This window comes from Zingiber officinale, chromosome 9A (assembly GCF_018446385.1).
Source record: "Zingiber officinale cultivar Zhangliang chromosome 9A, Zo_v1.1, whole genome shotgun sequence".
Taxonomy (NCBI): domain Eukaryota; kingdom Viridiplantae; phylum Streptophyta; class Magnoliopsida; order Zingiberales; family Zingiberaceae; genus Zingiber; species Zingiber officinale.
Genome location: NC_056002.1, coordinates 51070668 through 51142756, shown reverse-complemented (window position 1 = coordinate 51142756; position 72089 = coordinate 51070668).

Sequence of the window (72089 nt, the reverse complement as noted above, 5' to 3'; positions counted from 1 at the left end):
CATGTCTTTATGTATTGTCAAACATCGAAACCATGACCAAGGTTTACGCTTGGTCAACTAGGTCAACCTTGACCTACTGGAAATTGCACCAACATCATCCACTGAACTTAGTACAAAACCTTGGTCTAACTAGTTAGAATCCATGGGGGATAGTTTTAGTTAGTTCCACTCAGCCAAATGTACCAGGTCGAAGCCATATCTTCCTAGACATGCATAGACGGAGCTTCCCCAGCCTACTATCATCTAAAACTTCACCACTACCGTAGGCCAAGTTAAACTTTTGTCCCTTTTTAAGCTAATCCTAATTACCCTGCCGGGTAGGCTAATTTTGGAGGTGCCAACTAGATTAGAGCCTCCCCCTGAATTATTGATTTGGATTAAATTTTAGTTCTGAGTTTATGTCAATTACTTTTATAATTGTAATGAACTTGATGATAGTTTAAGTTTGCTTTAATTCTGTAGTTATTTCTATTATTTGATTTTAGTTTAGTTGATTTAGTTTTATGTTTTGGATGGTTATTTGATTTTATATGATATATTTTATTTTTAGGTATGTAGTATTTGTTCAATCCTACTTGTGTGGTTAGACACGCTTTTGGAACCTAATCTTTTGATTGTGTTTTGTTTTGAGTTACAAGTGGCATAAATGATTTATTTATTGAACTGGACTTGTATCCAAGCTCAGATTTGCTGCATACTACTTTTTAATTATTTAATATTAGATCCAAACTTTTTGACCTAGTTGTGAAATTTTCTAACAACCTTTTAAGTTTGTTAATTTTAATTTTTAATGTTGAATTTTCCTCCTCAAGTTTTATGACTTTTTTTGGATTAGATTTTTCAATTTGTTCCTTGAGGCATTGATTTTCCTCAAGAAGCATCTTATTTTGATTTTTATTATTCAGTTAATTTTATATTTAAGCATGAAATGACTTTAAAAAACTTTTTGCTTAAATTAAAACATACCTCATTGGAACCTTTAGAAATGAGTATGAACTCGTAGCTTGATTCGGGTTTGGACCCGTCTTCCAATTTGTCCTCTGATTCTGATTCTGATTCGCAGAACATCAACGCAAGGTAGCTTCGGTGTTTCTACTTTTCGGCTTCCGATTCATCTGAAGACTATTTGTCCCACGTTGCTTTGAGTGCCTTCTTTTTGGTTGTCTTGGTTTTGTCGTTCTTCAACTTTGGGCACTCGTTCTTGTAGTGACCCTTCTTGTTACATCCGATGTAGGTCACATTCTTTGGTTTGGTAGTGGAGATGATCTTTTGCAGGTCATTTCTATTAAATTTCTTCTTTCTCCTAGTGCACATTTTTCTTACCAAGTTCACCAGGTGTTCTTCCTCTTCTGAGTCTTGGTCAGACTCACTTTCAGATTCAGGCTTGGTTCTTGACTTTTTCTTGGAGGAACCTGCAAAAAGAGCAACACCTTTCTCGGTTCTGACATTAGTTTGTTCGTGTAGCTCAAGTTCACAAAATAGTTCATCTAACTTTAATTTTGAAAGTTTTTCAAAATTTTGTAGGTATCCACGATGGATGGCCATAATGCATTATGAGAAAATGTGTTTAAAGCATACCTTATTAGGTCGCGGTTCTCTATTTGATAGCCGATGGTGTGAAGCCTATTGAGGATGCCCTTTATCCTCGCATGGAGTTGACTCACCGATTCTCGTTCTTACATTTTTTTATATTAAATAACTTATTTAAATAAAGATTGCTTTTAGTTACCTTAGTGTCGCTGGTTCCTTCATGAAGTTTGATGAGCTTGTCCCATAGTTCCTTCGCATTTTCATGTGGGCCCACTCAGTTCAGCTCTTCCTTCATTAGCCTGCATTGTAGTGTGTTAAGGGCTTTGAAGTCCATCTAGGCTTTCTTCTTCATCTTCGGATTCCATTGTTCAGGGTCCATTGGTTTTCCGGAGTTGTCGACAGGAGCCTTGTAGCCTCTGGTGATGATGAACCACTGGTCGAAGTCTGTCTTCAGATATACCTCCATTCACTTTTTCCAGAACGGGAAGTTGTCACCATTGAACAGGGGAAGACGGACGGTTCTGAATCCCTCAATTTGGGCCATAACCCTTGCACACAAAGAAACAAGGAAGAGGATCCCAAGACTTGGTCTTGGATTTAGCAGTGTGGGAGAAAAAGAAAAAATTTAAGAATGAATTGGTCTTGCACCAATTTAGTTTAATTTACTACGAAAAAGAATTTTCCAAAGAGGTAACTATACCAATTTGGATTATGTTGAAAACTTAAAACTGAAAAAAAATGAGAAAAAAAAAATTCCACCCCTTTTGCCTGATTGGTGATTGCACCAAATCATAGTGGTACCTGTTCTAATACCACTTGTTGGATCGTGATGCACGTGAGAGGGGGGGGGGGAGTGAATCATGTGGTTATCAAAATGCTTCATTTTTGGTTGTTGAAAACACGAGTACGTAGCAGCAAGTAAGAAATAAAAGATAAGAAACGCGAGAAGAACACAAGTGATTTTTTACTTGATTCGGAGCCTTCGGTGACTCCTACTCCAAGGCCTAGTTCTCGTGGACCTATCAATGGGTAATCCACTAAAAACCACTTCTGGTACCTACAGAAGAGAGAATTGAGTAAAAGGGATGTTAGGTCAAGTGCAACACACTGCACTTGTCCTTTTATAGTAATTAAGTATAAAAACATATCTTACCAACACTTTTTAGAAATTGAAATGAGGCACTTTGTGTTGATGTCTGTTTGTCGGGCACGATTGAAATTCCTTGGAGTAGTCGTCAGGCTTGGCAGCTTCATAGTAGAGTCGTAGCAAGAATCAGATGTAATCGGAAGCTTCAATGCACGTGTAGTAGCTCGTATATACTTGATGTATAAGTGCCTACTCGAGATTGCCTTATAAAGGGCTTGGAGGGCACCTCCCATAAGCATGGAAGGCACCTCCAATAAGACAAATCCTATCCGGAGAAAACCGGCACTTATCTACGATCGATTCCAAAAATTATCCTGCAGAGGGTGCCTTCCATAGCCATGGAAGGCGCCTTCTATGAACAATACCAAGCGCCTTCCATAGCCATGGAGGACGCCTTCGGGCACTGTTCACTCGAAGGTAGACTTTCTTTCTTGCTTGCCCTGCACAAAATGTGTTAGTCCAAATATCCTGCAAGACAAGTGTTAGCACAAATAATAAATAGTAGTAATTACACTATGTCTCCTCGAGACCAGAATCTAGTCAAGGTCTCACCGACGCCTACTATCCCTCAATTGGGACACGTCCTCACAATCACTCTCCTCCAGTGATTCACCTTTACTTATTTTTTGCAAGACATTCGGTCAGCCCGTTGACCAGTCTGGACTTCATGCTAGCTATCCCGTCGGCCCGTTGACCTAGCTGGACTTCGTGCCAGCTATCTGGTCGGTCCGTCGACCTAGCTAGACTTTGTGCCAGCTATCTGGTCGGCCCGTCGACCTAGCTGGACTTCGTGCCAGCTATCCGATCTGCCCGTCGACCTAGATCGACTTCTTGCCAGCTATCCGGTCGGCCTATCGACCTAGCTGGACTTTGTGCCAGTTATCCGATCGGCCCATTGACCTAGCTGGACTTCGTACCAACTATCCAATCGACTCGTTGACCTAGTTGGATTTTTCCTAAACACTCAGTCAGATCATTATATCATAACAAACCTAATTAAATTTACTTTGTCATTCATTAAAACTTGAGTTAGACCGTTAGTGCTAACCGCACCAACACTTTCCTTATCTGTAACCAAATCCTGTAAAGCAGTTGTAAACAAAGTTCATAGAATATTTCAGACACCAACACAAACTTTGAATTGCTCAAGTTTTTGTACACAATGTTCATAAAATCAAACAGGTAGCAGTGAATAAAGAAAGAAGAATTATTCTTTCTTTTTTTTTTCTTCTATTTCCTTCAGTATTATTTATGTATTGTACTAGAGATTATGATTAAAGAGTAGCTGAATGGTATATAAAACTAGTTGTTAGTTGTAGTCTTGAAAATCATAAATAAGTTTAAAAAATATGGATTTTATATCAGAAAATCAGAAATTCATCTTGTCAAATATGGATTTTATATCTTAATAACTTTTATGTATTTTGATAAATAAAAAAGTTGAATATATATTATGAATATTAAGAAGACTTTGATACATGGTTAACTGACGCGAATACTGAACATTGCAAGGAGAAAAGGTGACAAACAAGCTTAAAATAATGGGAAGCCTTGTCCCACATGGGACATGTAAATATGACACAGGAGTAGCTTGACCATGCACCTATAAGAAACAACCATCCACCTACCAGTGCATAATTAATAAGTTTGGATTCAACCTAAAGTAACAAAAATATAGATATGGAAATTAAAGGGGATGCAACTCTATCAGCTTCGTGATGCAGATAGGAAAATGTTAGTTTGACTTGCATTGAGTATTACTATTATATAATGAATGTGTTTTTTTTATCACTGTTGTCCTCTATGAATTGTCCCTGAGTAACTGCATGATCTTTACTTATCTATAACCAAATCTCATCTAAATCTTAAAACAAACTCACCCAAAAAATACCATAAAAAAAAAGATGATAAATACAAAAAAAAATTAGACTAAATATACAAAATAAAAATCTCACCATTTCCTACCTTCTGAACAAAAACCTACTTAAAATCACTCTCTCCATAGCGCTCAGAAACCATAGAACCTGCAAAATAAAATGACACAAAATATATGAACATATGATAAGCAATACACGAGGCTTAAAATAAATAAATAAATAAACAAAAACTCCTTAGCTGGTGTTTCCTACATGCTATCATTTTTTTGGAGAAATATATGTTTGTTTACCCATAAAATTAGAAAAGTTTCTAAGGACCTAATTTAAGCTTCCAAATTTATTTAACAATCATTATGCATAGAAGTAACAACATTATCTAGCCTACTTGAGTTTTTATTTCTGAATATGCAAAGATATGATAATTTAGATTTTACCTTTATACTAACAAATAAATAAATAAACTTCATTTACAACACACATATTTTTACCTTTATTAAAAATAAGGTGCAAGAAGCATATATCCTTATGAATCTGCTGATCTTATATTTTTTTTCCAGTGCATTTAAATATTCACAATTGACATGTGAAAAATGCACATGAATACTCATTATCATTGGATTAGGAGTCTCCAATACTAAAGTTGGAAAATAATGAACCTCCAATAAAAATTAGAATAGTTTCATTTTCTAAGTACTTAGGAAGGAAAATATCAAAATGTAGTAACATTTAATAGACATATAATCAATAACAAAATTGTTAAACTATTCTTAGAACTCAAAAATCAATACCTTGATAGTTTTAGAGGAATTGGAAGAAATAATCAATCACGGCATAAGAAATCAACAAGAACAGTAAATCATCAAGATAGTCAATACCTTGTAGGCAACATAACATGGAGAACATTGGTTTGGTTAATCAAACAAGCTTTACTAGTTGTTAAGTTTACAGTTTGGCTAGTGTATCATAGATTATTAGATTATGCAATTTGGATTTGATCTAAAAATGTGTGATCCCAATATGAGTTAATAATAATTCTAGAGAATATCATTTTTATATGGATATATCGATAACAAGCTTCAGAAGAAATTAATTTAAAGAACAAATATAAAAGCAGGAAACATTATGGAATATGAAACATAGTAGAAGCCTCCAATATTATCTTTCCATTATCTCTAATCTATATAGCAGTTCTTGTCCATGACTAGTTCTGTAAGAAGTCTTTGGCATCTGGTATCCCACATTGTCTAAGAGAGGAAAACTAATGTAACTAACAGCATTTGTTGTCCAAGATTGAGGAAAAAAGATGTGGTGTATGGCAAGTAACTAGGAGTAAAAACTCATCATCATATATGGTATCAGTCATTGTTCAAATCTCTATCCATATTGGTCGGTATATTAAAATTTACTTACAAGAAGTTAGAAGAAAGCATAAATAAACAACACAAGAAGATGTTGTTAGAAGAAATACCACCTAATTATATGGTCAACTATTCAAAGACAATTGTGAGATCTCGAAAAAATTTAAATAAATAGGGTTATTTGAGAAATAGCCTTATTAAATTTTTTCGAAATTTTTAGAAATTTTTTGAGAATTTTTTGGAGCTCGTACGACGGATTTTGAGGGGATCAATTTCGGGTTCGGATTAAAGCCTGTTTGGGATACCCGTTTAAGTGAGGAAATGCCCATTTATATAAATTCCATTTCTTTTCTTATTTCCTTTTTTCCAAAACGCCGATCCCAAACCGAGCTTCTTCCTCTCTTCCCCGATCTCCCCTTCTTCCTCTCTCTATTCTCTCGCGGATGACTCGCCGACACCGATCCACACTGTCGCGTCTTCGCCGCCGACCAGGGGTACGGTTGCCGGGTTGTCCTCCTCAGCCGGTGGAGTTCCCGTGACCTCGAGGCCGTGGGATCGACTCGCGGTGCCACCCAAATTGCTGGATCTTTTCTTCATCGTCTCGGCGTCGCAGGCGCAGATCCGGTCTTGGAGCGAGGAGGGAAGTCTGTCACCTCCTTCAATCTCCGGCGTCTTCTCTAGCTAACTGCCGACGCCGCTGGATCGATCCAAATCCGCAAGATCACCGGCGTAGGTAAGCTAGATTTAACCGGATCTTCCTCTTCTTTGGGTTTTCTCCGACTCGTACCCCAGCATAGTCGGTAATTCTTCTTCTTCTCTTGATTCTCTCCAAGCCGTGACCTAGGTCCGTGGCCGGTGCTAGATCTTGGATTCTGCCTTCATTGTTGCTGTTTGGGGGTCAGTAGTATCTTCGATACTCTGCTTCACGGATTGGATCGGGTGACATTTTCTAGAGATGATCAATTGAGGTAATGTTGGGAATTATGGAGATTCAAGGATCTTGTTGGATTATTTTTCTTTTGTGATGACCTTACGGTTCTTGATTAAAGGAAGGATTGGGCTGCTGTGGATCAATGATTTAGGTCACGGGATTGATTTCCAGTGAGGTTCTGTGTTCTGTGAAGGTGATCTTGGGTCTCCTCTTCCTCGTTGCTAATTGAGGTCCCGGTTGAAGGTGAGTTCTAGTTGGAATTATGTGTTGCTTGATCAGAGATCACCATTTCATGTTGATATGTGATCTTTGCTTGATTCCTTCTTGATCCGGGTGATCCAGCAGGTTGAGTATTGTGGGGTTTTTGGTTGGTGGTCAGTAATTGCATCCGGGTAGAGAGGTAGATTCCAGCAGCTCATTCAGCAGGACCTCTTTCCGGCAGCCCTCTTGTTGGCTGAGCTTGAGGTATTGTGTATTGATTGATACATGTTCTAGTTGAATGTAGGTTTGATTACATGATCATGCGTAGATTTGGGTTAGGGTGTATGACTAGATTAATTTAGGTATGTTTTGGAATACATGATTACTAGATGGTTAGTGATTATGTTTAGATTTATTTGTTTATATTAATCTAATGGAATGATTAGGGTTAAGGTAATTAACCCTAGTCAACCGTTAGATTTCTAATCTATTAGTGATTAGGGATTAGGTAACTAACCCTAATTGACCGTTAGATTTAATTAGGTAGGTTGAGACTGTATTGATTAGGGTTTTGCCCTAATTTAGTTTTAGGGATTTTATTTAACTATTCATTTGGATTTAGCTAAATAAAATATGTATATTGTTTGACACAGGACTCTGATTCGAGACAGGCATCTCGACGTTGGATTTGGCGTGATACTACCTGCTATTTGAGGCGGGTACCCTTTGACTTATCTTTTGATAGTGTCTTATGATATGTGCAGTTTATATATACTTACTAGTGTTGGTAGTTAGTATTTTCCTGGATTTAGTTTAGTTGATACCTGCTACATGCTTCTACTGTTATCTACTATACATTAGGCTGGTATACCTTTACTTCTTACCATGTGTATATATGTTCGTGGATATGGATATTTATAGTGCTTCACTATACTGGATTAGTTGTCATACATGCTGGATATGTGATATTGGGTTTATGCTCTTTATTATCATTGTTATATATGTGCTTGTCTGTTTGGCATCTACACATATAGAGGAGGATATGTTCAGGTATGCCATACTGTAGCCGCATGCACCATATCGCATGATTGCATGCTGGGCGATTGACGACTCCATTATTGTTGAGCTCGTCGGCCGGCTACATTGACCTGCGCACCATGTGACCACTGCATAGGTAGTGGCACAACACTTAGGGTGTGTAGGTTGCTCGGTGGTGCTCCGCTGGAGGCTCCACTCATGGGTAGTGTGATAGGCAGCGTGGTAGCACACCGGGGTCCCTCCCCGTCATTGCGTACCGGGAGATGAGAGCATTGCGCTCCCTCCTATAGTTGAGGATAGGTGTACTCCGTGCATCCCATCCACTCGGTCACTCTTCAGGGGTAGTGATGGCAGAGTGCACGGTGTCACAGCCCTACCCACTCGGTCTGTCCATTGTGTGTGAGATGACTGACTTGCTGACAGGGTGACCATGTCATATTTCATCATATGCACAGATTGCATTTATTGTGATTGTTGCATATTGAATGATGCATTTTGGTGATTGCATATGATTGACATGCATACAGGATACATGCTTATTCGCTCTGACTATTTTTATCTCTGTATGTTTCCAGTCAGTTGCCCAAGCCTCGTAGGTGAGTACAGTTTATTTCAGTTATGCATTTTATTATTATTCTTGCAATAGACTATACTTTATGCCTATTGCTGGATATTACAGTTCATTTCTGCTATGCATATCTGTTATACTGTTAGGAGATTGCACCGTAGATTGTACTGTTAGGAAACTATACTATAGATCCTATGGTTTAGGAGACTGTACCTTAGGATATTGCTAGTAGTTATATGTTGCTGTACATATCTATTGGATTACCTACTGAGTTCTTTGAACTCACCCCGTTGTTACTATTTTTCAGGTTGAGGCCGTCAGGAGAGATTCCAGTCGCAAGCCCCTTTATCGCGAGGATTTCCTGTTGTCGGGATCTGTTTTGTGTTTGCATCTTATATACTTGTGATGTGGGTTTTGTATTGTGGACTTTATATCGAACACTTGGGTTTACTACTTTTGGTTTTCCGCTGCGGATATATTTTCATTACTTCGTGGATTTTGTCTTTCTTCGTTGTAGTGGAGTAGGATGTTTACATATATCTTCGAGGATTCTATATCGTTCTTTCTTTATATAACTGCGTGGATTGTTCATATTATATCTGTGTGGACATGTTGAATATAACTGCGTGGATGTTTCTTATTTGTATTGTATTATTCTGGCCGTGTGTGGCCGAGGTATAGAGATATATGTATTCTGGATTCATATTGTCACTTATACAGGGGAGATGTTGTCGAAATTTTTTCGGACAAGGACTACCTGGGGCGTGACAATTTATTTGGTATCAGAGCAAAGTTTTGCGATACCTACTTGTCGGGTTTCGGATTTACGATGCTTACTTTCGTGAGCATTTCGCGGTATTTTGGGTTTGTACGGATTTTCGTCGACTTACTCGTTTCGGAATTTTGAGGTATTTTGACGAGGTTTTTATTGATTCTATTTGGGGCTAAGCAGCGACTGGATATCTCTAGACGACAAATAGGTAAATTAGGTAACTTTATAGTTTTTATACCTGTAGTTATATCTGGGTAACATTTTATTTACAGATATGACACCTACGCGTGTTCCGGTACCGAGACGTGGGCGACCACGTAAGAGGCTGATAGATTCTCTTGAGACTGAGTCTTCAGAGAGGTCTGCTAGGGCGGAGCCTGTCCGTCAGGGGCAGACTCCTCAGGTCATTGTGGGTACGTCTGCATCTCATATCCCGATAGTTCCGACTTCAGATGTACTTACCTCGACTGTACCACCAGTGGTACCACCGTCGGCATATTCAGCACCTCCCCCATCAGCTGTACCCGCAGAGTACCCGACACCCTCTCTAGCTGTGCCTGCTACCGCGTACTCGGCACCGCAGACACATGTGCCGATTACTACATATTCGGCACCAGTACCGGCAGCACCGGCTGTTTCTTACCCGGTACCACCCACCGTACCTTCAGTGGCCCCTACATATGTCTACTCAGTAGTTCCGCCATCAGTACTACCCATAGGAGCAGTCCCAGTGGTTCTGCCCAGTGCTGCAGCGATTCCCACTGATATAGTTATAGCACGTGCACGGATCCCAGCCTTAGCAGAGTCGGCGAAGAGCCGATTCACATTATTCCGCGTGGAGACTGATCCGAGCGTAGCTCAGTCCTGGATTGAGACTATGGAGCGGACATTCTTTTACATGGCCTGCTCCGAGTGGGAGAAGGTCGAGCTGGCTGCTTACCACCTGCGAGATGGGGCAGAGATCTGGTGGGACACACAGTGCTCCATTATAGGCGACCAACATATTACCTGGACGAGATTTAGGGAGGCATTCGAGAGTCAGTATTTTCCCCGAGCATATCAGATGACTCTTCGGCAGGATTTTCTTAGTCTGCGGCAGAATAACCGCTCAGTGATGGAGTATAATGCTGAATTTAATCGGTTGGCCAGATTTTGTTCTGAGTTAGCTGCCGATGATAGATCTCGTATGCTTCAGTTTGTCCAGGGACTGGACGGGCATCTTCAGCTGAAGATTTCTGGTTTTAGTACTTCATCATACACCGAGACACTGGATAGAGCTCTCATGATTGAGTGAATGCAGATAAGAAGAGGAAGCAGACTGATCGGACTTCCGGACAGAGCCAGCAGCCACAGACTACTGGACAGCAGCAGAGCAGTCACACTCAGACGGGTCAGAGTACTTCTGGGTCATCTGGCTGACCCCATAAGTCAGGACGATCTTCATCTGGACCTTCCCGCTCTGCCCAGCAGAACAAGAAATCGTCCACTGGTGACCCTTTCTGCACCAGATGCAGATCCCGAGATCACATCACCTTTGCGTCTACTTTGGGATAGTCAGTTTGCTATTACTGCAAATTGCCCGGGCACGTGAGCCGATATTGTTCGCTGAAGACTCAGCATATAGCCTCTGGGGTTTCTGTTTCGGGAGGACATTTTGGTCAGTCCGGGACTCGGCGAGGGGGGCCGAAAGCCCAATCTTCGCATCGCCAGCAGAAGACAGCTCCCCCTACAGTAGCTGCTTATGGCATTCAGGGTCAGGAGCGTTCTGGCGTCCTTATGGAGTCCCAGAGTTCTATTTCGGGACCTCAGCATCTAACCCAGGGGCAGTATCAGTTGCAGCCACAGCCATTGGCGCAGTATCAGTTACAGCCCCAGCCACCAGTTCAGTACATACTGCAGCCCATAGCCCCAGCTCTGACTCAGTATCCAGTACCGACTCAGTGGCAGGCTCAGACTCCGACACAGCAGCCTTTGGCAGTGCTACCGCCTCTACCACCGTCAGATACTGGACGAGTTCACGCGGTCACCCGAGAGGATGCACAGCGGGCCGACGGATCCGTTTTCCGCGGTACGATTTTACTTTATGCATTTTCTGCTGATATGCTAATTGATACAGGTAGTTCACATTCTTTTATATCTTGTGCATTTATGAGAGAGATTGGTAGACTACCTTCTCATAGACCGCGACGACTGACCGTCTCCTTACCATCTGGTGATACCTTGGATGTCACTCAGGAGGTCAGAGGTTGTCCGTTAGATTTTGGTAGCATTATACTCACTGTAGATTTGTTAGTACTGGAGATGGTCGAGTTCGATATTATCCTGGGTATGGATTGGCTGTCTTCTTATCATGCCACAGTTGATTGCCAGAAGAGGGTGGTTACGTTTCGACCTCCGAACCAACCCTCTTGGGATTTCACTCGCATCAGAGACGATGGGATATCGACCATTTCTGCGATACAGGCACAGAAACTGCTATCACACGGATGTCAGGGATTTCTATTATCTTTGATTAATACTGACGACAGCAGTAGTTCTCAGCTCTCAGACGTTCCGGTGGTCCGAGAGTATCCAGACGAGTTACCAGGTTTGCCTCCCCGAAGGCAAGTGGAGTTTGCTATTGAGCTGATTCCAGGGACTGCACCAACATCGAAAGCTCCTTATCGTATGGCACCGAAGGAGTTGGACAAACTAAAGGTCCAACTCCAGGAGTTATTGGATAGGGGATTTATTCGCCCTAGTGTGTCTCCGTGGGGGTCTCCGGTACTATTCGTCAAGAAGAAGGATGGTACTCTGAGGTTGTGCATCGATTATAGGTAGCTGAATGCAGTGACTATCAGAAATAAGTACCCCTTGCCACGGATTGAGGATTTATTTGATCAGCTTAGAGATACATCAGTGTATTCTAAGATTGATCTGCGGTCTGGATATCATCAGCTGAGAGTTAGAGATTCTGATATTCAGAAGACAGCATTTCGCACCAAATATGGACATTATGAGTTTTTGGTAATGCCATTTGGGCTTACCAATGCTCCTGTAGTATTTATGGATTTGAGGAATCGTATCTTTTTGGAGTATCTGGATCAGTTTGTGATTGTATTTATCGATGACATATTGATCTATTCACGTTCCGAGGAGGAACATGCGCATCACCTTCGCATAGTCTTGGAGACTCTTCGATGACATCATCTGTATGCGAAGTTCAGCAAGTGTGCATTTTGGCTTCCCTCAGTTGGTTTTCTAGGACATGTGGTTTCTAGTTGAGGTATTTCAGTAGATCCTCAGAAGATCGAGACTATCACCAACTGGGAGCAGCCGAAGTCAGTCCAGGAGATCCGCAGTTTCTTGGGATTGGCTGGATATTACCGACGATTCGTTGAGGGTTTCTCCAGCATTGCTATGCCGTTGACACGTCTGACCCGGAAAGGCGTGAAGTTCACGTGGTCAGAGGCTTGTGAGACCAGCTTCCAGGAGCTGAAGCGGAGATTAGTATCAGCACTAGTCTTGGTTTTACCTTCTGGTGATGATGGATTCGTACTTTACACAGATGCATCTCTTCAGGGCTTGGGCACTGTTTTGATGCAGCATGACAGGGTAGTCTCTTATGCTTCTCGTCAGTTGAAGGAGCATGAGAAGAACTACCCAGTACATAATTTAGAGCTAGCCGCTATTATCTTTGCTTTGAAGATTTGGCGGCATCATCTTTATGGTATTACTTTTGAGATTCTTACTGATCATAAGAGTCTCAAATATATTTTCACACAGAAGGAACTCAATCTCCGATAGAGGAGATGGATGGAGTTCCTGAAGGATTATGATTGTACTATTAGCTACCATCCGGGTAAAGCTAATGTGGTTGCTGATGCACTTAGCAGGAAGTCCAGAGGGACTTTAGCTTGTCACCGAGTTTTAGTCACGGACTTGATTCAGGGATTCTCTGAGTTGGGCCTTGAGGAGCAGGGACGGACAGAGCAGGGTATTCTTGTTACCATGGTTGCTCAGTCGTCGATCAGGATGAGGATTCGAGAGGCCCAGGCCGGAGATCAGCATTTACAGTTCATTAGCAGCCAGATAGCTTCCGGACAGCAGACCGAGTTTACACGAGATGATGAGGGGATTGTTTATTTCCGAGGTAGATTATGTGTACCTCAGTCTCACCCGGTCATGGAGGAGTTACTTCAGGAGGCTCATCGTTCTAGATTTGCTATCCACCCAGGTGGGACCCGTATGTATCGTGATTTGAGGCGTTCCTATTGGTGGAATGGTATGAAGAAAGACATCACGAAGTTTGTAACCAGATGTCTTATCTGTCAGCAGGTGAAGGCCGAGCACCAGAGACCTGCTGGATTACTTCAGAGGATCCCTATTCCAGAGTGGAAGTGGGAGCATATTACTATGCATTTCGTGGTGGAATTGCCTAGGACTCGACGAGGCCATGATGCGATTTGGGTAATCGTTGACCGATTAACCAAATCCGCACACTTTTTAGCGATCCGGAAGACTGATTCTCTGGATCGATTAGCTGAGTTATATTGTCGAGAGATTATCAGATTGCATGGAGTTCCGTTGAGCATTATATCTGATAGAGACCCACGGTTCACGTCCTAATTCTGGCAGAGTCTGCAGCAGGCCTTGGGCACACAGCTTCGTTTTAGTACGGCATTCCATCCGCAGACAGATGGGCAGTCAGAGCGGACTATTCAGACATTGGAGGACTTACTGAGGTCTTGCGTTATGGATTTCGGAGGCAGTTGGGAGGACCACCTGCCATTAGTGGAGTTCGCCTACAACAACAGCTATCATTCGGCTATCCAGATAGCACCGTTTGAGGCGTTGTATGGTAGGCCTTGTCGGACACCCATCCTCTGGGAAGAGGTTGGGGAGGCCCAGTTTGTAGGACCTCAGAGAGCTCAGCAGGATGCAGAGTTATTTCGCACTATCAGACGGAGGATGTCAAAGGCTCATGACCGTCAGAAGAGTTATGCTGATCAGAGACGGAGACCCCTGGAGTTCTCTATTGGTGATCATGTGTTTCTGAGAGTTTCACCCAAGAAGGGGGTGAAGCGATTTGGTCTTCGAGGTAAGCTAGCTCCACGATATATTGGGCCATTCCAGATCTTGGAGAGGATTGGAGCAGTATCTTACCCTCTGGCACTACCACCATCTCTAGCCGGCATTCATGATGTATTCCATGTATCTATGCTGAGGAGATACGTATCAGATCCGACACATGTTCTGTCGGATATATCAGTTCCTATTCAGGCTGACGTTACTTACGAGGAGGTTTCGGTACGGATTCTGGACCGTAGAGAGCGTCAGCTGCGGAACAAGACAATCCGACTGGTTAAAGTCAGATGACAGCATCATTCTGACGAGGAGGCTACGTGGGAGCCGGAGGATACAATCCGAGCTCGATACCCCCATCTTTTTACTTGAGGTATGTGGGTTAGAGTTTCTTCAGCATTTATACTGCATGGTTATATTTCAGTGTTTGCTATTGGTTATAGCGAAATTTGGGGACCAAATTTTTATTAGTAGGGGAGGATGTGAGATCTCGGAAAAATTTAAATAAATAGGGTTATTTGAGAAATAGCCTTATTAAATTTTTCCGAAATTTTTAGAAATTTTTTGGGAATTTTTCGGAGCTCGTACGACGGATTTTGAGGGGATCAATTTCGGGTTCGGATTAAAGCCTGTTTGGGATACCCGTTTAAGTGAGGAAATGCCCATTTATATAAATTCCATTTCTTTTCTTATTTCCTTTTTTCCAAAACGCCGATCCCAAACCGAGCTTCTTCCTCTCTTCCCCGATCTCCCCTTCTTCCTCTCTCTATTCTCTCCCAGATGACTCGCCGACACCGATCCACACTGTCGCGTTTTCGCCGCCGACCAGGGGTACGGTTGTCGGGTTGTCCTCCTCAGCCGGTGGATTTCCCGTGACCTCGAGGCCGTGGGATCGACTCGCGGTGCCACCCAAATTGCTGGATCTTTTCTTCATCGTCTCGGCGTCGCAGGCGCAGATCCGGTCTTGGAGCGAGGAGGGAAGTCTGTCGCCTCCTTTAATCTCCGGCGTCTTCTCTAGCTGACTGCCGACGCCGCTGGATCGATCTAAATCCGCTAGATCACCGGCGTAGGTAAGCTAGCTTTAACCGGATCTTCCTCTTCTTTGGGTTTTCTTCGACTCGTGCCCCAGCATAGTCGGTAATTCTTCTTCTTCTCTTGATTCTCTCCAAGCCGTGCCCTAGGTCCGTGGCCGGTGCTATATCTTGGATTCTGTCTTCATTGTTGCTGTTTGGGGGTCAGTAGTATCTTCGATACTCTGCTTCACGGATTGGATCGGGTGACATTTTCTAGAGACGATCAATTGAGGTAATGTTGGGAATTATGGAGATTCAAGGATCTTGTTGGATTATTTTTCTTTTGTGATGACCTTACGGTTCTTGATTAAAGGAAGCATTGGGCTGCTGTGGATCAATGATTTAGGTCACGGGATTGATTTCCAGTGAGGTTCTATGTTCTGTGAAGGTGATCTTGGGTCTCCTCTTCCTCGTTGCTAATTGAGGTCCCGGTTGAAGGTGAGTTCTAGTTGGAATTATGTGTTGCTTGATCAGAGATCACCATTTCATGTTGATATGTGATCTTTGCTTGATTCCTTCTTGATCCAGGTGATCCAACAGGTTGAGTACTATGGGGTTTTTGGTTGGTGGTCAGTAATTGCATCCGGGCAGAGAGGTAGATTCCAGCAGCTCATTCAGCAGGACCTCTTTCCAGCAGCCCTCTTGTTGGCTGAGCTTGAGGTATTGTGTATTGATTGATACATGTTCTAGTTGAATGTAGGTTTGATTACATGATCATGCGTAGATTTGGGTTAGGGTGTATGACTAGATTGATTTAGGTATGTTTTGGAATACATGATTACTAGATGGTTAGTGATTATGTTTAGATTTATTTGTTTATATTAATCTAATGGAATGATTAGGGTAAAGGTAATTAACCCTAGTCAACCGTTAGATTTCTAATCTATTAGTGATAAGGGATTAGGTAACTAACCCTAATTGACCGTTAGATTTAATTAGGTAGGTTGAGACTGTATTGATTAGGGTTTTGCCCTAATTTAGTTTTAGGGATTTTATTTAACTATTCATTTGGATTTAGTTAAATAAAATATGTATATTGTTTGACACAGGACTCTGATTCGAGACAAGCGTCTCAACGTTGGATTTGGCGTGATACTACCTGCTATTTGAGGCGGGTACCCTTTGACTTATCTTTTGATAGTGTCTTATGATATGTGCAGTTTATATATACTTACTAGTGTTGGTAGTTAGTATTTTCCTGGATTTAGTTTAGTTGATACCTGCTACATGCTTCTACTGTTATCTACTATACATTAGGCTGGTATACCTTTACTTCTTACCATGTGTATATATGTTCGTGGATATGGATATTTATAGTGCTTCACTATACTGGATTAGTTGTCATACATGTTGGATATGTGATATTGGGTTTATGGTCTTTATTATGATTGTTATATATGTGCTTGTCTGTTTAGCATCTACACATATAGAGGAGGATATGTTCAGGTATGACATACTGTAGCCGCATGCACCATATCGTATGATTGCATGCTGGGCGATTGACGACTCCATTATTGTTGAGCTCGTCGGCCGGCTACATTGACCTGCGTACCACGTGACCACTGCATGGGTAGTGGCACAACACTTAGGGTGTGTAGGTTGCTCGGTGGTGCTCCGCTGGAGGCTCCACTCATGAGCAGTGTGATAGGCAGCGTGGTAGCACACCGGGGTCCCTCCCCGTCATTGCGTACCGGGAGATGAGAACATTGCGCTCCCTCCTATAGTTGAGGTTGGAGGATAGGTGTACTCCGGTGCATCCCGTCCACTCGGTCACTCTTCAGGGGTAGTGACGGCAGAGTGCACGGTGTCACAGGCCTACCCACACGGTCTCACCATTGTGTGTGAGATGCTGACTAGCGTCAGGGGTGACCATGTCATATTGCATCATATGCACAGATTGCATTTATTGTGATTGTTGCATATTGGATGGCGCACTTGGGTGACTGCATATGATTGACATGCATACAGGATACATGTGTATTTGCTCTGACTATCTTTATCTGTGTATGTCCACAGTCATTTGCCCAAGCCTCGCAGGTGAGTACAGTTTATTTTAGTTATGCATCTTCTTATTTTTCTTTCTATAGACTGTACTTTATGCCTATTGCTGGTTATTACAGTTTATTTCAGCTATGCATATCTGTTATACTGTTAGGAGACTGTACCGTAGATTGTACTGTTAGGAAACTGTACTATAGATCCTATGGTTTAGGAGACTGTACCTTAGGATATTGCTAGTAGTTATATGTTGTTGTACTTGTCTATTGGATTACCTGCTGAGTTCTTTGAACTCACCCCGTTGTTACTATTTTTCAGGTTGAGGCCGTCAGGAGAGATTCCAGTCGCTAGCCCCTTTATCGCAAGGATTTCCTGTTGTCAGGATCTGTTTTGTTTTGCATCTTATATACTTGTGATGTGGGTTTTGTATTGTGGACTTTATAACGAACACTTGGGTTTACTACTTTTGGTTTTCCGCTGCGGATATATTTTCATTACTTCGTGGATTTTTTCTTTCTTCATTGTAGTGGAGTAGGATGTTTACATATATCTTCGAGGATTCTATATCGTTCTTTCTTTATATAACTGCGTGGATTGTTCATATTATATTTGTGTGGACATGTTGAATATAACTGCGTGGATGTTTCTTATTTGTATTGTATTATTCCGGCCGTGTGTGGCCGAGGTATAGAGATATATGTATTCTGGATTCATATTGTCACCCGTACAGGGGAGATGCTGCCGAAATTTCTTCGGACAGGGACTACCTGGGGCTTGACAACAATCCTTTAACCGACACAATAGACATTTCAATTGAATTATTGCATTATGGGAGTGAAGTAATAATCCTTTAACATGATAGACATAATAGGTCTTTATAACAAATCTGTTAACAACAACACATAAAAGCAATATAAAAATGATAAGTAATACAAGAAGATGTAATTTATGAAGAAGAATACAAGGAGACACAATAGGGCTTTATAACAATGCAATTTACCTTTCATCTCAACTTAAACAAATTCTTAGTGTGTAGCTCAAAATAGAAGTAATACAAGAAGAATTGAGAAGAACCATATAAAAGTAAATTCAGTAGGGAGGCGCATTAGGACTATCTCCCAAGTTCATATATCAAATGTTAATGAGTTGATGCACCATTGAAGTGTTTCTCTTTTCCAATTGTCATCTAGAAAAATAGAATTGGCTTATGCAGAAAACAAACACAATAATCAAGTTGTAATAGCTTCGAGAAAAATTCATATGGTCATTCTAAAACAATTGGGGCAAATGTGGTTACACAATGATGAATCTACAAAGCTTGATAAAGATACTAAATCACCTAAACCAATAGAAGTGGTAGCTGGGGCAACTGGTAAAGACCTTGGATGTTTTAGCCAAGGTCGAAGATTAGGGACCTACCTTCATCAAAAAGATTTGGGGGATGGAGGCTCAAGAGCTTTCCATATATATCTTTCTAAACAAAATCACCTAAATTAACATCGAATAGATTACTCACATCACAAACCAATGTATATAACTTATCAGACAACTATACTTCAACCTGTAAAGAACAAGGAGGAATTAAACCAAATGCACCTAAAGAAAGAACAACTGGTTTTTTAGCACAGTAATGTAGAGATCACAAGAGTACCCAATAGAATTCAGCAAACAATTAATTCATAGAGACAGAACACAAACTGCTTGATGAATTTACACATACCTTCACAATCTAACCTTTGCAGCAATGGAGTTTAGCTTTATAGATACACAATCAAGAGAAAGAATAAGCTTACTTCAAAAGTAGTTGCATGTCCCGACCAGGGTAACTGATTTCTATGGCAGGGGAATGTCCAAGAGTGGAAAAGGTGTTGAGGCAATCGACGAAGAGCCCTAAGATCACGTCGAACCTTGGTCATCATTTCGTTGCATACTAGTATGCAAGAAACAACTGCTGAGAAACAAAGCCACCATTTTAATCCCAGTAAACATCAAAGTTTACGCCAAAAGATACATATTTTAATTTGTTTTTCATCGATTAGGGTACCTCATGTTGGTCCCTTTGGAGGCCGGCAAGAGGGGAGGGGTGAATTGACCTACAAAATAAAATTCGAACCTTTCTCGGATTTCAACTATATAATAAACACTTGTAATAAATAAGTAAAAGAGACTAAGTAAAGAAAAGCAGACACCAGAGTTTTACTTGGTTTGCAATCAGGGGATTGCTAATCCAAGGAATGTAAGCGCACTATCTGATTCTCCTCTGGGCGGAGTAGCCTCTTTACAATGTTGACAGGACAAATGAAAAGAACAGAATTGACAACACAGAAGGAATTGATTACAAGTTCGTTATTCTGATCTGTGCAAACCAGTGCTATATTTATAGCACTGGTCGGGGCGCCCCGAAGGGGTTCTGGGCGCCCTGGGGGGATAAAACTTTATCCCCCAACGTTCAGATCGAGTTTGACTCGATCTGGTCAAAAACCTCGTTCCGGGCGCCCCGGATGGTTCCGGGCGCCCCGGACCCCAAAAGTCAACTCTGGTTGACTTTTTCCGTCCGGTCGCTCCGCTTCGGTTCAGCTCGTCTCGGTCCGGGTCTTCTGTTCCGGCTCCACTAGCTTGGGTGATCTCGGCCATCCGGAATAGGGCTCACCCGAACCCATGTTCCGGCCTTCTCCTCGAGCAGCCTTCCTTCCCGGTTTCTTGTTCCTCGAGCTTCGCGCACGCTCTTCTCGTCCACCGGTGTACTCTTCCGCGGACACTTCGTCCCTCGGACGCACCGAGCCCGTCGGCTCTCTCCCCGTGCCGTCATTCTCGCTAGCCGCGTCTTCTGCTCGACTTCCTGTGTTCCTAAGCTCCTGCACACTTAGACACAAGGGTTAAACAAACGCAGAACCTAACTTAGCTTGTTTGATCACATCAAAACACCTTGGGGTTCCAACAATCTCCCCCTTTTTGATGTGAGCAACCCAAGTTAAGTTAGGGTAACCATATGCAATAAAAACGATTTATATTCAAATAAGTCCAAATATTTTTCAATTGAAAAATTATATAACCTCCCCCTAGACTTAACATACTTCTCCCCCTTTGATCACATAAAAATTGGGGTTATAAATAAGTCTAAGGTAAATTCAAACAAAAACTTTAAGTGTAAAATATTTAATAATGTCTAAGTAAAATTCAATTTAAAGACACTCTTCAGAATTTTAAGTGTAAAAATTTTTCCAATTAAAAAAAATTCTAAGTTAATATTCATAAGAAACAATTCTAAGTCAATTAAAAAAAATTATAAGGCAATATTAAAACAAATTCTACGATAACTTTAAAAAAAAAATTCTAAGTCAATTTTCATAAAAATTTCTAAGAAAAAAAATTTAAATATTTTCTAACACAAATTGAATAACTCTTTTAAAACATTAAGTAATTTAATTTAATGCTTTTTCAGTTAGTCAATTAAACTTTTCATTTCGATACTTGGCTTCCAGGTCGTGGCGAGGCACTAGGCCTTCTTGGTTATTGAAGCAACAACCACTTCCTTAGACAAAGCCTCATAAAGAAATTAGTTGTTTAATTTCCTTGCTGAAAATGCTAAGTCTAATTTTTAATTTTAAATTAAATAGGTTTTTGGAACCCAATAGAGGTTCCTACCTACAGGATTAACCAAGTATTTCCTAAGTATATAGATTTTTGATATATTTCTAATTTGATTTTGATGAAATCTATAATACCAATTTAAACCTCCATAATTTCTAAAAGTAGAAATATTTGAACCATTAGATTTTTTCAATCTTTCTATTTCTTCTTTTAGTTTTTCATTCTCAATTTTTAATTTTTCAAAATCCTCTATAAGACATGATTTTGCCAAAATTCTCTTTATTTCTAAAATTTCATTTTCTAATTTGACATTTTTATTTTCTAATTTATACATGGATTTAGTCATAGCTTTGATACCAAAGTAAAGTTCATCAGGGGGTAAGAGGCATACCTCACTTACCATATCAGACTTGAAGCCTGAATCTCCCCCTGCTTCACTACTTCCATCTGAGGTCGCTCCCCCTTCATCGATGCTGGGTTCTGATATACTTTGTCCTTCGTGGCTTGCCATCAGTGCAATCCCCGCATATTCTTGAGCTTCTGATTCAGATGAAGAAGTGTCGTCCCAAGTTGCTTTTAGATTGTGTTTCTTGGGTGTCTTCATTTTGACCTTCTTGAGTTCTGGGCAGTCTTCCCTTAGGTGTCCCTCCTTCTAACACTGGTAGCACCGTACCTTTCTTCTACCTTTTTGATTCTTGTTATTCTGCATTTTAAATTTATTAGATCTAAAAAACTTTTTAAAGTTTCTTACCATGTACGCTTCTTGATCGTCTTCGGAGTCTGACTCGGGTTCATCCTTATTGGTTGCGTTCAGCGCCATAGTCTTGGTTGTGTCCTTTGATATCTCTGCACATCTAGTTTCGTGTAATTCAAGGGTAGAAAACAACTCTTCTAAAGTACTTACCTTCAGGTCTTTTGAGATGTAGTGAGCATCGACGATTGATGTCCATTCCGGAGTTCTTGGAAACGCATTGAGCGCGTAGTGTATAGTGTCCCGGTTTGTTACCGTTTCACCAAGATTTTCGAGACCAGTAACTAGTTCTTTTACCTTTGCATGTAGACCAGCTACTTTCTCACCTTTCTCCAGACGGATGTTCATCAGTTTGTTGCGGAGGATGTCCCTTCTAGCGAGCTTTGCTTCGGACGTGCCTTCGTGGAGTTCCAAGAATTTCTCCCAAAGTTCTTTAGCAGATAAGTAGTTTCCGATGCGGTTGACCTCTTGAGGCGGTAACAGGCTCAACAGGTGATGTTCCGCACGACTGTTTGCTACCGACTCATTCTGCTCCTTCTTTGTCCAATCGTTCTCTTCTTTTTCTTTTCCATCTTTATCTATTGGAGCTACAAGACCATATTTCATAATAAACCGAATTTCAAAATCTGTTTTTAGGAATACCTCCATACGACGCTTCGAGTCTGCGAAGTTCCCCTCGAATTTTGGTGGAACGATGCTCGGTCCGGCCATCTTGTTGCTTCGATCGGCGGTTAGTCCTCCTGAAGCGCCTTGCTCTGATACCACTTGTTGGTCCCTTTGGAGGCCTGCAAGAGGGGAGAGGTGAATTGCCCTACAAAATAAAATTCGAACCTTTCTCGTATTTCAACTATATAATAAATACTTGTAATAAATAAGTAAAAGAGACTAAGTAAAGAAAAGCAGACACCAGAGTTTTACTTGGTTTGCAATCAGGGGATTGCTAATCCAAGGAATGTAAGCGCACTATCTGATTCTCCTCTGGGCGGAGTAGCCTCTTTACAACGTTGACAGCACAAATGAAAAGAACAGAATTGAAAGCACAGAAGGAATTGATTACAAGTTGGTTTTTTTTTATCTGTGCAAACCAGTGCTATATTTATAGCACTGGTCGGGGCGCCCCGAAGGGGTTCCGGGCGCCCTGGGGGGATAAAACTTTATCCCCCAACGTTCAGATCGAGTTTGACTCGATCTGGTCAAAAACCTCGTTCCGGGCGCCCCGGATGGTTCCGGGCGCCTCGGACCCCAAAAGTCAACTCTGGTTGACTTTTTCCGTCCGGTCGCTCCGCTTCGGTTCAGCTCATCTCGGTCCGGGTCTTCTGTTCCGGCTCCACTAGCTTGGGTGATCTCGGCCATCCGGAATAGGGCTCACCCGAACCCATGTTCCGGCCTTCTCCTCGAGCAACCTTCCTTCCCGGTTTCTTGTCCCTCGAGCGTCGCGCACGCTCTTCTCGTCCACCGGTGTACTCTTCCGCGGACACTTCGTCCCTCGGACGCACCGAGCCCGTCGGCTCTCTCCCCGTGCCGTCCTTCTCGCTAGCCGCGTCTTCCGCTCGACTTCCTGTGTTCCTAAGCTCCTGCACACTTAGACACAAGGGTTAAACAAACGCAGGACCTAACTTAGCTTATTTGATCACATCAAAACACCTTGGGGTTCCAACACCTCACGCTTCAAGTACACCCTAGCCAGAAGACACCCAAACTCCTCCACAATGATGATGAGTTCGCGTTCGGAGATCTTGACCACAACATCCTCATGAGGAAGCAGGTAAGATGAAACCCTAACAAATAAGCAGAGGAAAGAGATGAAGGTGGACATGAACCAAATGACGCTTCCACCGGACAAAAGAGAGAGCATCGACCATGCCCTAGATGTACTCAAGCTAGCAAACAAGGTCAGGCGAGACACCATCACTGGCATGTGTTTCAGTGAACGAACTCATTGCCTTCCTCCACCTCCTCTCCACTTAACAATTCATGGAGAGGGGTTCGCCGGAGAGGGGTTGAATGAAGATGCTTAGGATTTCAGTAGCAGGAGCATGAAGATATCATATGGGGAGAGGGAAATAAAAATGGATAAGGGTTCAAGAAGGTTAAGGGGGAAAACACGGTGCCAAAAATTTTTCGGAGAGAGGGAAAAACAGTGAAAGAATAAAGTCAAAACAATATAAAAATAAAATAATTTACAAAATTGTTGTCATAGCCCCTAAAAAACACTTAAAGATAATAGTTTTAGATAATCGTTATAAAATACGTTGTTGATTTAAAAATAAAGTTGCTCAATGACAATGATTTTTACAAAATTGGTGTCTTTTGTATTTTATGGGAGCTCAAAGACAACAGTTTTATCTAAAATCATTGTCTTTTATCAAATTTACAATAGTTTCTTCTAAAACTAATGTCTTTGTGGCATTGTCGTTTAACATTTTTATCGTAGTGTGTAGTTTGAGAAATCTCCATGGGAACTAAAGTACTAAACAAATAAGATGAATCATGACTATTCTAATGATATCAACCATTCAAGTTTAAGTTAAAATAAGATACTTAAGATTAAATCAAAACTCAAATTTATCTCCGTACAATACTTAGCTCATTTCATGCTTCTTGAGATAGAGTAAAGAGGTGCACTAAACATACTAGAATTATGTCCACAACAGCATGAATCAAGAAATGAACGTGAAAATAATTTTGCTATTGGACAAGTCAGTAGTGGCTAGGAATGATGTTCTTGATATGCCACAAAATATTTCAAAAGATAGTCAAGTGACGATTAAAAACAAGTTCTAGCAAATAAAACAAAGGCATAAGTAGAAACTGAAAGCAAGCAAAGCAAAACAAAATGCAGAACAAACAAAACAAATGAAAATGCTGAAAGTAAAGTGCTAAAAAATATAAAAGAGAAGCGGAAAATTCAGATTATGCAAACACCCCCCAGACTTAAACTCCTCATCGTCCCTGATACGGGTTATGATAGATGGGTCGAGCGAGTGAAGGAAGGAGTTAAGTCAGAAGAAATAGAGGAGATACATAACTGGCTGATTGTAGGCCGAGCGAGTGCCCCCGCGCTCGCATATGCTTATCCGGGAAAAGCCTGCCCGAGCATAAAGTCACTTAGCCTTATATAAAACTCTCAACATATAACCAGCCGACCATAGGCTAAGCGAGCGCTCCCGCGCTCATATATGTTCGGTCGGGCAAAGCTCGCCCGAGCATAAAGGCATTTACCCTTAAATAAGGTTCTCAGCATATTACTGGCTGATCGTTAAGGGGGAAAACACGGTGCCAAAAATTTTTCGGAGAGAGGGAAAAACAGTGAAAGAATAAAGTCAAAATAATATAAAAATAAAATAATTTACAAAATTGTTGTCATAGCCCCTAAAAAACACTTAAAGATAATAGTTTTAGATAATCGTTATAAAATACGTTGTTGATTTAAAAAAAAAGTTGCTCAATGACAATGATTTTTACAAAACTGGTGTCTTTTGTATTTTATGGGAGCTCAAAGACAACAGTTTTATCTAAAATCATTGTCTTTTATCAAATTTACAATAGTTTCTTCTAAAACTAATGTCTTTGTGGCATTGTCGTTTAACATTTTTATCGTAGTGTGTAGTTTGAGAAATCTCCATGGGAACTAAAGTACTAAACAAATAAGATGAATCATGACTATTCTAATGATATCAACCATTCAAGTTTAAGTAAAAATAAGATACTTAAGATTAAACGAAAACTCAAATTTATCTCCGCACAATACTTAGCTCATTTCATGCTTCTTGAGATAGAGTAAAGAGGTGCACTAAACATACTAGAATTTTGTCCACAACAGCATGAATCAAGAAATAAACGTGAAAATAATTTTGCTATTGGACAAGTCAGTAGTGGCTAGGAATGATGTTCTTGATATGCCACAAAATATTTCAAAAGATAGTCAAGTGACGATTAAAAACAAGTTCTAGCAAATAAAACAAAGGCATAAGTAGAAACTGAAAGCAAGAAAAGCAAAACAAAATGCAGAACAAACAAAACAAATGAAAATGCTGAAAGTAAAGTGCTAAAAAATATAAAAGAGAAGTGGAAAATTCAGGTTATGCAAACACCCCCCAGACTTAAACTCCTCATCGTCCCTGATACAGGTTATGATAGATGGGTCGAGCGAGTGAAGGAAGGAGTTAAGTCAGAAGAAATAGAGAAGATACATAACTGGCTGATTGCAGGCCGAGCGAGTGCCCCCGCCCTCGCATATGCTTGGCCGGGCAAAGCTTGCCCGAGCATAAAGTCACTTAGCCTTATATAAAACTCTCAACATATAACCAGCCAACCATAGGCTAAGCGAGTGCTCCCGCGCTCGTATATGTTCGGTCGGGCAAAGCTCGGCCGAGCATAAAGGCATTTACCCTTATATAAGGTTCTCAGCATATTACTGGCTGATCGCAGGCCAAGCGACCGCCCCCCCCCCCCCCCGCGCACACTTATATATACTCTGTTAGAGTGTATACTAAAAGCCTAGTTTTTTTGTAAGCATTTATTTTGAAATAAAGAATTACATTGGTCAAATGTCTACATTTATATGCTAAGTGTAGTTGTTCGATTAATTTATATTGTAGATAACATGGTGGGTGGTGTCACACACAGAAGATCATATTATTAGTACCTTATAAATTATAAACAATTGTTCACAACCAAGATGGAATGAGATAAATCATTGGAGTGGTTGTAGTGTAATGAGGTATTAGTTTATCTTGACTAATAAATTACACTAGTACACTGTGAGTGTATTGAGAAGGACCATTTGAGGTAGTTTTTTTTAGACTGACTATATAGAAGAACAATACTTCTGTTATTATGGAAGTGTGTGCTCTTAATCATGATATAATAACAAGCACATATACTTAATATTTATTTCTTTAATTTATCAAAGGGTGTGATTTAGCTCGATAAATCAATAGACCCGATAAGTTGGGAAATGATATTATTTATATGGTGTGTTTTTAATTATAGAATGAAACTGTGTCCTAGTAATCTAGGTTGATGATGTCCCCTTAAGGAGCTCATAAGGATTGTCATGTAAACCCTGCAGGTGGACTTAGTCCGACATGACGATAAGGTTAAGTGGTACTACTCTTGGAGCTAGATATTAATTAAGTGAGTTGTCAGTAACTCATCTAATTAGTGGGCATTTAATATCTTAAACACAGGGAGACTAACACACTCATGATAAGAAGGAGCCCATATAGTAATATGGGATTGGTGCGATAGTGCAATAATAACTCTTAAGTGGAATGAGATATTATTGATGAACTCGAGTTGGGTGTTCGGGGCGAACACGGGAAGCTCAAGTTCATCGGGAGACCAAAATCAATTCCTCCTCGCGGTCCCTGTCGTAGCCTCTTATTTATAAAGTCTTATACTCACCTAAACCCAACTCCTTACCCACCTTAAGGTGATAGACCAAGCCTAGCCCGTGTAAGGACGATTGAGGGCCGAAGTTCTTCATCTCTAGGAGATTGTTGGTGGCCGAAACTTGCGAGGAGAAGAAGGAGGCTTGGGTGGATTCTCATCTCAGTAGATCGTCACCCACACGACGTCCGAGATAAGAAGAGGAATACGGCAGAAGATCGTGAGGTCTATAAGCTACAAAAGGTATAACTAGTTCATCTTTTGTATGGATTTTGAAATACAAAACACAAGAGGCTAACGATTCTAGGTTTCGAATTTATGATTCGATTTTGTGTTTCTTTTGTTTTTTCAATCTTGTGATTCGATTGTTCTTAATGGTTAAACCTAGGGTTACTATAAGGAGATTAAATATTGAATTTTGTTGAAAGGCTTTATCTAGGAAGTGGTGGATGCTCCCATAATCAAGAAGGCCTAGTGCCTCGCCATGTTTAACCTGGAAGCCAATCTCTAAAATAAATATTTGATCGAATTTGTAACATGGGTGGATTTGGATTAATAATGTTAAGCATCATTTGCGATCCAAGTCTAAACCTCTAAGAATATATAAGTTGAATTTGGAATCAATAATGTTAAGTTCTGTTTGTGATTCCAAATTTAATTTCTAAAGAACACAATAGGTTATTAGGAAAGGTTTAGGACTTGTACAAAATTTTTGTACAGGGGAACCACTACAATATTTTGAGTAGCAACCAACATGATCAACCGAGTAAAGCCCGCCTGAGCATAATGGCATTCAGCCTTATATAATTTTCTCAACATATAACCGACCGATCGCAGGCCGAGTGAGCGCTCTCGCGCTCATATATGTTCGGTCGGGCAAAGCCTGCCTGAACATAAAGGCATTTAGCCTTATATAATATTCTCAGCATATAATCGGCCAACCACAGGCCGAGTGAGCGCTCCCATGCTCATATATGTTCGGTCGGGCAAAGCCCGCCTGAGTAGAAATACATTTAGCCCGGTATAATATTCTCAACATATAAGTGGTTGACCGTAGGTCGAGCGAGCGCTTGTTAATGTTCCACAAGTGTACGGATACGTCGTCAGTAATAAAGAAAGATATTGTATCCACAGGGACTAGTTATAACCACTAAAGATATCTCAACACGAATTAGCTAAACAACTAATCAATTGATTTATAGAAAACTAAGTGCAACTATGGAAAGTAAAGCATAGAAACAGGAATAAGGGCTATGATAAAAGGATGTTCTAGGAGTTTTGGTTTCTTTGTAATGTTATTCAATGTAAATGATCTACCAAATCTTATTTCTCAATTGTCCTTCATTTGTAGAGGATTGTCGATTCTCTCTTGCAATAGACAATCAGCCTAGGACTAAAATCTATCTCTTATGTGATTAATTAGGAATGATTCCTATGATGTCCTTGCATGGGCTTGCCTGTCACATGCGTCCCTCGGATAATCAACATAAAAATTCATTACTTCTCAACCATATCAAGATATAAAAGATTAATGCATACAATCTATCCTATCCTCTTGAATGACCTTATTTCACCTTCAAGATTACCCCTCCATCGTCCTTACACGGGATTGTCTGTCACGTACGTCCCTCGGATAATCGAATGAGGTATTATCTCTAGAAGATCCACAAGATACTCAAACATTTAATCAAGTATGGTAATCAAGTCCAATTGCAACAATCCACACAAGATCAAATAGATACAAACAAGACAACATCATAGAAATAGGAAATTTGTAAATCCACAAGAGTTTACATCAAATCATATTACAAATACTCCCTCCATCATAGAACAAATAGATCTAATCCATAGAACAAGAAAACAAACCCAAAGACAAGCAGATTACAAGCATCTTGATCCCAAAATCCAAGAAGAGAAAGGGAAGAAAAACTTATCTATGATGAAGAATGGTTTTCAAATCCAATCCTTGTTCTCGGAGTCGATTCGTTGAAGATCTACCCTTAGATTGCCGGAAAATCCCTCCAAGAAGGTGAGGAATCACCCAAATCTTGATCTCTCCCAAAAGGGAAACCTCCCCTTTCAAATGGTGGAAGAAACCCTTATATAGAGCTGAGATTTTGGGCGCCACACGGCCCCAAGACCCGGTCGTGTGTGAGACACAGCCTAGGTCATTCTCTTTGCTGCCCCTCTCACACGGCCGTGTGATGCACATGGTCGTGACATGTTCTGCCACTGCCTCCCTTGCACGGTCGTGTAGATCTACACGGCCTGTGCTGCTTCCAACTCTGGAACTCATGCACGGCCATGTCTAAGACACGGTCAAGGCTTGTTTGGCTTCTAGGAAAATTGCACGGTCGTGTCTGGGACACGGCCATGTACTGCTTTGGCTCTGGAAGGCTTGCACGACCGTGTCTGGGACATGACCGTGTACTGCTTTGGCTCTGCAAGGCTTGCATGGGTGAGCATTACCACATGACCTAGGTCAATCTACCAGACATGGCCGTGTGGCACTCCAAGATGGTGTCTTCCTCCTTTCATTAGCTTGTAGATTTGGCCTCGATCATAAATTCTTCTTCAAATACGACTCCTACGTATAGAAAATGCACAAAATCATATCTCTGAACAAAAAGAGTAAATATGCTAAAAGCAAAGATGGAAGAATGAAAATGCATAGATAAAGCATGCACAAAATATATCAATGTGCGTCAAAACATGCTAAACAAGTGTATACAATCTACGCACATCACACCCCCAAACTTAAACTTTTGCGTGTCCTCAAGCAAAAATGCCGCAATCTTAATTCATATGCTCTACAATGTATTCATAATCCCTAATGTACTTTCCTAACTCTATCAAAAAGTTTCATTAACAAGCATGATCATAAAAACAAGTCAAGTATGGCTCAAGCATAAGTCTCTTGTGCACATTGCAAAAACTGACCCAAACTTTTCAAGTTTCAATCTATTTCCTAGTCAAGTCATCATCCAGATGAGTTCCTAATGTTTCCGGTGATAGACACTTACCTGCCACACACTTGGTTCATATTTCTCAATCAACCCAGGGTCTCAAAGGCGTGCTCAATCTCAATAGAATCTAAGCAGTCATTTCCCTAGTAACCTAACTCGGTCTCAAAGGGGTGACTTACTAGATTCCACTCACGACAACTATTTTTTATATCTCTTATTCACTTTATATATATATATATAAGTATTTGCATTGTGCAAAACTTATTTACAAATGTACTTTTAGCACAAATGTTGAGATATTTTTATTTTTCCAAATGAGCTTACATGATTTGAGCATCATCCAGTAACCAAAATGAAGTTTGAGAAATCATCATGGAAACCAAGTGCTAAACAAACAAGATGAATCATGACTATTTCAATGATATCAACTATCCATGCTCGAGTATAGTGAAGGTAAGATCCTTAAGGTCAAGCCAAATTTCAAATTTATCTCCATATGATACTTAGCTTATTTCATGCTACTCAAGATAGAGAAAAGAAATACACTAAGCATACTACTAGCATAATTCAAAACATCATGAATCAAGATAATAAATGTGCTAACATTTTTACTAAAAGACAAGAAAGCATATAAGTGAAGTTTGATATTCTCAAGATGTATGCCACAAGGTTTTCAAAAGACAGTCAAGTGACTATCAAAACAATCCAAGCAAAACAAGAACAAATGCAAAACAAAATAAAAAATGTAAAAATTTTCAGGTTTTCGAACCACCCCCCCTCCCGACTTAAACTTTTCATCATCTCGATGAAATCAATATAGTGGAGGAGGTGGTAAATTAGGAAATTCAGGAAGGGGAAAAGGAAAGGCCTTAATAAACCATTTTCCTTCATCTCTAAAAAACTTATGATATTCAAACAATTTATCTATATCATCCTGTAAAAATTTCATAAAGCCTCTAAAATCTTCATTAAATTCCATTTGAGCTTTATAAGAATTCATAATTCTAGAAATCTTTTCACACAATTCTCTCTCACTTTTAAAACATTCTTGCAATTTTTTAAATTGTTCCTCTTCCATGCATTCTTTACTTACAATAAAATTGTTAGTCGAATCCAAATCGTTATGAATATTGTCCAAAACAGAATGAAGTTCTTTGAAATTAAAACCATGAACACCACGACTAACCAAAGGAACATTTCTTGAAACAAAAGTTGACAACAATTTAGAATGTTGACTTTCTAATTTTAACTGTCAATTTTCCTTGTTATGAATAGTAGTGAGATCATGATTGGACAATCTTAAAGGGAAATTATTCTTAATAAGAAGACTATATCCATGTTCTTCACGCCTTATCATCTTTGTTGTTAAACATGAATTCAAGTCTAATCTACAAGAATTATCAATCATTTCTAATTCACTTAAATCACACCCTAACACCAAAGCTATTTGAGTTAACAATCCTCCTAAAACAATAGGTGTAGTAGAATCTGATTTTCCTAATTTTACAAATGCTTAAGAAAGAAATAACCAGAATTAATTGCAACATTTTCAACCATTGCCCATAAACAATACAAGTCCACAAGTCTTACTAACCCCTCTTTATCTTCTCTCCCAAATATAGTATTTTTCATAACTAAATAAACATATCTGAAAATGGGATTAATAATATGAGGAGCTCTAGAATTGTGAGGGTTGAAATATGATTCTTCAGAAATTTGTTGCCAAAAACATGAATTCACAAATTTAGGTAAGATCATACATGTAACACCCATAGGATCCCTAGCAATTTTATATAAATTATTGCATGATTAAAATGGGCTTTATGTAGAGTTTTCAAAAAAAAAATAAAGAGCAAAAAGAATAAAAAAAAGAGGCATGACCAAGGTTTGAACGTTGAACCTCTTGGTAGGTGGTTGTATGTGATAACCAGTAGCCCCATCAGGGGTGTGCTGTTAGGAAGAGAAGGGAGATTGTAGTTAAGGGTGGTGAAAGTGAAGGTCCCCTTCACTTAGAAGGAAAAGTTTGAGTTTCCTTCTTCCTTCCCAATGAGAAGATGGTTTTGCCTTCTTCCTTCATTTAGCATAAATAAGAGAAAGGAAAACTTCATTTTTTCTTCTTTCTTCCTCCTGCTTCCTTCTCCCACCGAAATCCCAAGCCCATCTTCTTCATTGCCAAAACCAAGCTAAGGGGTCTTCTTCCTAGGAAAACTTCTCAAGCAAGGGTACTTTTCCTTAGCGAAAGGAAGTAAGTATTCCCTCACCTGCAGTACAAGTAGCTTTCGTATGCTTTATGCTTAAAGGTTGCTTGAAAAACCTAGGGTCTTACCTTGTAAAGTTTCGTCCAAGATAAAGTTAAGAGGTTACCTATGGTTACTAAGAGTTTTCATGCTTCATGTTGTTTAAAAAAAAAAAAAAGGAAAAACTTGGAACTATGCTTTTAGGGTTTCGGCCAAGAAGAAATAAAGGCCTTAGAGGAAGTTGTTAGACCTATACTATGCTTGTTTATGCTTCCTCATGATGTATGACTTTCTATATAATGTTAGTTTAAGTTTCCATGCCTTATGTTGCATTAAAAACCTAGAGTCTTACCTTTAGGTTTCGGCCAAAAGAAATGAAAAGGTTTAGAGAAAGTTTTTAGAGGTAAATTATGTTTGCTTATGCTTCCTCATGATGTATGATCTTCTACATATTGTTAGTTTAAGTTTCCATGCCTTATGTTGCATTAAAAACCTAGAGTCTTACCTTTAGGTTTCAGCCAAAAGAAATGAAAAGGTTTAGAGAAAGTTTTTAGACCTAAATTATGTTTGCTTATGCTTCCTCATGATGTATGATCTTCTATATATTGTTAGTTTAAGTTCCATGCCTTATGTTGCATTAAAATTTAGAATCATGCTTCTAGAGGTTTTGGCCAAGATTTGAACATTAGGGTTAGAACCTCATTTATGCCTACTAAGAGTCTCACTTTCTATACTATGTATGGTGTAAAAGTTTCATGCTTTAAGTTGTTGAAAGAAAACTAGAATCATGCTTACATGTTTCGGCCAAGACAAGAAAAATGAGGTTAAGGAGCTACCTAGGGGTTGTTAAAGGTCTCACATGTTATGTTAAGTATTATGAGAACTTAGGTTATTGATCCCATGTTTTTATGTTGCTTGAAAACCTAAGATTCATGCTCACAAGTTTCGGACAAGACAAGAAAAATGAGGTTAAGGAGCTACCTAGGATTGTTAAAGGTCTCACATGTTATGTTAAGTATTGTGAGAACTTAGGTTATTGATCCCATGTTTTTATGTTGCTTGAAAATCTATGACTCATGCTTATATGTTTCGGCCAAGTTATGATTTAGGGTTTGTATGAAGTTCAAAACCCAACCATGCATGATAATGACTCTTTATGATGTGATATGGATTTTATGTCACCATATTATATGTTATGTGCACTTATGCCATCATGTTATGCTTTCTCTATGATATGCTACATGTTATGTGCACTTATGCCATCATGTTATGCTTTCTCTATGAAAAGCTATAGGTGATGTGCACTTATGCCATCATGTTTTGCTTTCTCTATGATATGTTATATGTTATGTGCACTTATGCCATCATGTTATGCTTTCTCTATGATATGCTATATGTTATGTGCACTTATGCCATCATGTTATATTTTCTCTATGATATGCTATATGTTATGTGCACTTTATGTCATCATGTTATGCTTATGCAAGGCTTATGTATGATGAAAAGCCTAAGAGATGCTTCCCTTAAGTTGGGATTAAGGGCACTCTTCATGATATGACAAGAACATGATATGCCATGATATGACAAGAAACATGATATGCCATGATATGATAAGAAACATGATATGCTATTTTACTTTTATATGGCTTGTACCGGGGATGAGCTCCTAAGTTGCCCCTAGGTCGATGGTCAAAGAAACGGGCCTAGTAAGAGATGGACTCCTAAGTGCTCCTAGGTCGATGGTCAAGGAAACGGGCCTAGTTCCTAATAGGTTCGAGATTAGCTACCTCAGATCTATTTAGGATCCGCGCAAATTCATGTATGTAGTACAAAGCCTGGCCCTCATGTTGAGATTATGTTTAAGTACTTATATGATATATGTTTTTAAAAGGACATCTTGCATATACTCATTTCATGATTCATGTTTTCAAAAGGACATCTTGCATATACTTATTTCATGCTAAATGGTTTTCTTTATGCTTTAGTAAGATGTTTTTTGAAAATATGTCTATGATGCCTAGATGATCATGCTACTACTTTATGTTTATGCTCTCACATGCTATGTTATGATTTGCTTAAATGAGTATGACACTACTTTATGCTAGCATGCAAATTTTATATCTAGATGTTGGTTAAATGAACATGTCACTACTTTATGTTTAAATGCATGATTTATGTTTTTGTGAGTAGGAAATGATCTTACTAAGCCTATGTGCTTATAATTTAATTTCCCTTGTACTGCAGAAAAGGGAAAATAATGGTTAAACTAAAAGGGTGCAGCAGGAAGGGCAAAGATGTGTGTGGCAGTGGCATGGTGGAATAGATCTGCTTTATGCTTATATGTTTTAAAGCTTTGCATGTGATCGTATTTTGATACATAATGCTTTTGATGGATGATACTTGATGGTTTATACTCATTATGAACTTTTGTTTTCATGTTCCATGTTAAGTATGCTTTATGCTCTAGTTAAGTAAAATATCATGTATCATGTAACAAGTTGTAACGACCCGGTCCTCTTGGCACATTTGGCGACCCTCGGGTCGTCGACCGACGGCCCTTATGTCGTCGGCCCATTTGGCGACCTCTCATGTCGTCGACTGACGACCCTTGGCCGTGCCATTACTCACTAGGACTTTCCACCCCTGGCAGTGGATTTTTGCCTCCCCCAGGATTCGAACTCTAAACCTCCAAGCTTAAGTATTAGAGTTTATGAATCCTGGTAACCAAGTGAGATTAACGACCTGGCCCTCTTGGCCCATTTGGCGGCCCATTTGGCGACCCTCGGGTCGTCGACCGTCGGCCCTTATGTCTTCGGCCCATTTGGCGACCTCTCATGTCGTCGACCAACGACCCTTGGTCGTGCCGTTACTCACTAGGACTTTCCACCCCTGGCAGTGGATTTTTGCCTCCCCCAGGATTCGAACTCTAAACCTCCAGGCTTAAGTATTAGAGTTTATGACCGTTACTCACTTGGCTACCAGGATTCAAAACCTCTAGTACTTAAGTCTGGAGGTCTAGAGTTCGAATCCTGGGGGAGGCAAAAATCCACTGGCCAAGGGTGGAAAGACATGAGAGGTCGCCAAATGGGCCGACGACATAAGGGCCGCCAGTTGGGCCGCCATAAGGGCCGCCCAAGAGGCCAAAGGGCCGGGTCGTTACACAAGTAGTAGATGTTAAATCAAGTTATGAATGCTAGCATGTTCACATGTTAATATGATACATGATTACATTGTTCACATGACATGTTTTTGATATATGCTTTATGATAACGGACATGCTTCTATGATAACATGATTATTAGTTTTTATTTATTTACTTCCGCTGCCATATATGCATGTATGTATGTCTCAAGTAACCCCGTCCTTCGTAAGTAGTGGAAGGGAGGGTGTTACAATACACACACCATCCTTGGGCAATTCATAACAAGTATTAAAATCACTTAACATCCATTCATAATCTTCATTAAGTAGTAGAAATTTTATTTTCCCCCCACCTTGAACATTATCAACTGTTATAGAGCTCAAAAATTCGAAAACAATTCTGGGGTAAGTAGGATATTTCATATTTATTAACCCACTCCAACCTATTCTTCCAAATAACCAATTTATATCATCCCTAAATCCCAACGTATCCAAAGTTGTATCATCCACAAATTTAGTACTCAAAAGAGAGCATTTACATAAAGAAAAATATCTAAGTTGTTGTTCATCGCTGGAAAAAATGATACCAAAGTTGTTAGAGATACCTTTGAAGCAAGAGTTTCTTTCTTTTGTTGCAACCATCTTTTCCTTCCCTTTTCTTGTGGGTGAAATCTCCTTGATCACATTTTCCATGGTAGAAGAGATTGAGACTTTAAAGGAAGAATGAGAGGAAAAGAATAGAAGAGGTAGTTTAAAACCCTAGAGATAAGGAAATGAGAAAGGAAGAGGAAGAAGAAAGGGGTGTGCGGCGGACACGGCCGTGTGTTGCCTACACCCCTATGCCCTAACCCCTTTTAAGGGCATGGACTGGGCCGTGTTTTATCACACGACCAAATTCACTTCTTATTCGCACGGCTGTGTTTGAGACATGGCCATGTCCATCTTCGTCTCGGGTGAATTTGCACGGTCGTGCCAATTGGCACGACCATAACAATCTCCTCCTCATATGATTTGCACGGCCATGTGAGAGACACGACCGCATCCTTTTCCTTATTGGGTTAGTTTACACGGTAGTGACAATTGGCACGACCACAGCCTTCTTCTTCTCGGTTTAGCTCGCACGGCCATGTATGGGACACGGCCGAGATTCTTTCCTCCTCTGGAATCACCACACGGTCGTGTCTGGTACATGGCCGGGCAATCTTTCTTCTCAGGAGACCTCACGCGACCATGTCATGTATACACGACCCTATAATCCCCTTTCTCTGCATGATATACCTGGTCATGTATGTCACATGACCAGGCTCTATTTCGCTCCCAAAGGGTAATTTCACTCATTCCTTGCTTTTCCAATACTTCCATGCCCATGAAGAAGTCATGGCCAGCTCATGGAAGCAAAATTTTAACCTGAAATCAAAAGTGAAAACAAGTTTAAAAGAAATAACTAATGAAAAATAGAAACATAAAATGGAACTAACTAAATAATCAATCCGGAGGACGAGGTTCAGAAAAATACAACCTTTGTTTCTCCTCTAAATTCAAATCATGCACATATTCCTTCAACCGTTGGCCATTTACCTTAATCATCCCAAGCTCTTTATTCCAAATATCTATAGCTCCAAAAGGATAAACCTTTTTAACTTCGAATGGACCCGTCCACCTTGATTTAAGCTTCCCTCGAAAAAGCTTTAGTTTTGAATTAAACAATAAAACTAGATCTCCTTCATTGAAATTTTTGCTGAGAATGTGTTGATCATGCCATTTCTTTGTCCTCTCCTTATAAGATCTAGCATGCTCATAAGCATCCAATCTTAATTCATCAAGCTCATTTAACCGGAGCTTCCTTTTCTCTCCCGCTTCCTTGAGGTTCATATTTAGATTTGTAATTGCCCAATAAGCCTTATGTTCTAATTCTACTGGAAGATGACAAGACTTTCCATAAACTAGCCGAAATGGAGTCATTCCAATAGGAGTCTTGTAGGCAGTACGATATGCCCATAAAACATCATCTAGCTTTAATGACCAATCCTTTCGTGAAGTAGATACTGTTTTCTCTAATATGACTTTAATTTCATGGTTAGAGATCTCAGCTTGCCCATTAGTTTGTGGATGATATGGTGTTGCTACTTTGTGGCTCACTCCATAATTTCTGAGTAAATTTTCAAACTGTCTTTCTATAAATGTGATCCACCATCACTAATGACTACTTTAGGCATACCAAATCTTGGAAAAATTATACTTTTAAACAATTTGATAAATGTTTTTGCATCACTTGTAGGCGAAGTTATAGCTTCTACTCATTTGGATACATAATCCACTGCCACCAGAATAAATCTATTCCCATATGAAAGAGGGAATGACCCCATGAAATCTATTCCCCATACCTCAAATAATTTGACTTCAAGTATGTAATCCAGTGGTGTTTCATTCCTCTTGGTGATGTTTCCAGTCCTCTAACATTGATCACAAGACTGTACAAATTTATTAGTGTCTTTGAATAAAGTTGGTCAATAAAAACCTACTTGAAGAATTTTTGAAATTATCTTAGAACTCCCCAAATGTCCTCCATAAGATGAAGAATGACAATGAAATAAGATATCTCTAACTTCTTCCTCAGGCATACATCTTCGATAAATCACATCATTGCATTTCTTATAAAGGAGAGGTTCATCCCAAATATAATTCTTGACATCTGAAAAAAAATTTCTTTTGTTGATTAGAGAAATTTGGGGGTAAAACTTCACTCGCCAAAAAATTAACAAAATCTACATACCAAGGTACTTTTACGCTTGACAAAGCTAGAAGGTGCTCGTCTAGAAAAACATCATCAATAGGTAAATCAAAGTCTGCATCCTTTTCTTTATTTTACCATACTCTAGATAGATGATTTGCCACTACATTTTCTGCTCCCTTCTTATGTCTAATCTCAAGCTTGAACTCCTGCAGCAATAAAATCCATATGATAAGCCGAGGTTTAGCATCTTTCTTTCCTTGTAAATATCGGATGGCTGCATGATCAGTATAAACTATTACCTTTGAACACACTAGATAAGATCTAAACTTATCAAATGCAAATACTACTGCTAGAAGTTCTTTCTCTGTAGTGGAATAATTCACTTGAGTTGCATCAAGTGTTTTTCTTGTATAATGGATTGCATGTAGAATCTTATTCTTTCTTTATCCTAAAACTGCTCTTACTGCAAAGTCACTAGCATCACAGATTATCTCAAATGGAAGATTCCAATCTAGGGCTTGGATTACTAGAGCTGAAGTAAGAGCACTTTTGATTTTATTAAATGCCTCCATGCAATCAATATCAAAGCAAAATTCAACATCTTTAATCAATAAATTTGTTAATGGCTTAGAAATCTTTGAAAAGTCCTTGATAAAATGCCTATAAAATCCAACATGCCCCCAAAAAACTCCTTACTCCTTTTACATTAATCGGTGGGGGTAACTTCTCTATTACTTCCACTTTTGCTTGATCCACTTCAATCCCATGTTCTGATATTTTATGTCCCAAAATAATTCCTTTTTAATCATGAAATGACATTTCTCCCTGTTTAATACTAAATTCACATCTTCACATCTTTGAAGAGCTGTAGAAAGATTTAACAAACAAGTGTCAAAATCATTTCCATAAATTGAGAAATCATCCATAAACACCTCCATGATTTTCTCTATTAAATCTGAAAAAATTACCATCATACATCTCTGAAAAGTAGCTGGAGCATTACAAAGCCCAAACGACATACGATGATAAGCAAAGGTATCGTAGGGACATGTGAAAGTAGTATTCTCTTGATCTTGAGGATGAATTGGAATTTGGAAAAATCTTGAATACCCATCTAGATAGCAAAAGTATGAGTGCTTAGCCAATCTCTCAAGCATTTCATCAATAAAAGACAAGGGACAATGATCCTTTCTAGTCTCTTTATTCAACTTCCAATAGTCAATGCACATTCGCCACCCTATTACTGTTTGTGTTGGAATCAGTTTATTATCCTCATTTTTTATAACAGTTGATCCTGTCTGAGAAGCTGGACAAGACGAAGATCCGGAAGAAAGAAACCCACCGTGCTAATGAAGAATAATGTCGTGCTGATGAAGAATAATGTCGTGCTGATAAAGAATAATGTCTGCCGAATACCAATCCGAGAAACCCAAAGCAGATCAGGAGAAATAGAGTCACCGCAAGTCCTCCTCGCACGAAGACCCGATGATGAAGAAGAAATCCAAATTTGAAGAGAAGAAACCCAGATCCGAAACTTCCAAGACCTCCTGCGCACAAGAGATCAACCAACACTATTATCAGTGACCTAAGACCGGGGTGGGAATCCCTGGCTAGGCCCTCCGATGCTCAAGTCAGTGATCTCTCTCGGTGTGGAAGAAGGAGGAAGAAGATGAACAGTAGTTGAAAATTAGGGTTATGAATGTGCACAATGATGTGAACTTACCTAGCCAATGGAGAGGATTCCCCCTTTTATACCACTTCATATAACCTCTGTAGGCATGAAGTGGACCCCGGTTTGTTAGCGTTTGTTATGAGATGACGTTAGCTGTGTACTTGTAGTAAATGACTTTTAAGGAATCTTTCTTGTACCCCAGATATACCTCCTTTGTCGTTTAAAACCTGCAAAATAATCTAAAAGACATTTCCCGCCGAAATATATAATACCTGTAATGCGGTTACATATTACAGATATCCTCATTAATCATCCTATTTGAAATATTTATCTCTATCCTTTCGTATGAGGCTTTTGTCTGCGCCCTTTTATGTTATTTATCCTACCTAGTAATAGGCCATATTTTGTCAGGTATTTTTCCAAGGTATTGGTCGATTTGATTGATATTAGCCTTCCTTCTTCAGGGTATGTCGTGATCGATACTATTCTATGTGCTTCAGAAGCCTCTCCCGACCAATATTAGTCTACCTTCTTTGAGGTATATAGATCTTCCTCCTGGGAAGCATATTTCGGTCGATATAGACTTACCTCTTATGTCCCGGGCGATATTGGCCTACCTCCTTTGAGGTATATAGATCTTCCTCCTGGGAAGTACATTTGGGTTGATATAACCTTAACTCTTATTGAGGTATGTACCGGCCGATATTAGCCTACCTCCTTTGAGGTGTATAGATCTTCCTTCTGGGAAGTATATTTTCGATCGATATAGACTTACCTCTTATATATCGGCCGATATTAACCTACCTCTTTTGAGTTGTATAGATCTTCCTCCTGGGAAGTATATTTCGGTCGATATAGACTTACTTCTTATGGATCGGCCGATATTAGCCTACCTCCTTTGAGGTGTATGGATCTTCCTTTTGGGAAGTATATTTTGGTCGATATAGACTTACTTCTTATGGATCGGCCGATATTAGCCTACATCCTTTGAGGTGTATAGATCTTCCTTCTGGGAAGTATATTTTCGGTCGATATAGAGACTTACCTCTTATGGATCGGCCGATATTAGCCTACCTCCTTTGAGGTGTATAGATCTTCCTTCTGGGAAGTATATTTTCGGTCGATATAGAGACTTACCTCTTATGGATCGGCCGATATTAGCCTACCTCCTTTGAGGTGTATAGATCTTCCTTCTGGGAAGTATATTTTCGGTCGATATAGAGACTTACCTCTTATGGATCGGCCGATATTAGCCTACATCCTTTGAGGTGTATAGATCTTCTCCCTGGGAAGCATATTACGGTTGATATATAGACTGACCTCTTATTGAGGTATGTCCCGGCCGATATTAGCCTACTTCCTTTGAGGTATGTAGGTCTCCTCCATGGGAAGCATGTCCCGGCCGATATAAACCTAACTCCCCCTGGGAGGTATGTCACGGCCGAGATAAACCTAACTTCCCCTGGGAGGTATATCCCGGCCGAGATAAACCTAACTCCCCCTGGGAGGTATATTCCGGCCGACATAAACTTAACTCCGCTTGGAGATATATCCCGGTCAATATTGACCTATCTTCTTGATTTCCTTACCCCCTTTTCCTTATCAGGGACCCACAAAACCTTACCCATATCACTAGCCTTCCCTTCAAGTCTAGTCAAAGGAGGTGTAGATGACTGAGTAGACATAAGTCTGGTTTTGTCTTTTCCTACCCGTGACTCTTCTCCAGATATTGAAATGACCTCATAGATTTTGTGTACAAGTGTCTCACTAAGTCAAGTATAATGCTCATGTGAGCCTTTTGTTCCTTTAAATAGGGCTACAACCTTCTCTTCATCCACCACCCATCTCAGTTCTTTTTCTTCCTTGCCACCTTTTATTGCTAAGGCTATGGTCTCGGATCCTCCTCTTTGGGGGCGACTTTTGTCGGACAAGGTGAGATCTATATATGAGTTTATTGGGATTTTTGCTCCGGCTACCTCTGGGGTTCAAGGGATTGTCTTAAGAGATGAAGCTTCACAATTCAGATTTTTCATCCAAAGATGCCGATGCTCTGAAGGACTCAAGAAACTTCAGAGAGATTTTTGCTACTCATAGAGGGGCAACCAAATGACCCAGGGGTGCTGTGTGAAGGGCACAACACATGTTACCCTTGGGTTATACCTGGTTGCTCCACTTGCCGAGCTCTAGGGCTTGAGAGGGGAAGTGGTTTTTACATTTACTTTTCCATCATGGTCTGTATAGACCCTTCTCCTTTCCCCTGCCCTTGAGTTTTTCTACTTTGTTGCTTTCTTCGTCCCAGGCAGAATATTGCCACTTATTTGCCTTGACAAGCCTGGGCGAAGTAAACTATTTCCCTCTCTGCTCCATGGTAAGTTTGAATCCAGTGAGACTGAAATTGTCTAAGCGCTTCAAGAGCTTGTGTTTGTAAACTTTGTTATCTATCTGAGGCTTACTGTTCCGAGGGAAAATGTAACGTTATGTACTTGATCAGGCTCTAAGTGTAAAAATAAACTCTTGTATTGAATTAAGTAATTCTATTGAGTCCTTCTATAATTTACAAGAATAAATGTAATGTTGTATTCATTACCTCTTTGCGTGTCCTTTATCATGACTGAGGCTATCCTAACTGTTGGTATACTTCTTATATCATGACTAATATTATGCCAGCCAACATTGTTTCGTCGATTGATGTCAATATTATACTTACCTTGCATAACTAAAGTCATATTGGCTAATATAAAATTATTTTCATCAATATTAGTTCGTATTTCATAAGGACGTTAATTCAAAATCTGTCATTCGCCTAAATCTCCATCCTTAAATGTTTTTGTCCTTAGCTTGGACTTTAGTCAAGAAAATCAGTCCTTTTCACTTTATCATGTCCAGTTAATCACGTCTTCTTTCGACGCTTCCTAGCTGGTGATTGGCTCTTCTTCAGGTGAGAGAATATTAGCAGCGTACCTCGAGATGCTACCAACCCCAGCGTGATCCGACCTATCACATCCGATATAAATGTTTTTATGATGGTATGACACATACTTTTTCTGACTGTCACGTCACGTGGGTCTTTTGCATTTCTATTGTGATCCTCCGCGTCTGCTGCAAAAAATGTTTTGATCTGACGACGGTTGTGTGATTTTCAAACCCTAAACCCTTCGTCTCCTTTTAAACTTTGTCCCTTCTTTTTTCTTCTCTAGAGTTCTTTTCTTGTTGCTGCCTTCAACCAGACCCCGTGCTCACCGTTTCTCGACACTCCCCTTTCTTGTCTTCAGTAAGTAATCTATTGTTTCACTAGACGATACTTTTGCCCATGGCTGAGGAAGCAATTGCTCCTTGGTATGTCCATATGTCTTCTTCCTTTGACAAAAATGCGAGGCTAGCTATCCGCCGTCAATATGAAATTCCCCGAGAGTATGGCATCGTACTCCCCACACTGGAGGATCGTCCTCATCGTCCTCCTCTTAATTGCGTAACCTTCTTCAAGGACCAATTGATAGGGGGCTTAAGGTTTCCTATTCCTCTTTTCTTAATTGAAATAAGCCAGTATTTTGATATTTCTTTGCAACAGTTTGCCCCCAACGCATTTCGTTACCTATGCTGTACTTACATGCTATTTCGTTTGCTGGATATTCCTCCTACTCCTCAAAATTTCTTCATGTTCTCTTATCCCAAATGTTCAGAACCGGGTCTTTTTCTGTTTCATTCACGTACTAAAATGGTTCTTTTCGAGGATATGCCTTCGTCTCTCAAGGCTTGGAAATCTCATTTTTTCTTCTTAAAGTTTCCAGGACCCATTCCTTGGTCTCATACTTGGAAATCTTTCTTGCCCCCCTTGTCAGACATCTAGGAGTTTCATCTTCATCCTTCTTTCCCTATCTATTGTGAGAAACTGTTAAATCATCGACTTTCTATTCTTAAGTGGCTACGGGTTGATCTCTTATACCTGTTTGGCTTAAGCCCTGTCAGACCTGATACTCGAGTTCCTTTAGGTAACACCTTATTTCTTTCTTCTTATTTTTAACTAACTAAACTGTTTTTCTTCTCTATGTAGTGGATAGCTTCTATGATGCTTTGATTGACGAGGAACTATGTCTGGAAGAGAATGTTATTCGCGCCAAAGAAGCCGAACTTCTGGCTGCTATTGTTCTTCCCCCTCCGATCGAAGAACCAGCCTCTTTAGCTGAAGCACCCAGTTCTTTGGGCATTCTTGAAGCTCCTGAAGCTCCTGAAGGTCCCTCTACGGAGATCCCTGCCAGTTCTTTACCTGTTGTTACTTCTCCAGCGGCTGTTGCTGTCTCCTCATCTGCCCCTTTTGCCCTCATTGAGCTCACGTCTCTTGGTAGCTCCGGTAAATCGATAACTGAACTTTCTAAGGGTAAACGCCCAGGGCGCAAACTTACCAGAGTTCCTCCATCAAAAAGGAGATTCATTCTCCCTTCTAACGAGCCAGTTTCGGAAGGTTTTGCTTCGGCTGACCTTCCTTCTGATGAGCCGACATTGGCAGAACTCTATCCTTCTCTTAGTTTTCTTGCCTCCCCCTTTTCTAATGCCAACGCTTCTGGTGATGTATCCTTCACTTTTCCCCTATCTATTCCGACTTCATGGTCTTTGCCTTCCTCACCTTCTTCTTATTTAGTCTTTGCTCCTCCATCTATTCCTACTTCTTCCTTTTCTACTGGTTCTTCTACTATTCCTGTTCTCCCCATACTTCTAGGAGGTTCCTTTGCTGGCGATTGGGATGAAATTCGTCCCCTTTTTGAAGAGCTCTCTATTTCTAAGGCAATTGATCGCTTCTCTCATAAGGAGAATTATGTCTGCTTACTAACGCCTGCTTTCTATTTCTAAACTGTTATCTTATGGCTTTTCATTATACTTCCAGAGATGGATAGAAAATATGGGTTTTTCTCGACTACTGCACAACTTATATACTGAGAACAAGAGGTTGAAATCTGAAAATGATAAGCTAAAACAAGAGGTTGCTGAGTTATCTTCTGTTGCGTTTTCTGCTGCAGACAAGGAACAACTCGAAGCACAAATTGAAAGTCTTCAGACAAAATTTAAATCGGTTATGGACCTTAACCAAGAATTGACTTCCAAACTTGGCGAACTAAAGGATAATTATGAAGCAGAATTAACTGAAAAACTTATAGCCCTGCAGCTGAAGGAAGATGAAATAACTTCCTTGAGCACTTCCCTTAACTCAGTCAAGACTGAGATTTCTGAAAAAGAAGCTGAATTGAAGACTTCTCAAATGACTTTGGTGGTTTACAAGGGTAGTAAAGATATCCTTTACAGGGAGCGGGCCACTGCTATGATCGAGTCTCCTGCATTCAATAGGCCGATCGTGAAGTCCATCTTATCAGCTTTTACTACGGGAGCTCAAGGGGAAATTCAGAAATTAAGAGAAGAAAGCTACTTATCTCGAGACCCTCCTCTTAATTTCTTAAATCGACGCAGACTGATTGAGAACAAACCCCCTGATCTGTACCCTAAGCTGACTTTGACTTAAATTCAAACTTTTGTAAAGAGGTGGGCTGAAACTCTGTAATGATGATCTCACATAACGTTGCTTATTCTCCTTTTGTTATTAATTTTACTCTTTCTCATGATAGTTATCTGTTTTATATGAATATGTCCAATGTTGCTTGGTTTATCACCATGCAACCTTTTCCAACAGGTTATCACGTCTTAGATCGTTTCCTTATGACCGGACGATATATATCAAGATTGATAAGTATCGCCTGATATTTCATAACGTAGTTATATCTCGCCCGATTTGACACAGCTCTATCATAATGTCCATAATATTGGTCGATTTATTTTACTCGACTGATTTACCCCTAAGTCTTCATGTGTCCTTTTCACGTGTTAATCGAGTCTCATGGGATTTTTTTATAGTGTATATTATTTAACTCATTATGATAAGCTTTTGGTCGACATACTATCTTGCTCTTTGTCTCGGCCGATCCGTCAGGACCGCCCGTTTTGTATTTACAGACCATATCCAGTATCCTTTAACCAAGTTTCATCTATTAACTAATATCTGGTGCTCAACTTTTATTTTATTATACCCATACCCTAAACTTATGATTACTGGACTAATTTTTCTCTGTACTTGTCAGGCTCTCTTCAGAATTACTTCTAGGGAAACTTCACACATTTTTCGAGGTAGATTACTTAACTTTACCTCTTTCTCTTGATTTTATTCTTTAATATTATTATTTATGACGATTGGAATTCTAAGTACCTTTTATTCTCCTTTTTCCTTTTGCTGTTTCTGTTTGGGGGTTTTAGTATAGGGCCAGAAAAAACAAGGGTTTACGAGGTTTTCTTCCGCTTTCCTCCATCTCTCGTCCTCTTCCTTGATTCCTCTTTTATTTTACCGTCGCTCCATGGCAGCATCTCCTCCCGCATGGTTTCTCTCGTGTGTTTCCAACCTTATAGATACAGAAGAAGTGGACTTGCAGGCGACCTATGGTTTTCCTTCTTATATAGTCCGTCCTGCTCCTCATGAGGGTCCGCATCTCCCTCCTTTAGGGTGTATATCTATCTTCCGAGACCAGGTCCTACAAGGTTTTCGCTTTCCTCTTCACCCCTTTTTCTGTAATGTCAGCCGTTATTTTAATATCCCACTCAACCAGTTTGTCCCTCAATCCTTTTCTATTCTTATGGGTTTTATTGGGGTATCTAAACTGTTAGATTTCCCCTTGTCCCCACGTCTTTTTCATCACTTCTTCATTCCTCGTCGAGTGGATGTGGGTTTCTTTAAATTTCAATCTCGTCACAAGGCTATCTTGTTCAACCGCATTCCTCCTCAGGGGGAATGGTATCACAAATTTTTCTATATGCGTCTTCCCTCTCCACCTCCGTTTCCTATCCAATGGATACATGACTTGCCTCCACTTCCTAGCACCCATGATCTTCTTGATGATCCTTCTGTTGCTTCTGCCCTACCTAAACTGAGGGGAGTAAAATTCAGTTTGCCGCACCTAACTGTGGAGGGTTTAATATTTCCTTTCGGAATAGACAAGATTGACACCCCTCTGGATGGATCCTTTGGTATGTAAAAAAATCTCAATCTATACTTACTGATTAATACATCTCTTTTATAACGGTGTTCAATTCCTGTGTTTCAGCTGATGTTCTTCTTCCAGCCTTTATGTACAAGAATCCCGCCATGACTAAGTATTTTGTAAATAATCTTGGAGAAGGATGGTTACGTGACCGCCGATCGGATCCTAATTTTTCCACCTTGGGTTTACTATCTGAACAAGAACGACAGGCAGAGGCTGTTGCAGCCATGGAAGAGGAAGAAGAAGAGCCTTTTGTGGCTTCAGTTAAAAAGCCAAATCTTACTTCGGCTTCTCCCTTTAGTGATTTCTTTGGTACTTTTGTGCAAGCTCCTCTTGCCCCGGCACCCATTTCTCTCGAGAGAGGTAAGGCACCGATAACTCCAACCCATATTATCTCTAATCTTGCTCTTAGGATGATGAGACCCGGTCTACTTATCCCTTCTTCTTCTATTATTTCAGCTCCCTCTGCTTCTACTTCTGAGACGACCGTTATCCCTTCTGTATCCTATGCATCTTTGGCATTAGCCTTGCCTCCCTTGGCTTCTAGGCCTCAAGCAAAACGGACACCTTGCTGGAGATCTTCTCCCAGTGCCATTCCCTCGACTGTTAGTGTTCCCCTAACTACATCAGCTTCTCCTACTCTGTCACCTTCTATTCCGTCTAGTTCTTCCTCTGCTTCTCTTGTTTCTATTATTCCTTTTCCTTCTATTGCGTCCTCTTCTTCTCTACCTCCTTCTCCCTCCATTCCTCCTCCTTTATTTAAACAGGCTGCGGGTTTACCTTCTCAATTGGGACAACCCTCTAATCCACCTAGCTATGGTTCTCTGCAATTACAAGGTTTATTAGCCGAATCTTGGCTGCAGGGTTACGAACAACTAAGAGGCCTTAGCCTTCCACATCGGGCTGATCGTCATAGCTGTCAGGCAGTGGTTGTATGTACTTCTAGTTGCATGTTATCGACTTTGTTCCTTCATTTTTAACTTACATTATCCTTTTGTTTAGTTTCTTGCCTCAACTCTGCATATCGACCAGCTACTTACGGCTAAGGATCATGAGAACAGTAAATTAAAAGCTCAACTGGAGACGTTGAAGGCTACTTCACCTTCTTCTAACAGTGATGTGGCTCAGTTACAAGAGAAGGTGGCCTTACAAAATCAACAGTTGGGGACCTTAAAACAAGAATTGGAGGAGTGTCAACAACTATTGAAAGATAAAGAGCTTGCCAGAAGGACGTTAGAATTACAGGTGGATAGGCTACATTCTGGTCTTCGACTAGAGATGGCTTTAAAAGAGAAAGCTCTCTCAGACGTTTCTCATAAAAGTCTCCTTTTAGAGAAAGTAGAGAAGCTTCATAATGCCTGTCTTTATGACCAAGCTCAAGACCTAGCTTCTCATGATTTCGCTATCCTACAAGAACAAGAACAAAGGAAAGCTCAAGATGTCGAGTTGTCATTGCTCCAGAAGGAATTGGAACAGCTTAAATCAGAGAAGGATGCTTTGAAAGATCAGAACACCAAGCTACAAGCTGATTTCCAAAGTTATAAGGAGCAAGAAAAGAGTTGGTGGGAAGAGTGGCGGCAGGATTATTTAAAGTCTTCAGCATTTGCCCAAGAATTTGTCCGCAGGATAGTGGGTGCTCTGAATCATTCCGTATCGGGAGTTCTTCAACAATTAAGAGAGGGTGGTTACCTACCCAAGGAACCTCCTCTTTCTTTCATAAATTGTCGCAGGCTTAACGAAGAACTGCCCGCATATTTAAAAGGTCCTTTTCTGAATGTTTAAGGAGATTATTCATAAAAGACTTGTACTATAAGAACTGATAATGAAAAGACGTGCAATTAAAGCTGGGTAATTAAGTACTGGCAGTATATAAGAAATTTTTGATACTTACTTGCTTCTTTATTATGCTGGTTTGAGAATACCCCTTCTGAAATGCTTTTGAGTATTAAGTATAAACTTTATTCGAGAATTCCTAGCTCATCTCGTGAAGTTAAGCCATGTCCTGATGAATCCTTCTACAGACAACATCTAGTGTACTTCATAATTCCAAAAGAATGCATAATTTCAATGAATTTCTAGATAAAGAGCTGTATAAAATTCCTGAGTTCCGAGCTGAATATATTATTCTAGGCGAATTTTAAATAAAGACTTCCAGATGGATGGGCTTCCAAATGAATAACGTATCATATGCACAGCGTCCCTTTTGAATCCTGGCTTTATATCACCCCGGTCGATTAAACCTTGAAATTATAAGATTTCTCACTCAATTGTGTTCTGTGATGGCTTAGAGTCTCCGGTTCTTCCTATGAAGACCCGTCCAAGTTATTTCATGGGATTTCTCGATCGACTTATATTCTGTGAGGGTTTAGAGTCTCCGGTTCCTCCCATGAAGACCCGTCCGAGTTATTTCATGGGATTTCCCGATCGACTTATGTTCTGTGATGGTTTAGAGTCTCCGGTTCCTCCCATGAAGACCCGTCCGAGTTATTTCATGGGATTTCCCGATCGACCTATGTTCTGTGATGGTTTAAAGTCTCTGGTTCCTCCCATAAAGACCCGTCCGAGTTATTTCATGGGATTTCCCGATCGACTTATGTTCTGTGATGGTTTAGAGTCTCCGGTTCCTCCCATGAAGACCCGTCCGAGTAATTTCATGGGATTTCCCAAACGACTTATGTTCTGTGATAGTTTAGAGTCTCCAGTTCCTCCTATGAAGACCCGTCCAAGTTATTTCATGGGATTTTCTGATCGACTTATGTTCTGTGATGGTTTAGAGTCTCCGGTTCCTCCCATGAAGGCCCGTCCGAGTTACTTCATGGGATTTCCCGATCGACTTATGTTCTGTGATGGTTTAGAGTCTCTGGTTCCTCCCATGAAGACCCGTCCGAGTTATTTCATGGGATTTCCTGATCGACTTATGTTCTGTGATGGTTTAGAGTCTCCGGTTCCTCCCATGAAGACCCGTCCGAGTTACTTCATGGGATTTCCCGATCGACTGATGTTCTGTGATGGTTTAGAGTCTCTGGTTCCTCCCATGAAGACCCGTCCGAGTTACTTCATGGGATTTCCCGATCGACTTATGTTCTGTGATGGTTTAGAGTCTCCGGTTCCTCCCATGAAGACCCGTCCGAGTTACTTCATGGGATTTCCCGATCGACTTATGTTCTGTGATGGTTTAGAGTCTCTGGTTCCTCCCATGAAGACCCGTCCGAGTTACTTCATGGGATTTCCCGATCGACTTATGTTCTGTGATGGTTTAGAGTCTCCGGTTCCTCCCATGAAGGCCCGTCCGAGTTACTTCATGGGATTTCCCGATCGACTTATGTTCTGTTATGGTTTAGAGTCTCCGGTTCCTCCCATGAAGACCCGTCCGAGTTATTTCATGGGATTTCCCGATCGACTTATGTCTGTGATGGTTTAGAGTCTCCGGTTCCTCCCATGAAGACCCGTCCGAGTTATTTCATGGGATTTCCCGATTGACTTATGTTCTGTGATGGTTTAGAGTCTTCGGTTCCTCCCATGAAGGCCCGTCCGAGTTACTTCATGGGATTTCCCGATCGACTTCATTCTATGTAAAAATATGAGGTTTGTACTAACCTTGTGACAGTTTTCAGAGTTTCTTGGTTCTTGAAGGGAGCTGCGTAGTCCCTTAGGGTTCCACCCTGTAGATTGCTTGAAATAGATAATGAAAGTTCCCTTGGCATTTATTAATCTGTATGTATCGCACTTATTTCCATGGCGGTATTTGTCTTGCTTGACTTTTATTAAAAGAAATAGAGTACATAAGCTGTAGGTATACTTGTCCTCAGTCACCGAGGACCTCGAATAATTGTGATTTGTTTCTCCACACACATTCTTGGGTAGTATGATGCAATCAGGTTTGATAAGGCTGTAAGTGATTTGCACTCCAGGGACGCTCTAGAATTATTCCTTCAGTATCTTGGAGATAATATGAACCTGATGTGAGTTTTTCTATTACTTTGTAAGGTCCTCCCCATTGTGGTGCTAACTTACTGACATCTCCGACGGGTTTAATTCGTTTCCATACCAAATCTCCTACTTGGAAAAATCTGGGGATGACTCTTTTGTTATAGTTTTGTCTCATCCATTGTCGATATGAGGCCAGACGAGTAACAGCTTTATCTCTAACCTCCTCTATTAAATCTAGCTCCATGAGTCGCCGACCTTCATTGTCCCCATCATATAATTGCCTTCTGTCAGATTCTACTCCCACCTCGATGGGAATTATTGTTTCTCTTCCATAAACTAATTGAAAGGGAATGATTCTTGTAGCCCCTCGAGGCATAGTACGATATGCCCAAAGAATGCTGGGTAATTCATCTACCCAGCTACCTCCGACATGATCCAGTTTGTTCTTTAAACCTCTTATGATTTCCCTATTGGTTACTTCTGCTTGACCATTACTTTGCGGATAAGCCATAGAGGTGAAGGCCTGAGTAATGCCGTAACTGTTGCACCAATCTAAAATCCTATCCCCTTGGAATTGCCTTCCATTATCAGAGACCAATTAATGAGGAATGTCAAATCTACAGATTATATTTTTCCATAAAAATTTAATAACTGCATCTTCAGTAATTCGAGCAAGTGGTTCTGCCTCCACCCATTTAGAAAAATAATCCACCGCCACCAATAAGAACCTTCTCTGTGCAGCTGCCATAGGAAACGGACCTACTATGTCCATGCCCCACTGATCAAAGGGACATGCAACTATAGAGGTTCTCAATAACTGTGTAGGATGATGTATGATATTTTGGTGTTTTTGACAAGAAATACAAGTTTTTACCAACTTGTTAGCATCTTCATGTAGAGTAGGCCAGAAATATCCTGCTAGCAGAATTTTGCGAGCCCAAGATCTTCCTCCTATATGACTACCACATGAACCTTGATGGACTTCTCGTAAAATAAACTGTATATTTTCTGTACCAATACACTTGAGCAAAGGTCTAGAAAAAGCTCTTTTATATAACTGCTCTCCTACCATAGTGTATTGAGTAGCTCTTTTCTTGAATACCCTTTCCTGTTCTATATCACTGGGAAGAATACCTTGTTGTAAATACAATATAATTTAAGCCCTCTAGTCACCTTGAATTTCTGCTTCGGCCTGTCCTTCAACGCAAGATATTAACAGAGTTTGTTCTACGGGCCGATCTAGACTCCATGGCACTATAGCAGAGGCCAACTTAGCCAGTTCATCTGCCACTTGATTTTCAGATCTAGGAACCTTTTGTATATTTACTTCTTGAAACTTATCAAATGCTTCAGCATATAACTTAAGCCTGTCATTATTAATTTCAAAATTACCTGACAGTTGTTGAGCTGCTAATTGAGAATCAGAATAAATAAGGACTCGAGCCGCCCCTATATGCCGCGCGGCTTGCAATCCTGCTATCAGGGCTTCATATTCTGCTTCATTGTTGGTGGCTCTGTAATTCAATCTAATGGAGAGTTGAAGTCTGTCTTCCCTTGGAGATATAAGAAGAACACCAATTCCGTTGCCTTGTCTAGTTGAAGAACCATCTACATAAACTTTCCAAATGTCTTCTTTCTCAGGGCTTTGAACTTCTATGATGAAGTCCGCTAGAGCTTGTGCTTTGATAGTCGAGCGAGGTTAATATCGAATGTCATATTCCCCAAGTTCAGTTGTCCATTTGATCAGCCGACCTGATCCCTCTGGGTTGAGTAACACCCGTCCAAGAGTACTATTGGTTAATACAATAATCTCATGTGCTAAGAAATATGGGCGCAATCTTCGAGCAGTCAATACTAGGGCATAAGCTAATTTTTCTAGTGTAGTGTATCTACACTCGGCTCCTTTTAATAAATGGCTAGAAAAATATACAGGTTGTTGTTCCTTTCCTTCTTGTCTGACTAATAAAGAGCCCACAGCGTTTTCATTAGCAGACAAATATACCCAAAGAGTTTCTCCTACTGTGGGTTTAGCCAATACAGGGAGAGTAGACAAATAATCTTTCAATTCTTGGAAAGCCTTATGACATTCTTCATTCCACTGAAATTTATTGGCCTTTCTAAGTATTTTAAAGAAATGGAAGCTACGATCGGCCGACCTAGAAATGAATCTAGACAAGGCTGTAATCCGGCCTGTCAGTCTTTGAGCTTCTCTCATGTTGCGGGGCGGCTCCATGTTTTGTAGTGCCTTGACTTTGCTCGGGTTAGATTCTACCCCTCGTTCGGACACCATATATCCCAGGAACTTCCCCCCTTTCGCTCCGAATAAGCATTTGCTCGGATTTAATTTGAGCCCATACTGCCTTAATGTCTTGCAGGTCTCTTCTACATCCCTGCAAAGATTAGCAGCTTGAAGAGACTTAATTAAGATGTCATCAACATATACTTCCATATTTCTACCAATCTGCTTCTGGAAGACCTTATTCATAAGCCTTTGATAGGTTGCTCCTGCATTTTTTATTTCGAAAGGCATAACATTATAACAATAAGTACCTTCAAATGTTATAAAACTGACCTTTTCTTGGTCTTCTTTGGCTAAGGGAACCTGATGATAGCCTTGATAAGCGTCCAGCATAGAGATGTATTCGCATCCTGCGGTGGAGTCTACCAATTGATCGATCTTGGATAATGGATAATAGTCTTTTGGGCAAGCTTTGTTGAGATCCCAGAAATCAATGCATACTCGCCATTTGTTTCTAGGCTTGGAGACTAACACCACATTAGCTAGCCAGCCTAGAAATTGTACTCCCCTGATGTAACCGGCTTCCATGAGCTTAGTTACTTCTTCTTTGATGATCTGGTTTTGTTCCGCGCTAAAACTCCTTTTTCTTTGCATGACCGGGCGGGCATCTGAGAAGACATGCAAGGAATGCTCCATGACCGTAGGAGAAACGCCCGAGACTTCTTTGGGAGTCCAGGCAAATACATCATTATTTTTCTTCAGGCATTGCACCAATTCGGCTTTAAGAGCAGGATCCAGATCAGCCACAACATATGTAGTAGCTTCAGGCCGACCGGCCTGGATCTGAACTTCTTCCTTCTCCTCATAAACCAGGATGTGCTGCTTCTCCCGAATGGCATTAACCTCCATTCTTTGAATCTTTCGGGCGGTGTTAGCTTCAGTTCGAATTATTTCTATATAACATTTTCGGGTTGTCTTCTGATCACCTCACACCTCCCCGACTTGGTCATCCACTGAAAATTTAATCTTCTGACAAAAAGTAGAAATGACCGCCCTGAACTCGTTTAAGGCAAGTCGACCCAGTATCACGTTATAAGAGGATGGAGCATCTACTACCATGAAATAAGATCTTCTTGTTCTCATCAGAGTCTCTTCTCCCAGAGATATGGCCAACTTTATTTGGCCTAGTGGTTGTACTTCGTTGCCTGTGAATCTATATAGAGGAGTAACGATCTGCTGAAGTTCACTCGGATCAATTTGCAGTTGATCGAAAGCCTTATTGAATATAATATTGATGGAACTGCCCGTGTCTATGAAGGTACGAGCAATGGCATAGTTGGCTATGACAGCTTTAATGATCAGGGCATCATCATGGGGTATTTCTACCCCTTCGACATCTCTGGGCCCAAAACTTATTTCGGGACCGGCCGCTCATCCCATACTACATCCCACGACATGAATTTCCAGTCTTCGGGCATGTGCTTTTCTGGCTCTATTAGAATCCCCATCAGTGGGTCCACCCGTAATCATATTGATATTGCCCCGAGCAGCATTACTCCTATTTTCTTCCTGCCGAGTCATCACAGTTTCGGAAGGTGCTTTCTCTGACACTTGGCTGGTACCGGCCGGGACTGGTATTGCCTCCTGCCGAGGCTCGACCGGGCGATATTCCAGTTTGAGTGGACTTTGCTGCCTGGGGTACTGCTATCGATAATAATTCTGTCTCTGATAACGCTCCCTATTAGCTCGCTTATTTCTTAAAACAAAACAGTTTTCAGTATGATGACTGCTAGTTTTATGATAAGTGCACCATCTCCTTGGTGCCTCTTGCTGTATCTCCACATGTTGTACAGCTTGTGGACGATACTCTGGTTATCGATAGGGTGGATGAGTTATTCTAGGACCCCTTGGTGGAGGCACAGGGGCCAGAGCTTTTTCCCTAACCTGGGTAGGAGAAGAGGTAACACCCTCCTTTCTACGAGAAGCTTGAGCTTCCTCCACATTAATGAACTCGGTGGCACGCTTAATCAAGGAATCAAAATTAATAGGAGGATTCCTTACTAAATCTTTAAAGAAATCATTATCATTTAAACCTTGAGAGAAAGCGCTGACTAATATTTCAGTGGTAGCATTAGGTACGTCAATAGCTACCTGATTGAATCTTTTGATGTATGCTCGGATAGACTCTTTAGATGCTTGCTTAATTGAAAACAAGCTCCAAGGAGTCTTATGATACCTTTTGTTGCTGGAGAAATGGTGCAGAAAGACTTTCTTGAAGTCTTTGAATTTACGAATAGATTTCTCTGGTAATCTCTTGAACTAGCGCTGTGCAGCTCCTCCGAGGGTAGTGAGAAACATCCGACACTTCACCCCGTCAGAGAATTGTTGTAATAATGCTACGTTCTCGAACTTCAATAGATGATCTTCTGGATCTGTTGTTCCAGTGTATTCCTCGATCTGAAGATTTTGATACCGCTTAGGAAGCGGATCATCCAATACACTCTGAGAGAATGGGGGAATGACCTTCTCTGGTGAGCTATCACTAGTTATTATTTTGATCTTACGCTTTTCTCTATCTGGTGCTTCACCAGAGGACTCTTGGAACACGGGCCTCCTACCCCCTTGATCCAAGGGAGTGCAAAGAAAGGCTCGCGGACGTCTTGTCGGAGAAACAACAGCTGGAGGAAAATACGCATGTTCTTCTTCTTCCAGCTCCTTTCCTTTCCGATGCTCGGTAGTTGATATTGCTGGATGATGAGCTGTTGGTAGAGTAGCTCCGGTGTGGGCTTGCAGTTGTTGTTGCTGCTGTTGTAAGGCTTTCTGAACGTGAGAATTGATGAGGAAATCCAAATCTTCACGACTGATAGTGAGTAGGTTTGATTTTCCAGCTTCTTCCATCCTGTAGTCTCAGATTCAGGTGAAGTTCCCACAGACGGTGCCAAATTTGATCCTGTCTGAGAAGCTGGACAAGACGGAGATCCGGAAGAAAGAAACCCACCGTGTTGATGAAGAATAATGTCGTGCTGATGAAGAATAATGTCGTGCTGATGAAGAATAATGTCTGTCGAATACCAATCCGAGAAACCCAAAGCGGATCGGGAGAAATATAGTCACCGCAAGTCCTCCTCGCACGAAGACCCGATGATGAAGAAGAAATCCAAATTTGAAGAGAAGAAACCCAGATCCGAAGCTTCCAAGACCTCCTGCGCACAAGAGATCAACCAACACTATCGTCAGTGACCTAAGACCGGGGTGGGAATCCCTGGCTAGGCCCTCCGACGCCAAGTCAGTGATCTCTCTCAGTGTGGAAGAAGGAGGAAGAAGATGAACAGTAGTTGATAATTAGGGTTATGAATGTGCACAATGATGTGAACTTACCTAGCCAACGGAGAGGATTCCCCTTTTTATTCCACTTCATATAACCTCCATAGTCATGAAGTGGACCCCGGTTTGTTAGCGTTTGTTATGAGATGACGTCAGCTGTGTACTTGTAGTAAATGACTTTTAAGGAATCTTTCTTGTACCCCAGATGTACCTCCTTTGTGGTTTAGCACCTGCAAAATAATCTAAAAGACATTTCCCGCCGAAAGATATAATAACTGTAATGTAGTTACATATTGCAGATATCCTCATTAATCATCCTATTTGAAATATTTATCTCTATCCTTTCATATGAGGCTTCTGTCTGCGCCCTTTTATGTTATTTATCCTACCTAATAATAGGCCATATTTTGTCAGGTATTTTTCCAAGGTATTGGTCGATTTGATTGATAATAACCTTCCTTCTTCAGGGTATGTCGCGATCAATACTATTCTACGTGCTTCAGAAGCCTCTCCCGACCAATATTAGTCTACCTTCTTTGAGGTATATAGATCTTCATCCTGGGAAGCATATTTCGGTCAATATAGACTTACCTCTTATGTCCCGGCCGATATTTGCCTACTTCCTTTGAGGTATATAGATCTTCCTCCTGGGAAGCACATTTGGGTTGATATAACCTTAACTCTTATTGAGGTATGTATCGGCCGATATTAGCCTACCTCCTTTGAGGTGTATAGATCTTCCTTCTGGGAAGTATATTTTCGGTCGATATAGACTTACCTCTTATATACCGGCCGATATTAACCTACCTCCTTTGAGTTGTATAGATCTTCCTCCTGGGAAGTATATTTCGGTCGATATAGACTTACTTCTTATGGATCGACCGATATTAGCCTACCTCCTTTGAGGTGTACGGATCTTCCTTCTGGGAAGTATATTTTGGTCGATGTAGACTTATTTCTTATGGATCGGCCGATATTAGCCTACCTCCTTTGAGGTGTATAGATCTTCCTTCTGGGAAGTATATTTTCGGTCGATATAGAGACTTACCTCTTATGGATCGGCCGATATTAGCCTACCTCCTTTGAGGTGTATAGATCTTCCTTCTGGGAAGTATATTTTCGGTCGATTTAGAGACTTACCTCTTATGGATCGGTCGATATTAGCCTACCTCCTTTGAGGTGTATAGATCTTCCTTCTGGGAAGTATATTTTCGGTCGATATAGAGACTTACCTCTTATGGATCGGCCGATATTAGCCTACCTCCTTTTAGGTGTATAGATATTCTCCCTGGGAAGCATAATACGGTCGATATATAGACTGACCTCTTATTGAGGTATGTCCCGGCCGATATTAGCCTACTTCCTTTGAGATATGTAGGTCTCCTCCATGGGAAGCATGTCCCGGCCGATATAAACCTAACTCCCCCTAGGAGGTATGTCACGGCCGAGATAAACCTAACTTCCCCTGGGAGGTATATCCCGGCCGAGATAAACCTAACTCCCCCTGGGAGGTATATTCCGGCCGACATAAACTTAACTCCGCTTGGAGATATATCCCGGTCGATATTGACCAATCTTCTTGATTTCCTTACCCCCTTTTCCTTATCAGGGACCCACAAAACCTTACCCATATCAACAGTCATCCCCCCTTTTTTCGGAACCACATGTATCAGACTCACCCATTCTATATCTGAAATTGGATAAATGATCCTGACATCAAGAAGTTTTGTAAAATACCGAAAATAGGCGAATATTAATAAGGAAATTTTCCGAAATTTTTGGAAATTTTTCGGGAATTTTTCGGAGCTCGTACGGGCGAGTTAACGGGGATAAGGACGGGACCCGGGAAAAGCCTGTTTAGGATACCCATTTAAGCGAGGAAATGTTTGTTTTATATTTCCTTTTTTCTTTTTCTTTCTTCTTTATTTCCCTCTTCGCCGTTTCTTCCTCCCCGCGCGCCGACGCCTTTTGCCCTAACCGTCCTCACCGAGCCGTAAACGACAGATGCCTCTGTTGATTTCCTCCTCCATCCTCCCGAGCTCTTCATCCTCCACCCGACGACGACACCTTGCTCCTCCACCTCGCCGAGCCGTGCGCCGATTTCCATTCTTTTCCGACCACACCACACGAGTGCCGGCCGATTTCTCTTTTTGCCCTAGACGACCACCACTGTGCTTGGTTGAAGCCGACGGCCTCTTCCTCTCCTCTGCCTGCCGCCGCCGCCGATGACGCCGGGGAACAAAGAGCCGACCAACTCCCTCACCCCTGCGCTCGCGCCACAGCCGACGCCTCTCCTTTCCCGAACTCTCCTTCCTCCTCTCTCTGTTCTCTCGTGGACGAGTTGAAGCCGACAGACCTTCTGCTATCTTCGGCGTCGCCTGAGGAGGAAGCCCCCTTAGCTCAGATCCATCGCCAGCCATAGAGCGTCGACCACCCTTCCTTTGCCCTAGCTTCACTCAGCGCCGCTACTTCTTCGATTTCGTTGTTGTTGGCGTGCCAACACTGAGTCTTGATATGCTGTGCCCTAGCACCGATCTGCCAGACGTCCAGTGCCAGCAGCCACCTTTGTATCGGCCTGAGTCTCTGGTATTAGGGTTTCCAGCAGCAGCTTCGTCGGGTTCTTGGTCATCGCTGGCAATTAGAGGAAGAGGTAAGGTGCTCAGGTTGTTCAGGAAATTTGGTTGTTGTTTGGATGTCGATTTCTTGAGCTTCATTTTGATCCAGACAGTGTATTGCAGGGCATTTCTTGATTTCCAACAGCTACCTCTGTCCCGACAGCAAGTTGTCTTTGCTATGGATTTGTTGGGCTATGGATTAAGGTAAGAAGTAGGGAAATTGGTTTGTATTATTGATGAATTAGATATGGATTGAATTGGAGATGATATGGATTACTAGATGGTTTGTATATCACTAGTGGATTCATGATTAGTGTGATTGAATGGTTAAATGTAGGTTTTGATCTTAGATGTAGATCATGGTTGGATTGATTATAAAATGTGGAGTGTCTTGGAAAGATTAAAGGATTAATGGATGATTTGATTAGGGTTTTCCCTAATTAGGTTGAGTTGAGATTAAGCTAATTATTGCAAATGTAATTAGCTAAATTATAATCATGTGATTTACAGGATGTTAATTCGAGACGAGCATCTCGATGTGAGACGGTTTAACACGATCGACAATTAAAGGCGGGTACTTTTGACTTTATGTCTTTGATATGCATAGTAGTGAATTTAACAAATATTAACAATTATGTTTCTTAATTGTTTCAGTTAGTCACTACCTGCTACCTGTTACATGCTTGGTTGATTGCTTGTTTTGCATCTCATGTTATTGCTTACCTGATTATACATGATTAGGGGTAGTGATATAACCATGCTTCACCATGTTCAAGACCTAGGTGTGATACCTTATCTGATCTGTGTACCCTTGATATGATTTATTGACTATGGTGTACATCATATATGTATATAGATTGGTTCAGTATATTACCATGCTTAGTGTCATGCACCATTCGCATGATTGCATGATGTGTCATAGATTGCTCCATTATTATCGATCACATCGCCAGTTTCATCACTGTTCGGTGCTCCGTTGTTGACGCTCATGGGTAGCGTGACGTAGCATGGTAGCACGTCAGTTTGCTCGTTCGGTGCTCCGTTGGTCCGCTCATGGGTAGTGTGATTGCAGCGTGGTAGCACGTCGAGACCCCTCCCCGTCATCGTGTACCGGGAGATGAGAGCATTGTGCTCCCCCATTTATGATTTGGGGTAGGAGTATGTGTGTACTGCGACAGCATCTCGTCCACTCGGTCACTCATCAGGAGTTGTGATGCAGAGTGCACGGTTGTCACAACCCTACCCACTCGGTCCCACAATTGGGTGTGAGATGGCTGACTGCGTCAGGGGTGACCATGACTGCATTGGCATCATACACATTGATGCATTTATTTCTTGTGATTGTGTTTGCTTCGTTTATTTGCTGCATATTGGTTGGATGCCCATGCTTGACATGCATATAGGATTTCTATACCTCTCGGACTGTTTATCCTTGTACCAGGTCCTGGTTAGTACAGTATTCTCCTGTTCATTTCATATTGCATTTACCTTTATTACGTTAGGAGACTATACGCATGATTAGTGCTAGATGTTACTTCCTTACTATGTATATCAGTTGTTACCCGCTGAGCGTTGGACTCACCCCCGTCTCCGTTATTTTTTTCAGGTTGATGCTGTCAGGAGAGAGTTCCAGTTGCTAGTCCCCTGCAGAACACGAGGGCTTATTGATCTTTTGGTTTTCTTCTTTATTTGACTATGTTTAGACTTGTTTTATTTTGATACTTGGAGCTTGTATGGATTGTACTTGTCGATGGATTTTTGTTTGGATTTATTTTACTGCATGCCTGCCTAGATGGCAGAAGAGGTAAATTAGTTTTATCGTCAGATTTGAGCTTTACGAGTGTAGTGGAGTAGGATATCGGTTTTGAGCTTTATGAGTGTAGTTGAGTAGGGTTGTTTTCGAGTCATCCTACTACTGTTTAGTGTAATTATTATTAAACTGCGTGGTTGTGTCAGCCAGAGGCTGAAATTTATATAAACTGCGTGGTTGTGTGTGCTGTTGTCGTCTATTTATTATTGTTGTTATTCCAGCCGCATGTGGCTGAGGTATATGGTGGTGTATAAAGTTTCAGATTGTCCGCTGTAAAGGGGAGATGCTGGCGAAATTTCTTCGGATAGGGACTCCTCCGGGGCGTGACAATTTAGTGGTATCAGAGCCAGGTTTTACGATCTTTGTTTTCGTATTTTGGATATTTGGGATAACCAGATACCAATTGATATGGTATCAGAGCGCCAAGTTTGGCGATACTTGTTGTATTTCATGTTACGGATTTTTGAGATTTAACTGATACCAATTTATTGGTATCAGAGCGGGTTATGTTACCTGCTTTTGGTGTTCTAGATATTTGGGTTAGCCCAAGTTTGCGAGTCAAACTGGGTAGTTATTTTGTATTGCACGGATTTTCCATTATGTATATGTTATGGATTTCTGTTTCGGATTTATATGGATTTCCGGTGATTTTCTTGTTCGGAATTTTGAGGTCAGAAGTTGGGGACTGGACAACGATGGAACATCTCCAGACGACATATAGGTATGATGTTTAATTTTATAGTTTATGGCATGTATTCGCATTCTTTATTTAGTACATGTCTGGTTGTTGTAACACATATTACATGTGATGGGTTAGCCATTGAGCATGGTTGACCTTAATAGAGATCAAGGATTATAGTCTCTGGTGTTTTTTCACATCATACCATCAGTCGTTTTAGCTTCTGTTACTACTAGTAGGAGATGGAGGCACGTAACAGCCTTTGCTATTGTTAGCTGGGTAATGGATGATACCTACATATTCCTGTTGACTTAGCCAGTAGAGTTTTTATACTCATATCTTTTGGATATTAGGGTACCCGATACGATGAAAATTGGTCATTGGGGAGTTATTATGTTTGATCATTGTTGAGAATGGTTTGAGGTTGAGGGATATTATGAGATCAGATATTGTGATGTGTTGATTTCTAATGATTTATGAGAGTAAATGTTATGTGGTTGTCTGATGATCTATTACTAGATATTTGTTTTGATGATCTATTAGTGGATAACTATTTTGATGATCTATTATTTGGGTTGTCGTTGATGGTGACATAGTGAGTGTCATGTATGATATTCACAGGATTGATGATTATAGTTGGTGATCAGATTATAAATCGGGTGCTAGAGAGTTTACGATTGAGTGTGCCTATGAGATTTTAATAAATTTGGTTAGTTGTGGTTAGTTAACAGGATGATAAAATTGATATTTGCTTCCTCTGATATTGGACTATGTGGATAAATAATGATTTGATGTTTTGAATGCTAACTTGCTCTCATAGGGAGTAGAGACTTATTCATCTGATATTATGTGGGCTGATATTATTGAGGATAAAAATGAGAGTGTCTTGATGTTCTTGAATTCTGACTTTTTCTTTTGGGTCGTACACATTTATACATATGATTATTGTGGGTTTCTAGTAGATTATACCCGAGTGGTTAGGCATACATGTCTGATTGTTTATTGGAAGTATTTTGTCAATTAAAAACTATGTTGTGAAATGTGCACATATGTTTGAGTGTTTTATTGGATGTATCTTATCGATTTAATCTAAGTTGTGATATGTGCAGATGTGTTCGGTGTAATATTTGAAGTATCTTGTTTATTATATGATTGTTCTGAGTGTATACTCGTGTCGATTATGATTTGTTGGAAGTATTACGTTGATTATACTCTTGGCATAGGTGTATATATGACATGTGAGTGTTGTTGAGGTGTATTGTTGATTATACCTATGTTGATATATGCACAAGGGTTCGGTATGCATTGTTGGAGGTATCACGATGAATTATACCTATGTTGTGAGTATGTGTGGTGTGTACAAATTGGAGGATTATGTCGATCATACATATGTTGTGTGAGCACGTGTGCCAGGTGTATTGTTGGTAGCCGCATGATGATTCTACTTATGTCGAATGCAGGATGTGGAGTGTCTGCATTATGTCATTTGTTGGATTACCCTGTCAACCCATTTTCTTATCAGTGGGTGACTCACTACGATGTTGATAGATTTGACGATGAGTTTGATTTGATTGTTGGATTGTTATACCTTTGGCTGGCCATAGTGATATGTGGTTGAGTGATCTCGTGCAGCCTCTAGTTGGATAGTTAGGTGCCTTGGACACTTATGGATCATTTGTGGTGGAGCAGAGCTCCCATATATTATTGTTGGTTTGTGGTAGAGCGATGCTCCCACATATTACAGATTGTTTGTGGTAGAGCGTTGCTCCCACATATATGGTATTTCTTGTGATGGAGCGTTGCTCTCACACTGGAGGATTTATTCTTTGGTGATTTATGTTGTTGGTGATCAGATTTTCGACTTATTATCGGAGATCTTATGGTTAGGAATGTCTGTGGTACGAACATTATGTATTTTAGTTTTACCATTAGGGCTTGCAGAGCCTTAGATGTTTTCAGAGACTTGATGATTTTGGTATTCCCAGGATGTTTGGATCGGTTTCTATTGTCTTTGTTGACGATGTTGTGATCTATTTCAGATCCACGGTGAGTCACACACATCATCTTTGCATAGTTCCAGAGATGTTTCGATGGAAACGTCTAGATGTGAAGATCAGTAGTGCGTATTTTGTTTGTCTTCTGTGAGATGTTTGAGACACACTGTCACCAGTAGGAGTATACCGTGGTTCTACAAGAGATCGAGGTTGTTACCATTGGGAGTAGACGGAGTCTATAGAAGAGGCTCGCAACTTCTTTTGTTTGGCTCGATATTTCCGAAGATACGTTAAGGGTTTCTCACGGATTTCTATGCTACTTACACGCCTGACCAGGAAAGGCGTGAGGTTCACTTGGACTGAGGATGGTAAGACCAACTTCTAGGAGCTGAAGCGGAGAATAGTGTCATCTCCGATTTTGGTTTTACCTTCTGGAGAGGACGTATATGTCCTCTACACCGACGCATCTATTCAGGGTTTGAACGCTGTTCTGATGCAACACGATATGGTAGCCTCCTATGCTTCTCGTCGGTTGAAGGAGCATGAGAAGAACTACCCTGTACATGATCTGGAGCAAGTCGCCATTATTTTTGCCATGAAGATTTGGCGGCATCATTTATACGGTATTACATTTGAGATTCTCACTGATCATAAGAGTCTCAAATATATTTTCACTCAGAAGGAGCTTAATCTCCGACAGAGGAGATGGATGGAGTTCCTGAAGGACTACAATTGTACCATTAGCTACCACCCAGGGAAAGCTAATGTGGTTGCAGATGCACTCAGCAGGAAGTCCAGAGAGACTTTGGCTTGCCACCGAGTTCAAGTTACAGACTTGGTTCAGGGTTTCTCCGAGTTAGACCTTGAGGAGCAGGGACATACAGAGTAGGGTATACTTGTTACCATGGTTGCTCAGTCGTCGATCAGGACGAGGATCTGAGAGGCCCAGGCTGGTGATCAGCATTTGCAGTTCATTAGCAGTCAGATAGCTTCTGGGCAGCAGACCGAGTTTACACGAGACAAGGAGGGTATTATATACTTCCGAGGCAGATTGTGCGTACCTCAGTCTCATTCGGTCTTACAGGAGCTACTTCAGGAGGCTCATCGCTCTCGATTTGCGATCCATCCAGGCGGGACCAGCATGTATCGAGATTTGAGGCGTTCCTACTGGTGGAATGGTATGAAGAAAGACATCGCAGAATTTGTAGCTAGATGTCTTGTCTGTCAGCAAGTGAAGGCTGAGCACCAGAGAGTTGCCGGATTACTTCAGCGGATTCCTATTCCCGAGTGGTAATGGGAACATATTACTATAGACTTTGTGGTGGGATTGCCGAGGACACGACGAGGCCATGACGCGATTTGGGTAATCGTTGATCGATTAACCAAATCCGCGCACTTCTTAGCGATCCGGAGGACTGATCCCCTGGATCGATTGGTAGATCTGTTTTGCCAGGAGATCATCAGATCACGTGGTGTCCTGTTGACTATTATTTCGAATAGAGACCCCCGGTTCATGTCTCGTTTTTTTTTACAGAGTCTGCAGCAGGCCTTGGGTACGCAGCTCTGTTTCAGTACAACTTTCCATCCGCAGACAGATGGATAGTAGAGCAGACCATTTAGACTCTAGAGGACTTGTTGAGGTCTTGTGTATTGGATTTTAGGGGCAGTTGGGAGGACCATTTGCCATTGGAGAGTTCGTCTACAACAACGGTTTGCATTCGGCTATCCAAATGCCACCGTTGAAGCGTTGTATGGTAGGCCTTGTCGGACACCCACCCTCTGGATGAGGTTGGGGAGGCCCAGCTGTTGGGACCTCATAGAGCTCGGCATGAGGCAGAGTTGGTCCGTACTATTAGACGGAGAGTGTCAGAGGCATAGGACTGCCAGAAGAGTTATGCTGACCGGAATCGGAGACTCTTAGAGTTCTCCATTTACGACCATATATTTCTGCTAGTTTCACCCACGAAAGGGGTGAAGAGATTGGCCTCAGAGGTAAGCTAGCTCTGCGATACATTGGACCTTTCTAGATCTTGGAGAAGATTGGAGCGGTAGCTTACTGGCTAGCACTACCACCATCCTTGGTAGGCGTGTACTATGTATTCCACGTATCTATGCTGAGAAGATACGTACACGACCCGACGCATGTGCTGACAGATATCTTAGTTCTAGTTCAGTCTGACGTCACTTATGAGGAGGTTTTGGTGCGGATTCTTGACCGGAAAGAGCGTCAGTTGCGGAACAAGACTATCCGGCTGGTTAAAGTCGGATGGTAGCATCATTCAGACGAGGAGGCTACTTGGAAGCTCGAGGATACTATCCGAGCTCGATATCCCCATCTTTTCACTTGAGGTATGTGATTTAATTTACCGTTCAACATTTATACTCTTTACCTGTTGTTAGTATTTGCTGATGGTAGATAACGGAATTTGGGGACCAAATTTTTATTAGTGGGGGAGAATGTAAAATACTGAAAATAGGCGAATATTAATAAGAGAATTTTTTGAAATTTTTGAAAAAATTTCGGAAATTTTTCGGAGCTCGTACGGGCGAGTTAACGGGGATCAGAACGGGACCCGGGAAAAGCCTGTTTAGGCTACCCATTTAAGCGAGGAAATATTTATTTTATATTTCCTTTTTCTTTTTCTTTCTTCTTTATTTCCCTCTTCGCCGTTTCTTCCTCCCCACGCGGCGACGCCATTTGCCCTAACTGTCCTCACCGAGCCGCAAACCGCAGATGCCTCTACCGATTCCTCCTCTATACTCCCGAGCTCTTCATCCTCCACCCGACAACGCCACCTTGCTCCGCCACCTCGCCGAGCCGCGCGCCGATTTCCATTCTTTTCCAACCACACCACACGAGCGCCGGCCGATTTCTCTTTTTGCCCTAGCCGACCACCACTGTGCTTGGCTGAAGCCGACGCCCTCTTCCTCTCCTCTGCCCGACGCCACCGCCGACGACGCCGGGGAACAGAGAGCCGACCAACTCCCTCACCCCTGCGCTCGCGCCACAGCCGACGCCTCTCCTTTCCCGAACTCTCCTTCCTCCTCTCTCTGTTCACTCGCAGATGAGTTGAAGCCGACAGACCTTCTGCTATCTTCGACGTCGCCTGAGGAGGAAGCCCCCTAAGCTCAGATCCATCGCCAGCCATAGAGCATCGACCACCCTTCCTCTGCCTTAGCTTCACTCAGCGCCGTTGCTTCTTCGATTTCGTTGTTGTTGACGTGCTGGCACTGAGTCTTGATATGTTGTGCCCTAGCACCGATCTGCCAGCCGTCCAATGCCAGCAGCCACCTTTGTATCGGCCTGAGTCTCTGGTATTAGGGTTTCCAGCAACAGCTTTGTCGGGTTCTTGGTCATCGCAGGCAATTAGAGGAAGAGGTAAGGTGCTCAGGTTGTTCAGGAAATTTGGTTGTTGTTTGGATGTCGATTTCTTGATCTTCATTTTGATCCAAACAGTGCATTGCAGGGCATTTCTTGATTTCCAACAGCTACCTCTGTCCCGACAGCAAGTTGTCTTTGCTATGGATTTGTTGGGCTATGGATTAAGGTAAGAAGTAGGGAAATTGGTTTGTATTGTTGATGAATTAGGTATGGATAGAATTGGAGATGATATGGATTACTAGATGGTTAGTATATCACTAGTGGATTCATGATTAGTGTGATTGAATGGTTAAATGTAGATTTTGATCTTAGATGTAGATCATGGTTGGATTGATTATAAAATGTGGAGTGTCTTGGAAAGATTAAAGGATTCATGGATGATTTGATTAGGGTTTTCCCTAATTAGGTTGAGTTGAGATTTAGCTAATTGTTGCAAATGTAACTAGCTAAATTATAATCATGTGATTTGCAGGACGTTAATTCGAGACGAGCATCTCGATGTGAGACGGTTTAGCACGATCGACAATTAAAGGCGTGTACTTTTGACTTTATGTCTTTGATATGCATAGTAGTGAATTTAACAAATAGCACCAATTATGTTTCTTAATTGTTTCGGTTAGTCACTATCCGCTACCTGTTACATGCTTGGTTGATTGCTTGAATTGCATCTCATGTTATTGCTTACTTGATTATACACGATTAGGGGTAGTGATATAACCATGCTTCACCATGTTCAGGACCTAGGTGTGATACCTTATCTGATCTATGTACCCTTGATATGATTTATTGACTATGGTGCACAACATATATGTATATAGATTGGTTCAGTATATTACCATGCTTAGTGTCATGCACCATTCGCATGATTGCATGCTGTGTGATAGATTGCTCCATTATTGTCGAGCACATCGCCAGTTTCATCACTGTTCGGTGCTCCGTTGTTGACGCTTATGGGTAGTGTGAAGCAGCATGTAGCACGTCAGTTTGCTCGTTCGGTGCTCTGTTGGTCCGCTCATGGGTAGTGTGATTGCAACGTGGTAGCACGTCGAGACCCCTCCCCGTCATCGTCTACCGAGAGATCAGAGCATTGCTCTCCCCCATTTATGATTTGGGGTAGGAGTATGTGTGTACTCTGACAGCATCCCGTCCACTCGGTCACTCATCAAGAGTAGTGATACAGAGTGCACGGTTGTCACAGCCCTACCCACTCGGTCCCACCATTGGGTGTGAGATGGCTGACTGGCGTCAGGGGTGTAACGCCCGCCCTCCCTGCTACCCTAAGGGACGGGGCTACGATACTCTACGTGTAAATTTTTCTTTTTAAAACAGCGGAAGACTTAAAATAATTTTTCATAGTTTTATTAAAAACTTTTCTTTTAAATTTCTTTTGAACTATACTATCACATGGCATCAAAATCATAACATCAAATCCAGTGGAACCATAATGTGAAGCCACACATGTTTAGGTATCACAAGTCATAAAATACTAATGCATAGTTCTTTAAAGAAACTTTAAGCAGGTTATTATTTATTTGGTTGCCTAGCCACTGCCACACACATCTTCATTGCCCCTCCTGCTGCTCCTCTAACTCATCCAGCTTTTTCCTTTATCTGTGGTACAAGGAAAGTAAGCTATGAGCACTCATGGCTCAGTAAGTTCCTTTCCTACTCACTAAAACCAACAATCAGCACATAATCAAGAATGCATCAACAAGTCATAATCTCAACTAATCATGGCATAACATAGCATTCTATTCAAGCATATCATGCATCATAATATAATCACAACTAGTCATAGCATATCAAGCATCACCATGGCCGAAACATATACATAGTGCATTGCATAAAACATAGCTAGACATGGCATAACAAACAAGTATCATGGTATATCAAAGCATGGCCGAAACATGTATATCAAAGCATCATACTATGGCCGAAACATGTACATCAAGGCATCATCATATCCATGGCCGAAATCTATCTATCAAGCATCAACAAATCAATGGCCGAAACATGTCTATAAGGTATAGCATGAACATAACGTAATCATACCTTATCATGGCATATCATAATCAAGAGCATAACATGAAACATAGCATAATCATAAAGTGTATGCAATATGATTTTGGAAAACATGTATCCGAAAAACATGTGTATGTCTCATGATCTTTTAAACCATTTTCTTTTACATATATACTTGAAAATAATCTCAACATAAAGGGGGATCCCGGCTATGTACCACTTACATATTGCGCGCAACCTTGTAGGTCCAAGGAAGCAAGTCTTGAACCCTACGAGGCAAACATACTAGACCCTTAGTCCTAGGGGCACTTAGGAGCCCATCCCTAATGAGGTCCTTAGTCCCCGGGGCGTTTATGGAGCCCACCCTTGGTACAAGCCACTCACATATAAAGTAAAATACATGTCATACATATCATGTATCATAAAAGCATGCATCACTTAGGCACACATCATATCATAAAAGTATGCATCACCTAGGCATACATCATGTCATAAAAGTATGCATCACTTAGGCATACATCATATCATAAAGGTATGCATCACTTAGGCATACATCATGTCATAAAGGTATGCATCACTTAGGCATACATCATATCATAAAGGTATGCATCACTTAGGCATACATCATGTCATAACAATATGCATCACTTAGGCATAGATCATAAAAACATGCATATCTTAAGCATAAAGCATATCATCAAGCATGCATGATTTAACCACATATCATATCATGAAAGCATGCATATTTTAAGCACTAAACATAGCATCAAGCATGCATAATTTAACCACATATCATAACATAAGCATGCATAATTTAAGCACAAAGCATATCATATCATAAAAGCATGCATATCATATCATAAGTCATAAATCACAAGCATACATATTAAGCATAAGGGTGTATCTTGTGATTATCCTATCATAGGAAACATGGTATCATGTTTATCTTGGTTTTAAGCTTCCTAAACCCTTGTGGCCGAAACCCTTTAAAGCTCAATTTAGGTTAGACACAACATCCAAGCATGTGGCACCTAAATTATCATCATAACATTTTCATAGGAAGCATTATAAACATGATTAACTTAGTTTCTAAGTTCCTCAAGTCCCTAATTTTATATGGCCGAAACCTTAAGGTGTGAAATAAGGTTCCATATGACATAAAAGCATGGACAACTTTAAATCATATTTATAACATTTTTACCAAGGAACAAGGTAAACACATTTGACACATTTGAATTAGTTCCTAAGTTCTTTAAGCCCTTAACATATGTCATGGCCGAAATTTAACAAGTTCTCATTAGGGCTACAAACAAGCATACAAGCATGTGAACTTGGACTAACATTATGTATAAATTCATACAAGGCATCATCCAATAGTTATGGCCGAAACATACCCTAGCATCATTTTAGGTCATAAAACAACATATAGCAATTGAACCTTGGCTTTCTACTTATCATATTTCATGTAGAGTGACATGAGCATATTTAATTTAAGTCCTAGGGTTTCTAGGGCATCTAAACCTTCATGGCCGAGACTTACAATGGTCCATTTAGGTCATGGAAAAATCATACAAGCATGTGACACAATCAATAGGTTATCATATTTTCATAAGAAGCATTTTAACACCTTTGGTTTAAATTCTAGGGCCTCTAGGTCATTTAAATCCTATTTGGCAGAAACTCATCAGTGTTTAAACTTGCTTCAAGTAACATAAAAACATATGAAGTCATACAAGTTTCATAGCATGTGTAAAGACAAGCATAATGAGCATACATATGAATTGTGTCTTACGCTTTCTAGGTTTCTTTTTCTCTTTTTCTTTTATTTTTTTCTCATGGCCGAAACCTACCATTCTTTAGCTAGGTTTTTAAGTGGCCTAAAGCATGAAAAACCTAAGTAAATTTCATGGTAAAATTTACTAAGAAACATATATATAAATTTGGTTCATGAACAAAACTTGGACTCTTGTGATCATACATGTCATATGTCATATAACAAATTTTTCTACACCCTAATTAAGCATGAGGGCATTAGACAACTTTCATATCTAAACATCACAGAGGTCTTGAGCATATTAAAGTTTTGTTTAAGCTTTTCTAAGTTATCCATCTCATCATGGCCGAAACCCTAAGAAAGAGTTCATGAAGTTCTAGCAATATTCAAACATACAACTCTTTTAAGATATTTGTATTCTATCACATGAGCATGTTTATTTAAATTTAAGGATCTTCTAACCCTAAACCCTTTCTTGGCCGAAACATATGAGTGGGTTTTCTTTTAGTTCAAATATCTTCTAAGCAAGAAAACTAATACATGATCCTTAATATTTCATAGGGAGAACCTTGTACTAGTTGGGTAAAACAATAAATTTCCCTACCCTCTTAAAAATATTTTTGGCCAAAATTCTAGGGTTAAGTACTTCTCTGATCAAGCATCATATAGGTATAAAAACATGAAGAATAACCCTTTTCCATGGCATAGAAAATCTATCATGTAGTGAAGACTAGTTGAACATCACTAGATTTTTTTTGAAAGCTCTTCTTAGCCTAATTTTCTCAAACTTGTTTCTAGGTTTTAAGATCTTCATAAAATCCGAAAAACACATAAAATCCTTGTACCACAGGTGAGGGGAAGCTTACATCCTTTTTCGCTTGTGGATCTAAGGTATGAAGAAGAAGAAGTAGCCTCTTCTTTTAGTTCCTTTCCCTTGATTCCTTTGCTAAGTCCTCCTTGTATCTTAGGTTTTCTTAAGAGAAAACCTTGGCTTGGGGCCGAAAATGGAGGAGAGGGGAACTGAGGTTTCGTTGAGGGAGAGGAGAGAATGAGAAAAATGAGAGAAAATAGAATTTTCCCTTTACATATTCTCTTTTATGTTAAGGGGGAAGAGGTAGCAAACTTAGTTTTTGCTTTCCTTCTCCCTTAGCCCTTTTTTTTCTATTTTATTTTTATTTTTTATTTGTTTATTTATCCTCATCAT